Source organism: Neomonachus schauinslandi, chromosome 13 (genome assembly GCF_002201575.2).
Source record: "Neomonachus schauinslandi chromosome 13, ASM220157v2, whole genome shotgun sequence".
NCBI classification, from domain to species: domain Eukaryota; kingdom Metazoa; phylum Chordata; class Mammalia; order Carnivora; family Phocidae; genus Neomonachus; species Neomonachus schauinslandi.
In genome coordinates, this window is record NC_058415.1 from 55,852,702 (window position 1) to 55,924,790 (window position 72,089).

Here is a 72,089-nt window from a genome sequence, read left to right on the forward strand (position 1 = left end):
CCTCATTGAAGGATTTTAATCAGAGGAGTGACCTTTTGAGCTCTGCCACCACCAATATATGTTTAAGTGACGTATTTTTAAAGGATCATTCTAATTACTTCATGGCACCAGGATCTTAAAAAAGGGGAATGGTTTACAATTCTGCTGTTTCTTCAACCCTTAATGTCTGTATCCATTCACCACTGAGAGTGTCTCCTCTGTATTAGGCAGGGAGCTAAGTGGTAAGGATAGAGAAGTCAAGCCAGACACAGCTCCTCTGATTAAGAGTCTTTTAGTCTGGTGAGCATGGGGCCAACATACTTTCACATTTCACAGACTTACCTCTGAGCTATTCTACTCTCCTGAGCCTGTCAGTATCCTTCCTGCCAATCCTTCACATACTGACCTAGCTGCTCTACATCAGACTGGATGCCCAGTGGCATTTTCCTGACCAGGGTTTGGCTCCTCTTGGCAACAGATTTGTATGGCTACACTTTTACACTATTCAGGCAACCCCAAAAGCCTCCTACCTTGTCACTTGTTTTGTCAGCAAAGCTCCATCTCTGCATATCAAAGTTACACAGTTTAATGAAATTTACTCTTTCTTTCTACACACATAGAATAACATAACTCTAAATGATATCATTTGTAACAAAAGTTTTTAGCCACTCTCCAGAGGGCTTTTGATACAGAAAAGACCTCACTTTCTACCTATGTGACTTCTCCCTGATGTCTTAGAGAGGGGGGATATGGCGAATGTGATTGAAGAGAAAAAAGAACAAAAACATTTTTTGGAAAAGGTAGATTTAGCCTCTCTGTGGTAATCTAATACTTTACTAGACCCTTGATTCTCACTTCTCAGAATTCTCACCTCTATATCGTCCCTCCCCACACTGACTCTGGACTTGGTCAAGGGACGAGCTTTGGCCAGTGGGACATTTACAAGTACAAGTCTTGATAAATGCTTGCATATTATGGCCTATCCTCTTCGGGTGTCCTCTTCAGAACCCAACTGCCATGCTGTGAGAAACCCAGGTTAGCCATGTGAAGAGATCATGTGAAGGAAAACTGGGGTCCTAGCCAATCACCCCAGCTGAGCTCCTGGCTAACAGACAGCATGTGAATGGTCCAGCTTGGAAGGACCCTCCAGCCCTAGTTCAGCCATCCCAGCAGTCACCACGCAGGAAAAGATGAGCTATGCCTGCTAAGCCTTGTTCTGATCACAGAATCTTGATCAAATAAATGACTGTTGATATATTTTGGGGGCAGTTTGTCCCACAGTATTAGATACCCAGAACACCCTTTTCTTTAAAAAAAATAAAATAAAATAAGCGGCACCTGGGTGGCTCAGTCGTTAAGCGGCTGCCTTCGGCTTGGGTCATGGTTCTGGTGTCCTGGGATCGAGCCCCGCGTTGGACTCCCTGCTCGACGGGAAGCCTGCTTCTCCCTCTCCCACTCCCCCTGCTTGTGTTCCTTCTCTCGCTGTATCTCTGTCAAATAAATAAGTTAATTAAATCTTAAAATAAAATAAAATAAAAGAGGCACTGTTCCACTGTCTGCTGGAATTCTTAAGACTGAAATGTATAAACTTCAGGTCAAGGTTCAGCTTCCCTAACAAGAGAACTGCCTTATATACTTGTGTAATTGTTAGCTTAATGTCTGTGCCCTCATTCATCTGTAACCTCCATAAGGGAAGGGATTAAGTCTGTCATGGTCAACATCGTCTCAATGACCTAGAAGAGACCCTAGCACATAGTAGGCACTCAATCAATATTTTAGTAAATCAGTATTATGTTGATTTACTAGCTATGTTAGTTCCTGTGTTTGAATAAGATAGTAATTCTTTGGGCGCCTGGGTGGCTCAGTTGGTTGAGTGGCTGCGTTCGGCTCGGGTCATGATCCTGGAGTCCCTGGATCGAGTCCCGCATCGGGCTCCCTGCTCGGTGAGGAGCCTGCTTCTCCCTCTAACCCTCCCCCCTCTCATGTACTCTCTCTCTCATTCTCGCTCTCTCAAATAAATAAATCTTAAAAAAAAAAAAAAAAGATAGTAATTCTTTGACCACTGTTATTTTTAACAAACACTTCTACAATGTTTACTACCTGTAGATACCTGTACTTTACATCAACTCATTAACTATTTACTCTTCACAATAACCCTATGGGCTAGGTACTATTATCATCCCCTTTTACAGATAAGGAAACTGAGGCACAGAAAGGATAAATAACTTGCTGGTCGCAGGGCCAGGATTCAAACCCAGGGAGTCAGTTTCCAGAATCCATATTCTTAGCCACTACATTATCTCTCCCAGATTCCTATCCTAAGTCTGGCAGTGCCATTGCTGTTGAAACAAGAATAAGGTGACACATCAGAAGAGGAAGAGATCATTGTGATAAAGACATCGCTGTGACTCTGTAGATAGAAAGCTGCACACAGAGACAAAGTTCTTGCTCTGAAACACCTTTAAAATGTCAGTGACATCAGGAATGAGAGGTGGTGACATCCTCCAGGAAGACCCTTATGCCAGGCCCTACCCCCAAACTTCCAACTCTGCTAGCTAGAAGGACTAAACACCAACCTGTGAGCTCAGCTCAACCCCATTTGCCCTACAGGGCTGGAAAGAGCTCTAAGACAGTGGCTGCTAGGTCAGCACTGAGTCTCTTTTAATGCCCGTGCTACTGAACCTATGACTGGGTCTTCCTGATGCTCAGCACAGAAACCGATGGCAAAGGCGCACCCTGGCCTCATCACAAGCCCTACCTCTCCTTAAAGGAAAGCCTGGATGTGGAAGTCTGGATTTAAGCCAGCAGCACTCTCAAGGTCACCTGCAAACTGACCTCCCAGTTTGATGAGTACAGTACTTTCTTAACCCAACACCACCACTACCACCACCAGCAAGCGTGTATACACACACACAAATGCCTCTGGCCTCACTCCCATATTTGGAGAAAACATAAGAAATTTAATGTTAAAATACTGAAATGGGTGGTGCAGTCATTTAGGTGTCTGACTCTTGGTTTCAGCTCAGGTCATGATCTCAGGGTCCTGGGATCGAGCCCCAGGTCAGGCTCCTAGCTCAGCGTGGAGTCTGCTTGAGATTCTCTCTCTCCCTCTCCCTCTGCCCCTCCTGCTCGTGCTGTCTCTCTCTCTCTAAAATAAATAAATAAAATCTTCTAAAAAAATTACTGAAATGGCAGTTTAACCCAAGAGTAGAATTATTTCATAACTGCATTGCTAGATAGCTACAAAAGGCGTGCAGAGTTGGGGAGCAGGATTTTAAGTCTTGGAAATTAGAGGGGCCTTTCTAGAGAGAGTCTTCTCCATTTGACAGTCACTCAGCAAATACTTTTTGCCCCCTGCTATATGCCAATAACTAACTGTGCTGGTGCAGGAGATAAAACACCATGAAGCCATGATCTCTGAGACAGCCCCCCGCTCAGTGAACCCACTGAATCTCTGTCGGGTGTGCTGCCATCCGGCTGTAAGAGGCATCCTTGTGAACTGGCCGCCCTGCCAGTGATGCTGTCAAGGACACTGCTCCTGATATAACACACTGTTCTCTTAAGAGCAGTCCCGGGAAACAGTCCAATCTGATCTCAGCTCAGTGAACAGTTTTACTTTTGCAGAGTAATGGGTTTGTTTTTTTATCAATGGACACCATGAACTGTAGGACCAATGAGGCTGTCAGCTTAGAGATAAATTTATGGCCCAGCTGTAGCAAATGTGAAGGTCATTCCTACATGCACTTTTAGCTTTGTCCCTGTTTCTGTTTTGTCTCTACCCATGTTTTTATTTCTTCATTCTCTGCACTTTTAATTTATGGCATCTTGGCGGGGGTGGTTTTTTTGTTTTGTTTTGTTTTTTTGGGCTCCTCTTGTATCCTTAGAAATGGCTATGAACACTTCTGGAAGAAAACATCACTGTCAATGTTTATAATACACTATACACATATACACATATGCTATGTTAGAGGTGGGATCACAGCATGATGTGGGAACACAAGAGAGCTTATAATTCTGTAAAGAGCATGAGAGAAGACCTTGCATAAGGATCGTGCTTGCTTGAGCTGAATCTTTTGTTTGTTCTTTGTTTTGTTAAGGATGTTGTAGAGTTTATTGATAATGGGACAATCATTAAACAAAATTAAGTTGCTGCCAAGTACAAGATACTAAGAAAAAAAAAATTCTCACAGAGATTTTTATGTCATTTCATGGGTTCATGGAACATCACAGATATTGTTTACAACCAACTGAGGCTGCTTCCACGAGTTTCCTCTCATCAAGTTTTTTTTTTCCTGAAAAAAAGAGGATGGGGACAAACAATTCATATCTACATCAGAATTTATGTGCAGAGAAGGAAATTCAGATGGAATATCAAAATAAAATTGGAAAATACTTGATTGCAAAGGGAGGTGATAAATTAAAATATTTACCTACAAGATAATATCTACACAAAATGTTATCAACTGGATTATTCAAATAAAGGAGGACAAACAAGATTTAGGAATTAAAATGATCGAGATCAAAAGTCTCAGTTTGGAGGGGATATTAAGAATCATTTAGTTCAGGGCGCCTGGGTGGCTCAGTTGGTTAAGCGACTGCCTTCGGCTCAGGTCATGATCCTGGAGTCCCGGGATCGAGTCCCGCATCGGGCTCCCTGCTCGGCAGGGAGTCTGCTTCTCCCTCTGACCCTCCTCCCTCTCATGCTCTCTGTCTCTCATTCTCTCTGTCTCAAATGAATAAATAAAATCTAAAAAAAAAAAAAAAAAAAGAATCATTTAGTTCAGTTGCATACCTGTGCAGCAGTATTGCTCCTTAATTCTTCATTCCATGTTGCAGGTAGACCCCCAGCCTTGGACTTTCCCTGGCTGCCTGTGTGAGAACAGGGTGAGAAAAAGAATAGTTGCTGACACATTGTTTTAAGTGTGCTCGATCAGCAGATTATTTTTAAATACACTCAGTTTGAGCTCCTTTTCTTTTCTTAAAAAAGAGCTCTATCGATATAAAAACTCATATTGACCCACTGCATACAGAGGACCTCAAAAAAGAAATAAGTCAGGATTACATGGATGAAGCATTCCACAATTTACAAAGACAGCAATAAACATGTTTACATCCTTTCATTCTTCAGCAGTGCGAAAAATTACAACTGTCTTTCTTCACGTTAGAAAAAGAGAGAAATAGAAAAGGTAAACCAGATAGACTCCATGACCTCTTTCAGTTATCTACAAGGCCTGGCACTTTAAAGGGGATACTATTCTGTCTTTGCATTGGGGAAAATTATTGACTTTTAACTTAGAGGGACTAAAGAGAATGCATTATTCTTTTTGCCCCTCTTCCTATTAGAATTTTTTAAAAGCCTTAGAAGTAAAATTATCAGGAAATTGCTCACTGCTAAGACAGAAGGCTACTCTGAACTCAGCAGCTAGTCACGCTGACATTTCCTGGAGGAGGGCAGCCCAGGCCCGCAGAAAAGCCACCGCAGCACTAAGCTGGATGCTCCACGAGGGCAGGAACACCTCTGCTTCTTCACAATGTTAGATATTCAGCTCCTGGCTTAAAGTCTGGCACAGTGCATATTCATTTATTCACTCAGTAAATATTTATTTTTTTTTATTTTTTTTATTTTTTTTAATTTGAGAGAGAGAGAATGAGAGAGCAAGCACATGAGAGGGGGAGGGTCAGAGGGAGAAGCAGACTCCCTGCCGAGCAGGGAGCCCGATGTGGGGACTCGATCCCGGGACTCCAGGATCATGACCTGAGCCAAAGGCAGTCGCTTAACCAACTGAGCCACCCAGGCGCCCCTCAGTAAATATTTATTGAATAACTACTCTGTGCCAGGCAATGTTCTAGATGCCTGGGATATACCATAAAACAAAACAAAGATTCCTGCCCAAGTAAAATTTTAGTTCAATTGGGATAGGGGTACAGAGAGAAGAGACAATACGTAAATAACAGGTTATGTCAAGAGTGTAGTGGACACAAGAAAAAGTAGAGCAGGTAAAGGGGGGATTGGGAAGTGCTGAGAAGGAACAGTAGATTGCAATTTTGAATAGAGTAGACACTGTGGGTCTCGTTGAGAAGGTGACATTTAAACAAAGCCTTGAGGGAGGTAAAGTGCTCAATAAACATTTGTTGATTATAAGCAGGGAGCCTGCTTCTCCCTCTCCCTCCGCCTGCCGTTCCCCCTGCTTGTGCTCTCTCTCTCTCTGACAAATAAATAAAATCTTTAATAAATAAAGGAATTAAAGCAAAATTAAGAGAGCAGAAAAGTATAAGGCATGTTCAGGGGATGATGAGAAAACAACTTTGAGAAGGTAGACTATTAGAGATGAATCTGGGAAGGAGGTAGGAGGCTCACTAAGAAGGGCCCTGGGTGCAAAGCCAAACGATATTGATTTACAAAATTTAGTTTACGAAGAAATCTCTTTTATGTTCTTATTTATCATATCTCCAGCAAAGTTAATTTCATCTCCATTTTACCAATAAGGAAACTATGCTCAGAGAAGTTTACTAATTTTCCTGAGATCACATAGCAGAGCCAGATGCAGAGCCAGAATTTAAACCTGACTTCCAACTTCAGGCTGTCCCTACAGCCATGTCACCTCCCCCAAGAAAAAGTACAAAGGTAGTAGAAAGAAAGGAGAGTTCTAAAATACACAGTAAAATACATAAATGATCACATGCCAGTTATCAAAAAACAGAGATAGGATATAAAAATAAAATCTAATGTAAGCTTTTATATTTTTAATTTTTTAATGTAAGTTTTCAAAATTATACACTCTGTAGAGAAACCAATAGATTGTAGGTGCACAACAAAAAATTAAAAGACAGTAAACTAGGGCGCCTGGGTGGCTCAGTCAGTTAAGCATCTGTCTTCAGCTCGGGTCATGATCTCAAGGTCCTGGGATCGATTCCCGCATTGGGCTCTCTGCTCAGCGGCGAGTCTGCTTCTCCCTCTCCCTCTGTGATCTCTCTTTCGCTCTCTCTCAAATAAATAAATAAAAATCTTAAAAAAAAAAAAAAAAAGACAGTAAACTAAGAACCTGTTTTGAATCGTGCCACTGTGGTTTTAGCAACAGAAAATACGTGACTACAAATCTATTTCTACCTTAGCCTTTCTTTTTACTACAAACTTTCCAGATTGATTTTCTCTTACAAACACAATAATACTTTGTAATTTGCTTTTCATTAATAAAAAGTATTATTTCTCAATTATGTAAGAAATACATGAATACTTTCTTTAAAAAGTTAAAGTCCCTAACCTCAGAGATAAGTAAGCAGTACTATCAGATTGGAGTGTATCCTCCATTTCTTTTTCTATGGATACTTGTCTATCCAAGTGCTTCCTGACTACAGGTGAGGGTTAATATGTTTAAAACTGGGGCGCCAGAGTGGCTCAGTTGGTTAAGCGACTGCCTTCGGCTCAGGTCATGATCCTGGAGTCCCAGGATCGACTCCCGCATCAGGCTCCCTGCTCGGCAGGGAGTCTGCTTCTCCCTCTGCCCCTCCCCCCTCTCATGTGCTCTCTCTCATTCTCTCTGTCTCAAATAAATAAATAAAAATCTTTAAAAAATAAAATAAAAAAAATAAAACTGAACTCACCATTTTCCCCTCAGAGCTAACCAGGTCCCCTGATTTCCTGTATCAGTAAATGGCAGCACTAATCAGAAACTGTACATTCCATATTTTATCTGCCCACTCACCTATCATATCTGATCATCAATCTATTCCTATAAGTTTACCTCTATAAGGTCTGGTGTTACCAGCCTCTCTTCTCCATTCTCACTTCCACTGCTTTAATACTGGTTCTCCTTACCCACTGATTCTACTACTGCCCAGCCAGGTTCATGGCTGTGTGACCCATGCGGTCACACAGGGTCTCACACTTAGAAAGGCCACATGCTTGGTTTAATGCTCTGCTAGCACTGTCTTAAAATTATTAATAATTTTTTTAATAAGGGATCCTATGTTTTTATTTTGCACTGAGCCTCACAAATTATGTAGCCAGCCTTATACTACTATAATAGCATCCTAACTGGTCCCCATTTTCCCAGTAAGGCCCTGCTGCAGCCCACCCTCCACAACTCTGTAGGGAATTAAAAAGAAGATATTCCATTGGAATTAGGTCAAGCAACACATGGCACAGAGGTCTGCCAAATTTGAGGCTGAGAGTTCTGAAGTATGACTTTAAATTGAAAAGGTGAATTAATGAAGAATTAAATTTTTATATAACCCAAGAACTAACCCCATTATCTGTGGATACTTTTTGCGTTACAAGTACTTAGGGAAAATGGCCAAAGTAAACACAACCCTCTGTGAAGCCAGAGTGGTGTAGGGAAAGACAACAGGCTTTGCATTCAGAAAGACTGAGTTCAAATTCCAAACTTGATCACTTTGGTGGTGGACTTTGGGCAAGTTACTCAAATTCTCAAATTTTTATTTTCCTTTTTTTTTTTTTAAGATTTTATTTATTTGACAGAGAGAGACATAGCGAGAGAGGGAACACAAGCAGGGGGAGTGGGAGAGGGAGAAGCAAGCTTCCCATGGAGCAGGGAGACCAATGCGGGGCTCGATCCCGGGACCCTGGGATCATGACCTGAGTCTAAGGCAGACGCTTAACAACTGAGCCACCTGGCGCCCCTCAAATTTTTATTTTCCTATTGATAAAATAGAGAAAATTATCTGGCAGGACTTTTGTGAGACTCAAAAAATAATAGAGACCCAGTTCAGTTTAACAAACAGTTACTGAATGTCTACTCTGTGCCAATGACATCAAAATGAATGACTTCCTTCTCAAGGATACATTATGGAAAATAGGAGGTGACTGAGGTGAGGAGTAACTTTATAATGGAAAAACCTAACAAATGCTACCTCACCAAGTGTGATCAGGTAAACATCGATAGTGATAAGTCAGGTTCATAGTATGTACCTTGGATATGATATAATGAAACTAAGTACTTTAACCCTGTGGTCTTACTCCCCCAAACCCATTGTAGGACCAAACTAAAATGGAGTCACTTATGTCAGGGACAAAATGGAGATGGTCAATGCAGGCATATAAGGGAAACTTAACTTAATCTTACAGGAATTTATAGTTCTTCTCAGAAATCAGCAAGTACATCAGCCAATCCCCAAATGCTAAGTCTGTTCATGCCATCTTTGGACTTACTCATTCCCTACTCAGCTTACCCTAATCCAAACAAGAAAGAAGACCACTAGGCAACCAATCATCTGAAAAAACCAAGCAAGTTCCACATTTACCCCATGAAAAATCCCCTGGACTGTGGCAACTTGAAACTCATTACTCCAGTTGCCCTGAGCTCCCCAGCTTGCAGGCAGAAAGCCTTGCAACAAACTCATCTTTCTGTTTTGTTTTATTCAGTGTGCAGTTTGGATTTTGACACTATAAACCCAGTCTCACCATGAGAAAAACATTAGACAAACCCAAATTGAAAGACGGAGTCTACAAAATACCTGGCCAGTGCTCCTTAAAACTGCCAAAGTTATCAAAAATAAGAGGGGCGCCTGAGTGGCTCAGTCATTAAGCATCTGCCTTCGGCTCAGGTCATGATCCCAGGGTCCTGGGATCGAGCCCAGCCCCACATCGGGCTCCCTGCTCTGCGGGAAGCCTGCTTCTCCCTCTTACACTCCCCCTGCTTGTGTTCCCGCTCTCTCTCTGTCAAAAAATAAATAAAATCTTTAAAGAAAATAAGAAAAATAAATTTTAAAAATCTGAGAAACTGTAACAGTTAAGAGGAGTCCAAGGAGACATGAGGACTAAAAGTACTGTGGTATCCTGGATGGAGTTCTGAACAGAAAAGGGACATTAAGTACAAACTAAGGAAATTCAAATGAAGAATGGGCCTTAGTTACTAATAATGTATCAGTATTGATTCATTAGTTGTAACTACTGTTATCATTTGAACACGTTGAAAATAGGGAAAACTGGATGCCAGCTATAAAGGAATTCGCTGTACTATCCTTGCAACTTTTCTAATCTTAAACCATTCTAAAATAAAAAGGGTATTTAAAAAAATAAAAACTGGGGGTGCCTGGGTGGCTCAGTCGCTTAAGCATCTGCCTTCGGCTCAGGTCATGATTCTGGGGTCCTAGGATCAAGCCCCACGTAGGGCTCCCTGCTCCCTACTCCCTCTGCTTCTCCCTCTCCCCTGACCCTCCCCCCTGCTCATGTTCTCACTCACTTTCTCTCTCTCAAATGAATAAATTTAAAAAAATAAAATAAATAAAAAATAGGGTGCCTGGGTGGCTCTGTCGGTTAAGCATCTGCCTTCAGTTCAGGTCATGATACTCAGGGACCTGGGATCAAGTCCCTCATTGGGCTCTCTGCTCAGCAGGGAGTCTGCTTCTCCCTTTCCCTCTGTCTCTCAGATAAGTAAATACAATCTTTAAAAATAAATAAATAAATAATAACAACTGGAAGGGTGAGGGGTTGCAAGGGAGAATAGCTCATAAAGAAGATAAACCATGTATAGTTATAAAGAGAAGAACAAGAACAAATTGGTGATACTCAAAAAAAGTATTTCCAAAATATGCAATGGAAAAAAGAGTCTCTTCAATAAATGGTGCTGGGAAAATTGGACAGCCACATGCAGAAGAATGAAACATGACCACTCTCTAACACCATACACAAAGATAAACTCAAAATGGATGAAAGACCTCAATGTGAGACAGGAATCCATCAAAATCCTAGAGGAGAACATAGGCAGTAGCCTCTTTGACATCGCCCACAGCAACTTCAAGACACATCTCCAAAAGCTAGTGAAACAAAAGCAAAAATGAACTTTTGGGGGGTGCCTGGGTGGCTCAGTCGTTAAGCATCTGCCTTCGGCTCGGGTCATGATCCCAGGGTCCTGGGATCGAGCCCCGCATCGGGCTCCCCGCTCGGCGGAGGCCTGCTTCTCCGACTCCCACTCCCCCTGCTTGTGTTCCCTCTCACTGTCTCTCTGTCAAATAAATAAATAAAATCTTTTTTAAAAAAAAAATGAACTTTTGGGACTTCATCAAGATAAAAAGCTTCTGCACAGCAAAGGAAACAGTCAACAAAGAGGCAACCCACAGAATGGGAGAAGATATTTGCAAATGACACTACAGATAAAGGGCTGGTATCCAGGATCTATAAAGAACTTCTCAAACTCAACACCCAAAAAACAAATAATCAAGTCAAAAAATGGGCAGAAGACATGAAAAGACACTTCTCTGAAGACATACAAATGGCTAACAGACACATGAAAAAATGTTCATCATCATTAGCCACCAGGGAAATTCAAATCAAAACCACATTGAGGGCGCCTGGGTGGCTCAGTTGGTTAAGCGACTGCCTTCGGCTCAGGTCATGATCTTGGAGTCCCGGGATCGAGTCCCGCATCGGGCTCCCTGCTCGGCAGGGAGTCTGCTTCTCCCTCTGACCCTCCTCCCTCTCATGCTCTCTGTCTCTCATTCTCTCTGTCTCAAATAAATAAATAAAAAATAATAATAATAAAAAATAAAAAAAAATTAAAAAATAAAAAAACCACATTGAGATACCACCTTACACCAGTTAGAATGGCAAAAATGGACAGGGCAAGAAACAACAAATGTTGGAGAGGTTGTGGAGAAAGGAGAACCCTCTTACACTGTTGGTGGGAATGCAAGTTGGTACAGCCACTTTGGAAAACAGTGTGGAGGTTCCTCAAAAAAATTAAAAATAGAGCTACCCTATGACCCAGCAATTGCACTCCTGGGTATTTACCCCAAAGACACAGATGTAGGGAAAAGAAGGGCCCTATGCACCCCAATGCTCATAGCAGCAATGTCCACAATAGCCAAACTGTGGAAAGAGCCGAGATGCCCTTCAACAGATGAATGGATAAAGAAGATGTGATCCATATATATAATGGACTATTACTCAGCCATCAGTAAGGATGAATACCCAACTTTTCCATCAACATGGATGGGACTGGAGGAGATGATGCTAAGTGAAATAAGTCAAGCAGAGAAAGTCAATTATCATATGGTTTCACTTATTTGTGGAACATAAGGAATAGCATGGAGGACATTAGAAGGAAGGGAAAAATGAAGGGGGGGGAAATCGGAGGGAGAGATGAACCATGAGACTATGGACTCTGAGAAACAAACAGGGTTTTAGAGGGGAGGGGGATGGAGGGATGGGTTAGGCCGGTGATGGGTATTAAGGAGGGCACGTACTGCACAGAGCACTGGGTGTTATATGAAAACAATGCATCGTGGATCACCACATCAAAAACTAATGATGTATTCTACGGTGACTAACATAACATAATAAAATAAAACAAAATAAAAATATTTCCAGCCCCACTAGGTCCCACAGTCAATTAAAAACTAAAGGTTTCAAGAAATATAATTTATACAAGCATAAGAAACAGCATTTTAGCTGCAATTTACTTTCCATTTTGTGCTTTCCAACAAAAATTTTCTCTTTTTAATCTAAAGAAAAGAGTATAGCAGTAATTCTACACATCGAAAACTGGACTCATCTTCGCCCTCCCCAATTCTGCCCCACCACAGCCTTCTCGTCCTCCTCTTTCTGGGCCTCCTATCTCAGGAAGGGCCTCCCCAATCATCGTGTTGCTCAGGCCAGAACACTGGAAGTCAGCTATGATTCCTTCTCCCTCACCTCTGCAGCTGGTCACCACGAGCTGCAGATTCCACCTCTATGTTTCTATTTCTATTTCTCTCCCTCTCCATTTCTATTATTTAGGCCTCACCACTTGTGATCTTATCTCTCACAATAAAAGCTTCCCAAGAATCCATCTTTCACATCAGCACCAAATGACTGTTGTAAAATGTAAATATTATCAAATCCCATCTGTAAAAAAGCGTTGCTGTGAGGATTAATATATGACAACATTTGTAGAAAGTTCAGCACAGTGCCTGACAGGCACTCAGAAAGAAAAAAGTCAGCTCGTAGTGGTTATATTACCATCCTCCCTAGAATCCTCCAGTGTTTTTTCAAGATAAAAATCACACTACTAGCAGAGTGCTCAAGCCCTAATGACTTGGCTTCTGCCATGCCTCTAGCCATTTCCAGCTACCTCCTTGGACACCTGTAATCTGGTCACATGGTTGGGGAAAGTTATGAAGCATACCACTGAAATAAAACAAATGGTAAGACAAGAGACCATTCATGATAACAACCAAAAAGACAGTGTTTAGTAACAACTTCAAGAAGAAATGACCAGGACCTACCTTTTATTTATTTATTTATTTATCTATTTTTAAGATTTTATTTTTTTATTGACAGAGACAGCGAGAGCAGGAACACAAGCAGGGGGGAGTGGGAGAGGGAGAAGCAGGCCTTCCGCCAAGCAGGGAGCCCGATGCGGGGCTCGATCCCAGGACCCCGGGACTATGACCTGAGCCAAAGGCAGATGCCCAACGACTGAGCCACCCAGGCGCCCCAGGACCTACCTTTTAAAAAACAGCAACTATAAAACACAATAAAGGGAATATGTAGCTATATGCATAATATATCTTGTTCACAGGTAGGAAGATACAACCTTATAAACATGTTAAGTCTCCCCAAACTGACTAATGCATAAAAGCACTGTAATTGTAATCACAATCAAAGTCACATTGGGATTTGGGGGGAATTGGCCAGAAATATTCTTAAATTCATCTTGGAAGGATTAACATACTAGAAAGTGCCAGGAAAAACTATAAAAAGGAGGAGCAGTAAGGGGAACTAGGCCTCCCAGACATTAAAACGCATTTTAAGGAGCACCTGGGTGGCTCAGTCAGTTAAGTATCTGCCTTCAGCTCAGGTCATAGTCCAAGGATCCTGGGATCCAGCCCCACATCAGGCTCCCTGCTCAACTAGGAGTCTGCTTCTCCCTCTCCCTCTGCCCCTCCCCTGCTCATGCTTGCACTCTCACTCTCTCAAATAAATAAATAAAATCTTTAAAAAATAAAAAAATGCAGGGCGCCTGGGTGGCTCAGTCATTAGGCATCTACCTTCAGCTCGGATCATGGTCCTGCGGTTCTGGGATCAAGCCCCGCATCAGGCTCCCTGCTCAGAGGGAAGCCTGCTTCTCCCTCTCCCACTCCCTCTGCTTGTGTTCCCTCTCTCGTTGTGTCTCTCTCTGTCAAATAAATAAATAAAAATCTTTTTAAAAAATTTAAAAATGCATTTTAATGTAAATTTACTATGTGAGAAAAATGGCATTTCACATTAGGCAGGAAAAATAGAGTATTAAATCAGAAAAACTAGCTCACCATTTGAAGAAAAATAAAACTCAGTTTCTTACAAATAATCCTCAGCACTTCAACCAAAATCAATTCTAGGTGGAAAAAAGATTTAAATGTAAAAAATGGAACCATGAAAGTACTAGAAGAAAACCTGGGAGAATACGTTCATAATGTTGGATTGGTGAAAGCTTCCTAAGCATAACAAATGAAGAAGAGGGGAGAGAGGGAAAGAATGGAGAAGAAATGAAACACAAAAGCCAAAAAAGGAAAAGGGTAGTTACTTACTACAATTTTAAACCTGCAGTTAAGTTAACCCAGCAATTTCAATTCTAGATGTCCATCTTACAGAAATACTGGCATGAGTGTCTACAGCTATATTTGAGAATTTCTCTGCAGCATTGTTTGTAAAACACTGGAAATTGCCAAAACGTTCATCAAGAGGGGAATGGTTAAATAAATTGTAATATCTGCATAGTATATACTATGAAGCCGTTAAAAATAACAAGGTAGATTTATTTATTCTAACATGGTAAGATGACAGTAAATTAAGTGAAAGGAGCAAGTTACAAACAGCATGTATGATATGATACCATTTCTTAACCCCCCCAAAAAAAACACACAAACTAAATTATTGCTCATCTTTTTGTATTTTATATAAACAAGAATGCTTAAAAGTGCTAAGTTCTCTTACTGAAAAGTTAAAATATTCATAAAGACATATTTTTAGCATCATTAAGTTTCTATGAAGGAAAAATATTAGAACATATGTAATGATGTTCTTTAAGGCCACCAAGAATTACCTAACTTTGCTGTTGGGGTTACAAATTACTAGTTCAAAGCTTGAATTGGGAGGAGAGGATTTTATACTTTTTTTAGTTTGATTTTTAAAATAAGTACTACAGGGCGCCTGGGTGGCTCAGTTGGTTGAGCGACTGCCTTCGGCTCAGGTCATGATCCTGGAGTCCCGGGATCGAGTCCCGCATCGGGCTCCCTGCTCGGCGAGGAGCCTGCTTCTCCCTCTAACCCTCCCCCCTCTCATGTACTCTCGCTCTCTCAAATAAATAAATAAATCTTTAAAATAAATAAATAAATAAAATAAAATAAGTACTACATTCAAATAGGTTAAAAATCCCAAAGTTACAAAATGGTATATTCTGAAATGTCTCCCTCCCATTCTCCTCTCACCAACATCTACCTCTCCCCAAAGGCAACCATATTACAAGTTTTTCGGTATCCTTGAGAAATATTCTATACACATACAAGCAAATAAGCACATAGTCTTCTTTTTCTTTTAAACCAACTTTTACGTCCCTTATTTTATTTTTAGTAAGGAATTAAGCTCACTTAGCTTGCAGGTTTTAAAAGGATTTTTGCTATCACATTTCATAGCTTTATGTTGACTTCCATCTTTCTCAAAGTTGTATGAATTTCCATTGGATTCCTGAGGCAAAAAGAAACATTAAATATAGTAATATTTAAGAAATACTAGACACAGTAATATTTATTGTGGAAACTCTCAGTTGAAGTGATTTGATATATATTCTACTTATTATTTCATATGCTTAACCAATGTTAGATTAACAAACGCACTGTTTATAGTATGATAAAGTCGGAATTTTACAACTACAACGCCTCAGAACACATGAACAAACTTGTCATTGTTTACTGTTCTCTATTAATTATGTTTTTATACTTGCTGGTCTCTTGATCTGGAATACTCACCTGGATGTGCAAGGTTCTGCTACTCAGGATCTCAATACTCTTCCTTTTCCTTTATTGGCATTTACAACACAACTCGTCCTTTTTTTGTGTGGTGAGATCCTCAAAGGCAGGAACATGATTTAAATGATTTTTATATTACCAAACCCTAGTGCTCTGCCTGCAGTATTAGACTTCCATAAGTGTGGGTTAAAGAAAAAAAAGTTTATACCACAGGCGATAAGCTGAGATGGTAACCTCTAAGATTGTAAAGATTAGGTGCCTCTCAGTCGAAGCAAGAGCAGAGAAGTGAAGAAGTGCATCTGGGAAAACTGCTGATAGCTTGATGTAACTAGGTGCACAGTTTAAATAAAAGAGATAATGCTGAAAAAGTACGCATCAGGATGCATTCACGGTAAAGTTCAAAATCCTGAGCTTAGCAAGATATATCCAAGGGTGTTCCCCAAATATCTCTGAAGCCTAGCCTACTGCTACCAGCTCCCTTAGCTGTGGCAATATCCAATTACTTGCAATTTCGTAGAAGTATCACATTCTTTCACCCCTTAGCCTTCTCTTGTGCTTCTTTGTTGGGAATGTTTTTCTCTCTTTAAAAACTCAGCTCAATGGAGGTTCCTCAAAAAGTTAAAAATAGAGCTACCCTAGACCTAGCAATTGCACTACTAAGTACATACCCCAAATATACAAATGTAGGGATCCGAAGCAGCACCTGCCCCCCAATGTTTAGAGCAGCAATGTCCACAATAGCCAACCTATGGAAAGAGCCCAGATGTCCATCAACAGATGAATGGATAAAGAAGATGTGGTCATATATGATGGAACACTACTCAGCCATCAAAAAAAATGAAATCTTGCCATTTGCAACGTGGATGGAACTAGAGAATATCATGCTAAGTGAAATAAGTCAATCAGAGAAAGACAATTATCATATGATTTCACTCATATGTGGAATTTAAGAAACAAAACAGAGAAGCATAGAGGAAGGGGGTAAAAATAAAACAAGATATAATCAGGGAGGGAGACAAACCATAGGAGACTCTTAACATAGGAAACAAACTGAGGGTTGTTGGAGAGAAGGGGTGTGGGGAATTTGGTAACTGGGTGACGGGCATCAAGGAGGGCACGCACTATAACGAGCACTGGATTTTCTAAACAACTGATGAATCACTGAACTCTACCTCTGGAACTAATAACACACTATATGCAATTGAATTTAAGTTTTTTAAAAATGACATCTTAAAAAAGAAAAAAAAATCTGTTCAACTACTTTCCCACAGATGCTTTCCCTATTCCATCAGATTTGATATAGGAGTGTCTCCCCTGCTGACCTCTATCTTGTGGTTCTCTCAAGTTCGTTGATATGTCTGGTTCCCCATTAAAATCTAAGTGATGTGAACCCAGCTTTTTCTACTTTGCATCTCCAGCTTCCTTGGCAGTAGATAAATACTCCCATGTTTAGTATTATTGAATATGAGACTCCATTTTCCATTATGGCCCCCATCCCAACATTTTAAAGTGCAAGGACTCACTTTGCAGACTGTAAATCCAAATTCACAGACTGGTAGGGCTTAAAATTTAGATCAGTTAAGACGATTTGTTAGCCACTCTTGGTGCCTCTCACTAGCCAACAGGGTGAATGCCAGGCCAGGAGTCCAAGGCCCTCAGTTTGCACCAAGGTATTCCAAACATTTCCCTGTGCCCAATGTGTAGGACACAGTCGGGGCCAAGGCAAATAACATACGTACAGGGGCCTGGACTTGCACAGAGAGCTCTTCCCACTTGCAATTTGGTGGATTACAAGGCCACGGACTACGCGTGAAAAGGAGCAAGATCAGAGGACTGTGAGATTGTCCAGAACAAGACACTTCTTCCTCGGCGGGTTCCCAGAATCTCGGGGCTGAGGAATTAAGCGAATTACAAATGCCCGAAGCGGCAAAAGAAAAGCCGGCAGGGAGGGAATACGCCGGGGCTTTGTTCTAAGAGGTTCCTGTTCCGAACTCAGCTCCCGCATGGGGCTCGGTTCCCAAGCCCTCCCCGCCGTCGCAGGCGGCGGAAGCGGCTGCGACCCTGCGGGTTCGGGAAATCGGAGTTGGCCCGGCATTGCACCGCTCCCGCCCGAGACTTCCGGACCCTCTGGCCCACGGGCTGGAAGAAAGAACTCCAGAAAGTTCCACGAGCACCAGAAACCCAAGCTTGCACCCACCCCCACAAGGCCCTTCGGCAAAGCTCCTCCCAGTACGATTGCCCACGCGCCGTTGCCCAGGTAACCGCGGGGCGGTGGCAGCGGCGAAAGGGGCGGGACTTCCGTCGAGTGACGCGCCTGGACTCGGCTACAAAAGACGACGGCTGCGGCGCACCGGGCGGAACTTTCCAGAACGCTCGGTGAGACGCGGAGGAGCGGCGGCTGCTCGAGCTGCGCCCAGCAACGCGCTCCTTCCTGCTTCCCCACACCGGCCTCGGCCCTCTCACCGGTGAGTTTCAGTCCTCGCGCTTCCCCTTGTCCCAAGGCCGGCGCCATTGTTGGCACGGGGAAGCCGGATGGAGCCGCGGTCGGAGGCGGTTGGCTTCGCGTGGGCGGGAGGGTTGTCGGTTCCTGTATCCACGATTCTCTTTTTGGGAGGGCTGGTGTGGTGCCGCGGCAACCCATCTCCGGCACGCGGTGAGTGGGCCCGAGACGTTTCCTGAAGCATTCTCCACTCTCTGTTTAGCCCGAGGCCCCCAAGGATTTGCCACCTTCGGGTTTCCACCCGCCCCCCTCCGTGCGCGCCCCCGCGTCCCCTCCGCCCCAGCTTGCTGGGGGTGGGCGACCATGCGCGCACGCGCGGAAGGAGCGAGGGGCGAGGGGCTGCGGGGGGAGCGGGGCGGAGGCTGCGGCCGCTTCTCCGGTCTCCCTCCCTTCTCTTTGTTGAGGGCTGGCTGGGGTTCTCCTACCTCTTCGGTCAAGGTGGGAGGAGGAAAACCTTAAAGGTCTGCACCTAGTGCAGGGGGAAACCTAACGACATGTAAACTACGCTGGCTTGTGGGGGCGAGAGGGGTTCGGTGGTCAAAGTGGAAGTGCTGTTAAGTTCTATGAGAAACATCTTTGGGGGGGAGGGGAGCTTGCTTTCTTGTGCTTTTAATCAGTTTCATAAGCCAATCCGTTTCCCCCTCCCCCGTGCCCAAGTGCTTTTTTTTTTAGGGAGTGTATGGCTTATCAGATTTACCAAAGACAATGATAACGTAATAACCAATAGACTGAACCTATTGGTGCTCTTTTTGATCACTGCTGTCAATACTGGAAAGAGAAACAGGAAGAATCCAGATAATAGTGGCGTTAGTATGGAGCTTTCCTGTGGGAGAGGGGGAACCAACTGCTGTAGAAGGCCTTTGAATTATTCCTGATAATTACTAGCTAATATTTAGTTCGTTAGAATTTATGGCTGAACTACCAAAGGAATTGTTACCTTCTCTGAAGTTTGGGGAAGGTGGGTTTTTTAAATCAGATTTGGGGAAGAACAGATTTCTTTGCCATACCTCTGATTTTGGCTAATTAAAATTTCCAGTTGAAAGTCAGTTAAAACTGTTTTTTATTTCAGGCTGTAGAAAATGGTGAAAGAAACCACTTACTATGATGTTTTGGGGGTCAAACCCAATGCCACCCAAGAGGAATTGAAAAAGGCCTACAGGAAACTGGCCTTGAAGTATCACCCTGATAAGAATCCAAATGAAGGAGAGAAGGCAAGTGATGTACTCATACTCTTAAATGTAGCTGTGTGGTTCTTTGCCAGCTGTATAGTACTTATTAGAACCTGACGATGAGTATGTGTAATACAGTGACTGCTTTGCAGCACTTTCAAGTGAAATTTCTTTTTTCTCAAACAGTTCAAACAGATTTCTCAAGCTTACGAAGTACTCTCTGATGCAAAGAAAAGGGAATTATATGACAAAGGAGGAGAACAGGCAATTAAAGAAGGTGGAGCTGGTGGTGGTTTTGGCTCCCCCATGGACATCTTTGATATGTTTTTTGGAGGAGGAGGAAGGATGCAGAGAGAAAGGAGAGGTAAGAGTAACCTAGTCCACATGGAGCAAATTAAAGTAGCCCTTGGTGAAAGCAAATTCTTGAGAAATTATCTATTTGAAATGCTTGTTTACACGTTGGTATAATGTTGCAAACCGACCTAAACTGCCACTTTGATTTATGATGTTTTTTTAAGTGGGATTGATGTAGCCAGAAATAGCTAGGCCAATCAAGTTCTAACAAGTAAATGCTTGTAAAGGTCTCCGATACGTACGACTTCAGGAAGGTTATCAAGCATTAATTAAAGGAATAGAGTATAGGACAAAGCTCTTTTTAGAGCTCTTTTTTGATCCCTTCCTCTCCCCCCCCCCCCCCAGCCTTGGAGTTACATGGCCTTGTTCAGTTACAAGTGAGTTAGAGTTAAGAAATTAACATTTTTTCAAGGTCATATATAGCAAGGCATCAGTAGAGTCAGTAATGGAACACAGGTTTATTAACTCCAAATAGGTTATGGTCTGTTTAATCTTGTTTCTGCTTTCTTATTAAAATATGTGCCCTTAACACTTAACAGAAATGTGGTTATGGAATTTATTTTAGAACGATTTGCACTCATAGTTAATTGTTTAGGATGATTTCTCCCACAGAAAAATAAGCGGTTTTTATTTAGAAAAAAAAAATTAAGGAATTGACTGGCAAACTTTGACTTAGATTAATGAAAGATTTTTTTGTTGTGATACTGGAGGATAATGTAACCACACTAAAGGAGTTTTTGTTTTCCTTCCCTGTTTTCTCAGATCTATAAAGCTAAAGTAAGAGGGGCAGTTTCTAGCATGCCAGAACCAACTGCATGGGACTGTATCTGATACAGAACCAAAGGTGGAGCTAGGAACAAAAGGGTATAGTTAATGGTGCTTCACACTTGTTTGAGAACTAAAAGTATTCATTAGACATGTGCATATAGGAGTGAGGGAGCTTTTTTCACTTAGGCATAAGGCAGTACTGTTTGGTGGGTAAAAGTCACTGTGGAAGAATCACTAACTAGGAGCTTACTTAGCACTGGCAGGTGATTTCATTTCTGTACCTTTGTGTCCTTTTGCAATCTCCACCTTCCACTTCACATTTTAAGATGAGATGTGGCACTCCTTTGTAGCCTCTGGCCACATTTTACTTTAGATTAATTCAAAACAAAAATTCCTCTATATGTGGTAGCCTTATTAAGGTGCTAAATGGCCACATGTGATTAGTAGTTACTGTATTAGATACCACGGATATAAAATATTTGTCACTGCAGGAAGGTGTATTGGACAGCACTGTATGAGAAATACAGTTTTTAATTACTGCTGTCCCCAAAAGTAAGTGTGCTACTCTTACATCACAAAGAAGTGGGAACTGATAGATTTATCCAGTCTCCATAGAAGACTATCTGTTTCCCTGGCCAGTCTTGCTTAGTTGGAACTTACGGTGTTGAAGAATTTTTGGATGAAGTAATTGGCTGTATCATTATCATACTAAGTGAAAGATTCAAAGAATGTATTAGAAAAGAGATGCAGTTTGGATTAATTTGTGAAACCTGATATTTAACATTGGTTTTCCCAAGTGATTTTGCAGTTGAGGTTTTTGATTGCCATAGTTTGTAAGATGGCTACAAATACGTTCTTAGGCAAATTACTTAACTGTTATCCAATTTTCCTCATCTGAAATTACATCTCGGTTTGAGATCACACAGGTGATAATGTGACTAACTTCTTTGTATATAGTAGGTGTTCAACAGATGTATTTTACTGTTTTTATTTTTATTTTTTTTAAGATTTTATTTATTTATTCAACAGAGGGAGACAAAGCGAAAGAGGGAACACAAGCAGGGGGAGTAGGAGAGGGAGAAGCAGGCTTCCCGCTGAGCAGGGAGCCCGATGCGGGACTCGATCCCAGGACCCTGGGATGATGACCTGAGCTGAAGGCAGACGCTTAACGACTGAGCCACCCAGGCGCCCGTATCTTACTGTTTTTAAAGTGCAATGAACACAAATGTAAGAAGTAACATTTCAAATTTTTAATGAGCAGTGTTTTGTTTTAGGTAAAAATGTTGTGCATCAGCTCTCCGTAACCTTAGAAGATTTATATAATGGTGCAACACGAAAACTAGCTCTGCAAAAGAATGTGATTTGCGATAAATGTGAAGGTATGGTCTTTTAACACCTCTAAGTATAATTGAAAATGAAACAAACTTTTTTAGATATATAAAACTGACAGTACACTACCTAAATCTTGTAGACTGAAAGTATGAAGAAAACCTGAACCTACCACCTTGAGAAATATTAGCAAAATACCACCTTTTTTTTTGTTGTGTATGGTTTTTTTGTTTGTTTTTGTTTCTTAAAGATTTTTTATTTACTTATTTGACAGAGCAAGAGAGGGAACACAAGCAGGGGGAGTGGGAGAGGGAGAAGCAGGCTTCCGGTGGAGCAGGGAGCCCGATGTGGGGCTCGATCCCAGGACTCTGGGATCATGACCCGAGCTGAAGGCAGTCGCTTAACTGACTGAGCCACCCAGGCGCCCTTGGTTGTGTTTTAAATACAATTGGGATCAATCGAATTTGGTGTCTTTTCCTCAACATTGTTTAGAGGTGAACAGTTTCTGTTCTCTCTAAAACTTTATCATTCTGATGGTTTCAGAATCTGTAATATGGTTTTAATAGTGTCCTCTTTTTTTGGACACTTAGCTGTTTAGACAAATTCTTGGCCAAGAACCTCTGGTCTTTTTTGTAAGTTATTTGTTGGAAATGTTCTTTTCTAAAGAGAGCGTATGCTTTAAAATGTTCCCATCTCACAGATAAAGTAGTCGTAAGAATGGTGCTTTGGGAGCACATGTTTCAAGTAAAATTCTGAATTTGCGCTTTTTGGGAAGACAGCCATCAAAATGTCAGTAGATAACTGAAGCTGATGGTGGCTATGTTTTACCAATTATAAGAAGGCTGAATTGTAGACTTTTAGGGCAGAATACCATTAGATCTTGGAAATTAAATGTAGTATGTAAGAATTCATTTAAAATATTTGTTGTATCTAATACTAAATTCAAACATTTCTTTTTAAACCATTTAGGCCGAGGTGGTAAGAAAGGAGCAGTCGAATGTTGTCCCAATTGCCGAGGTACTGGAATGCAAATAAGAATTCATCAGATAGGACCTGGAATGGTTCAGCAAATTCAGTCTGTGTGCATGGAGTGCCAGGGCCATGGGGAACGGATCAGTCCCAAAGATAGATGTAAAAGCTGCAATGGGAGGAAGATAGTTCGAGAGAAGAAGATTCTAGAAGTTCATATTGACAAAGGTGAGTTCTGAGCCACTTTTTTAATTTGAATTCTTGAGTGCTGTGGCAAGTTTATTAATACTACATTTTGTAATTGTTAAAAACTATCCTTAATAGGTTTTATGTATGATGTTATCACCCAGGGATAACTCTTAGCTGCGTAGTAAATGCTTTTTCATGCCAAGCTTTTGTATGTTTGTAGGGAATACTTCAAGGATCTCCTCACTTAATATAACACTGACATCAGCAGATGATTGAATAATGTTCCACACTTAATTTTCTTCTATTAAATCAGTTCTTCCACCTTTTTTATTGCAATTAACTTAACACATTGTTAATTTTCTTGGGAACTGCTAGATTAAGGGATATACCTACTTTTTTTTAAGATTTTATTTTTAAATGATCTCTACACCCAACATTGGGCTTGCAGTTAGAACTCTGAGATGGAGAGTTACATGCTCACTGACTGAGCCAGTCAGGCACCCTGAAATATGTTTGCTTTTAGGTGAAGAATTCGGGGGGGGGGTGTCTCAAAGATTTCCTTAATTTTTCTAAACTAACGAGCATGTTTCATTAATTGATACGTAAGAATTTAGATTATGGTAATGTTCTTCAGACTTTACTAACTTAAAATGAAACTAGTATTACGCACTGCATATTGGTGGAACTATTGACAGTATGAACATTATATATTATTACATACATTTACATTAACTTAAGTTTCTGCAATAGTATTCTTCCATGTGAATCATGGTACTGACTCTTCCTTCATTTTTTCCTGCTTAATTGGTTCATGTTTAGTATGTCGGTAGGACACACACCCCCCTTTTTTTTTTTTTTTTTTTTTAAAGATTCCACTTATTTATTTGAGACAGAATGAGAGAGAGAGAGAGCACATGAGAGGGGGGAGGGTCAGAGGGAGAAGCAGGCTCCCTCCCGAGCAGGGAGCCCGACGCGGGACTCGATCCAGGGACTCCAGGATCATGACCTGAGCCGAAGGCAGTCGCCCAACCAACTGAGCCACCCAGGCGCCCCAGGACATCCCCTTTTGCTACCAACAATATGTATTTTGGAGGGCATTCGTGGCAAGTGAAACCATTTTTGCTGTATTTACCCACAGTCTTTACAGTAGTGGAACAACCAGTAAAACCTAGTTGTTTAATTGCTTCACCACTGTAACAAGACAGTTACTTGGCTTCACAAATGGTTAAAGGCTGTTTAGTTTTGTCAGTGTATAATACTGATACTGTGGTTTAAGTTCTTAGTATTTTAGAGGTACATACTGAAGTATTATGTCGGGATTTTGCTTCAAAATATGGGGGGGCATGGGTGGAGGTATAACACATGAAATAGTAGTCATGAGTTGATAGCGGCTGGATCTAGTTTGAATATATAGGGATTCATTGTAGTATTGGCTACATATGTAAGTTTAATAGTTCCCATAATGAGTAAAACAAAGTTCTTGTGTGGGTCACCTCGGTGATCATTGGTTCAGGAGATAAGGATCTAAGTAATGAAATTGAAATAATTAACATTTACGGTTAATAATGTTTGCCAGTCAGCTGACTCAGTGGCAGTGTGGGCCTTTTATTTAATAGTCAAAACAGCCGTGATGTGGTAGGTCTCTGGGAAAGTTGGTATTTTTTTTTTGGAAGGTTATGCAACTTGCTTTCCCAGGGTAACCCAGCGAGTAGTAAATAAGAGCTCTAAAATGTGGAACCTCATCTGTTTGCCTCTATAGAGTTTGTTCTCTACTATGATCACTTTCTTCAGTAAGAAATCGGACTGATTTAATCATGTGGGCATTCTTAGCCATTTTGGTAAATTTAGCATCCACAAAGATATGACTTTTTTTTTCCACACAAACGTGCATCAATGTTTCTAAACAGACTGATTCTGGCATTAGTTGGATGTTAAACAAGAGTATAAAATCTTTTGTTTTTAGGCATGAAGGATGGCCAGAAGATAACATTCCATGGTGAAGGAGACCAAGAACCAGGACTGGAACCAGGAGATATTATCATTGTTTTAGATCAGAAGGACCACGCTGTTTTTACTCGGTAAGAACTTTTATGAACTACTTAAACTGACCTCTTGCATATTTTTTTTCTAATGAGCTTTTCATTACTTTAAAGACATTTCTTGGAAATACCGTAGAAGAGTATAGCAGGAGAGAGTTGGGTTATATATGATGTTTTTTCTAAAAGGTAGTTAACCACTGTTTTAATAAGCTAAAAACGGAAAGGATCAGATTTGGGGTTTTTTCCTAAACTTAGTTGTTACCCAACCTGGAATTTGAAGGATGTGCTTTTATTACAGGTGTTTTGTATGAATATAAATGGATGGGTTAGGGGATATATCCCTAAACAGTCTTTGTATAGCAGTTAATTTGAAATAACCTAAAACTTTTCTGCTTTCAATCATGAGTTTGTGATATGTTGGGTTGTTTTTAACTGTAAACAAACGTGTAGAACGCTCTCTGTTGAAAACTAAGTATATAAATTTATATATTGCTGTGAAATACTGTTTATGAAGAGCTGAGAGCGAAGCACAAGAATGATTTAGCAATTTGTTAAATATCTATCCCTTGCTAATTTAAAGCATTGGATGAGAGTAGGGTTCCAATAAATCTGTTGGGAATGACCTCTGAAGGAACTGGTTTTGAGTTAACGAAAAAAGAACATTCCTACAAATGTCTCAGTGGAAAATGCTGTCATTTGAGGTGAATCTTGTTACAAAGAGTTTGGAGTACTTGATAAGATATTTTACTAATATGGATTGGAAAAGCAAGTCTAAGCACAAGTAAGGAGTGGGATGAAGAAACAATTCGGGGATGGTAAGTAGTTGAGGCTGTCTAGAATGTGTGGACGGATTCTAAAGTCTTGTCCAGGAAACAGTTGGCAGGGTCCATGTATATTGGCTGTTTGGAGAACGGGGAAAGAAAGGACATCTTTGTGAAAGATACCTTACGCTCTTGCTGTTAAGAAAACACAATTGCCTGCCATGGTACTTCTAATAATTGGTGATTTGAAAGATTTAAGTGTCTGTCATATTGACATTGATATAGGCGAGGAGAAGACCTTTTCATGTGTATGGACATACAGCTGGTTGAAGCACTGTGCGGCTTTCAAAAGCCAATATCTACTCTTGACAACCGAACCATCGTCATCACCTCTCACCCAGGTATGATATTTGGATGAGCTTGTCTTTCTGTTCTAGTATTGTCATGATCTAAAATACCAGAAAACTGGTATTTTACTCTGTCAGTTACATATCTTTCTTGGGAGCTGAGCTGAAATTGTGTAGGGTATTGGGTCTTTTTGGAAGCCTCTAAAAAGGTAATGGGATTGCCTCACATAAATTCAGTGAGCTAGAGGAATCTAATTCCTCTAACAGAGGAATCTCTGTTCTTTATTTTCCCCGCCTCCTAAAAATGTGACTAAGGAAAAACTCGGCTTCCATGTTTTTTAGGTCAAATTGTCAAGCATGGAGATATCAAGTGTGTGCTAAATGAAGGCATGCCAATTTATCGTAGACCATATGAGAAGGGTCGCCTAATCATCGAATTTAAGGTAAGCTATAAAGTACTCTAGGAATACTGGAGAATGATTAGCTTATTTAAACTAACGACAAAATTACATTTCCGAATGGTAAGGTACATCAGATTGGTATTCTCTCTTGTCCCAGGAAGAAATAAATTAAGCTAATACAAGGCTATAATTGGGATTAAAGTTCAGCAGAAGCACTCAAAATAACTACTGTGGCTTTTTGGCAAAATACTACAAAGCTTGGTTTGCTAATAGGATGGTTTATAAAGCAACCCTCAATCATTTTTTTCAATCTTAAATTGTCTGGCTCTTGACCCATAAATACAGCTTTTATTAAAAACATTTTGGGAAGATGCCAAGGGAAGTGTGCATTTTTGATAACAAATTCTGGTAACCGTGTAGTTCAAAATACTATTTTTTTTTTTTTTAACAAAGTTTTATAGAAATGGAGAATTTTGTTTTAAAAAACTTGGGCAAAGAAAGGACTGCCTTTTTGAAGACAAACAGCTTTTAAAAAAATAACTGTTAAAAGGAATTAGTGTTTCAGGATGGGTTCTCATGTGCTGAATAAAACGGTGATCATCACAGTGCAGTTTTACTAGGATAATTTTTTTTATTGTCTTAAATTCTAGTTCAGGGTACTAGCTAGATACATGCTGTGCCTTTTAGAACACATGTTTTAATTTGGGATTGGCACATTGACCACATGTTTTTATGGGGAGAAAATGGATCAGTGGTAATATATCTAAGGAGCTAATGAAGTATATCAAACTGAACTTACAGTAGAGATTTCTTTTTATAGGTAAACTTTCCTGAGAATGGCTTTCTCTCTCCTGATAAACTCTCTTTGCTGGAAAAACTCCTACCTGAGAGGAAAGAAGTAGAAGAGACTGATGAAATGGACCAGGTAGAACTGGTGGACTTTGATCCAAATCAGGAAAGACGGCGCCATTACAATGGGGAAGCCTATGAGGATGATGAACATCATCCCAGGGGTGGTGTTCAGTGTCAGACCTCTTAATGGGGCCAGTGAATAACACTGCTGGCATTTTATATGCAGTAGTGAATGAGTGAAGGACTATAATCATAGCTCACTACTTGCTATTGTTTTTGTTTTAATATTCAACTATAGTAGTGTTTTAAAAGTTAAATGAAGAATAAACTCAAATATAAAAGCTCTGACTTTGCCCTGTATGTATGATGACTTCAGTGTGCAAGATAAAGTTTAATACTTGTAAAAACTACTTAAAAAAAAAATCTCCCCTAGCATTTGTTAGGCCATACCTTGTAATTAATTTCAGCTCTATGTATATGAAACAGCTCAGACTGAAATGCTGGGTGTATGTATTGACTTCGGTGTATGACCCTTAATTGTTAAGCTATGAAGTTAAAATTTGTATTTAATTGGCAGTCAGACAAAGAATTTGTAGAGAAGTGTTGGTCTATAGTTAAGTGGGATTCATTGTGATGCCTCTGCATTTATTGCCTCAACTGTTACTTGAAGATGGCATGCTATGTAATTTGGCCTGTGGTATCATTGATAGAAAGGATACCTCTCTAAAGAAGGGGTTTATCATATGCTGCTGCTTGAGGGCTTGCACTTGTAGAACTGCATTCCCTTCTGCTGTGCCATCTTTTTTTTTTTTTTAATATATATATATATATCCTGGTTATACTTTTTTTCCTTCTCTTTGGACCATGATAAGCTTCAGACTAGTGACTTCGGGAGCAGGGTAACTTAGAGTGAAGAGACATTTACGTGGAGACGTTAATTTGCATGTATGCGATAGGAAGGTGTTTTTTAGGTATGTTACAGGCTTACTTTAAACCATTTAACTTCTGCTCCGAAGTAACTGTAATTTAATGTTGGTAGTATAGCAAATTATGATGAATAGCTTTAATTGTATGTTTAAAAGTCATGTTCACAAGCTTAAATCTGGGTATCAGAATTAAGCAAATGAAATGTATGAATGTCTCCTTAATATACTGATTACAAAGCATTTCCAGTGTGTCACTGCAGGCTTTTTTTCCCCCCTAGATTAAAAGCATTGGCTTTTCACTAAGTAAGATAGGTGATTTCTCATTTAACTAATTAAATGGGTAATAGAAAATGCTATTTAAGTACAGTTAAATGTTAAACAAGAGTGGGGAGTGAATGTGGGTGAGGGGTGAGTAATGAGCCAAAAGGGGTTTTAAAAACTTGGCAAACACTGGCGAATGTGAGAGGTTTTCCTGTTTTCTGGTTCTGCATCTCCTGTAATCGGGAAGCTTAAACATTTCCAACCCAGAAGTGATCCATGTCGGAAGTTCCCCTCATAGAGCACACTTGAGTTAAAAGGAGAAACCAAAACCTAGTCTGTAAGAGTAGTTCCCACACCTTCAGTGGTTTTTGTCAGTAATCCTAATTGACAACCTTTATCCTTAGATTGTCTTTTTTTAGTCTCTACCATACAGCTACCCTCATGTTCAGATATGATGGCCAGGTGCTCAGGAAAGCATAACAGAGTATTCAGAAACAAAAGTATTCAAAATTCAAAAAAAGATTTGCTGTGACAAATCTTAAATTTCTGCAGAAATTTATATTAAATGTATATTGTAATACATTTAACATCTTTTAAAAGATAACACATAAGGCTTTCCACCTTAGTCATGAGGGGAGTATAAATCGAAACCACAGTGAGCTACTACTTCATACTTCCTAATCCAAAATGAAAACAGGTGAGAATGGAGAAATTGGAACTCTGTACCTTAATTGGTGAGAGTGTACAATGGTGTGTCTGTTATGGAAAAGTTGGGCAGTTCCTCAAAAAGCCAAACAAGGACTATAGGACTAGTGTAGTTCCCTCCTTGGCTAAGTAAGATACCTGCTGCCAGTGTTCATTGCAGCATTCACAGTAGCCAAAGGGGGAACAAAGTCATGTCCAACTCATGGACAAACCAGATGTGATGGTGCGTGTAAAGGTGACAGACACAGAAGGACAAATTATCGTGTGCATACAAATGTATGTATGTACTTAAAATTAGGCACATTCATAGAGATCAGTTACCAGGGGCTGGGGGGAGGGGAATGGAGAGTTAGGGCTTAATCATTTGTGGTGATGAGAAAGTTTCAAATACACAGTGATGGTTGCACAAGGTTGTGAATGTTATTTAATGCTACTGGATTATACAGTTAAAAAGTGCATTTGATGTTATATAACAAAAATCTGGAAAAAAAATCACTAAAAGGAAATAGGTAATCTGGAGAGGCAGAAACAGTAAGTTTGTAGTCTGAAAACTGCCTCTCAGAACTTTGACCCAGTCTGACCCAGGAACACATGTGCATCAACACAAGTGGAGTGCCGGGCCCCAGCACTAATGCTTTCTCTGATGCTTCCCCCATCCATTCATACTTAGAACAAGAAAGTCCTATGAGGCTGCCCCTGGCACATGGTGGCAGATCTTCCTGTACGTGACATTAGCATCAGATCTTTTCTGCATGTGGTACTGGTTCTCAATCTTGGCTACATTTAGAGTCACCTGGAAGCTTTGAAACATCTGAGTCCCCCCACCCCCAGGGATTTTGATGTAATGGAGCTGGGTGTAGCTTAAGCATCAGGATGGTTATGAACAGCCAGTGTTCAACACTGCCACCATGGGGGCATAGTGAGGTTAATTACCTAGGATAGTAATGGCACTGCTAAGAGAATTGCTGGGGAAGGGCAAATAACGGCAGCCGTTGATAGCTGAGACCAAGGGAGCTCCCCAGCTTAGATGGACACTTTATCGTAATTTCTTTTTTGAAATAATGTGGGGAAATGTGTATAGGATCTAAAAATACAGTGAATGAAACTGCTGGCAAGCTACAGCACTATAAAAATGTCCTTTTAAGAGTTACTGAAGTCCTGGACCTTTATCACTTAATTTATGGTTATCTCCTCCACAATCTGTGAGACAGAACAAGAATCAAAACACCTACTCTGTTCGGTAGGTGGAGAAACTGCCCTCCAGTCTGCTGGTTCTCGAGTTTGAGCAAAGTTGCTGAGCCCCACTGCCACAGTTGCCAATTCCATAGGTCAGGGACAGAAGCTTAGTCTTTCGGGGCACTTCGAACCACTGCTCTGGCAAAAGTGAAACAACAGCAAAAACTGGAGTCCCAATTCTTGTAATTCATGCTCTTTTACTCCTCTTACTGCCTGTGGCCAGTTTAGGTAAATAAGTTGTTAATGGAATATGGACAGATAATCCAAGCATTCTTTGCCTTTTCCCAAACCTGAAAAGAAGCTGAGAGCAGTTGGATTCAAAGAATAAAGAAATTGAGCTTTGGAATTACACTGAGTTTTCAGTGTGTGCTCCATGAGCAAGGTTATGGGAACCTCTGGAAATGTTTCTTCATATAATGGGAACCATAATAGGCTGTACCTCATAAAGTAGTTCTGAGTATTAAATGAGGTTGCTTACATAGGAAGGAAGGGCTCAATAAATGCTCTTAGTTCTAGTATAAGTTGAAAAATAACTGAAGACACTGAATAGTACCTTGAGTTTTAAAAAGAAAAAAAGGCTGCCTTGAAATACCCTCAGATCTTCAGTGATTCCAGTCACTAATGCAACAATTGAATGGGGTTAGGACAAATGTCCTTACCCTTACAGAGTTCATTTTACTGCCATGTACTTAAGTTGTAAGTGTTGGAGGGAAATAGCAGATCTGTCGGCAGCGGCAGAGGACCTCCCTAGGAACCTGACACAACTTGCTGTTTCGGAAGAGCCCAGTTGTCCGTCTCCCCTCTCCCACTATTCGCATGGAATACATTCCAAGACCCCCCCCAGTGGATGCCTGAAATCAAGGATAGTCCTGAGCCTTATATACATTTTTACCTGTACCTACCTACCTACCTGTGATCATGTTTAGTTCATAAATTTGGCACATAATAGAGATTAATAGCAATAATAAAACAATTAGAATATGCTGTACAAGTTACATGAACGTGGTCTTCCCAACTACACTGTACTCACCCTTGTCATGATGAGAGAAAATGCCGAGAGGAGATGCAGGGAGGTGAGTGATGAAAGCACTGTGACATGGTGTTAGGCTACTGTCGACTTCAATGCTATGTCGGGAGGAGGATCATCTGCTTCCAGGCCACAGTTGACTAGTAACTGAAACCACAGATAAGGAGGGACTACTGTATGCCATTGGTTGCTGGCATCAAGCTCCCATTTGCTTAACCTCTTCTGCTTATACTGTTAAGAGGCCAATAATATGATCTCTGCCATCTCTTCATAAAGTGAAAAGCCCAGTTGGTGCCATCAGAGACCTCCAGCCCCTGACTGTTGGCTCCAGGAGGTGCACAGCACCCACAGCTGGTAAGGGGCTCCCTAGCCCAGGATGCAGGCCAGTTCCAGCGCTGCTCAGCATCACCCAGACCTGGAACAAGGGCACAGAGACCCCACTGTCTGCCTGGAGGGTCTGAGGCCCTCAAGCAGCTGGACAGTGGTACAGACTGGTGGAGTCGAACCTGGGTGGCCCTTCTCTCACCTTGGCCTCAGTCCCTGGGGCTCCCCTCCTAAGAAAAGCTAGGTGTAGAGTAAGTGCACACACTTTTAACGTTTGTACAAAAGAAGTTGGAGACGTGCACAACAGTTACCTGGGAAAGGCAGAAGATTCATTGTTTACAGCTTTTTACATGTTATACCAATTAAAAAAATACCTGCTTAAATGGCTCCCAATCCAGGCTTCTCTCTCCACCTGGTCTCCCAAGATGCTACCATTTGTCCAGCATACGCCTTAGAGCACACGGCAGTGCCTGGAAAGACTCCTACTAACTTGGACCGCCAAATCCCTTTACCCACAGCTCCTGCTGGTCTTTTTTATGGTCAACTCCTCCAGGAAGCCTTTCCTAACTCAGAAGGGCTAATTAAGTGCCCTTCCTACCATTATCAAGAAACTCCCAAGATTTTCTCATACCCCATTTTAAGTACTCCTTTTTTAACTTCAATTTCTTCCCTATTCTATGACAGGAACTGGTCTTAAGCCATCCTCAGTACTAGGTACAGGAACAGACGTTTGATAAAAATTCCTAGAAGGAGTAAGTGAACATGTGCTTACCAGATTCTTATTCTTCATGAGCACAAAGGAAATACTGTTCAAATTCAACTGCAGAATTGACTTTATTCAACGGTTGGTGAATCCAGCAACATCCTAACAAGGAGTTCTGAAGAGCTGTACAAAACGAAAGGCTTTTATAGACTTGAAGGGGGTGGGAAAAGGAAATCTCCAGCAGAGTGGATTGTTTCATGCAAGGTCACCTTCCTGTAGAAGGGGCCTATCAGGCAGATTATCATGTAAACGCTGAACCTGGTAATTACAGATTCATTAAAAATTACAGTCCTGGGACAGGCTGAAACTGCGATTTGGGTAGGCATTAAATCTGGCTTCGCTGGTGTGGGGCTTAGCACAAGTGACTCCATTTTAGACTTGATTGATTTGTGAGAGCATGAGTGGGGGGCGGGGGGGGGAGGGTAAAGGGAGAGGTAGAAGCAGACCCCCGTGAGCATGGAGCCTTACATGGAATCGATTCTGTGACTCAGATCATGACCTGAGCTGAAGGCAGATGCTTAACCAAATGAGCCACCCAGGAGCCCTTGGCCTGTTTATTTTTTTTAAAGATTTTATTTATTTGACAGAGAGATCCCGAAAGCAGGAACACAAGCAGGGGGAGTGGGAGAGGGAGAAGCAGGCTTCCCGCCCAGCAGGGAGCCCGATGTGGGACTCGATCCCAGGATCCCGGGATCATGACCTGAGCCGAAGGCAGACGCTTAACGACTGAGCCACCCAGGTGCCGCTGGCCTGTTTATTTTTAACAATACCGTTCATTGCCTATTCATGGGCTAAATACAGAATCCCAATTTCTTGAAGACTCTAAGGAATTTTAGCATAAGCTGTTTCCTCTTTGCACCTTAAACTTACGTTAAAACTTAATTTCACTGGGATGGGAGACCAGAATTCATGGATTCATGGCTATGTTCAACTCTCAAAATGGCCGCAAATGACATTCTGTCAAAAGGCATGTTTAAAGATTTATTTGGAGTCAGAGCTGGGGGGGGGTGGGGGGTGGGAAGGAATCTCAAGCAGACCATGTTCAGCACAGAGCTGGATGTGGGGCTCAAACACAAGGACCCTGAGATCATGACCTGAGCCGAAATCAAGTCGGACACTCAACTGACTGAACTACAAAGCCACCCCCAAAAAGCCGCAGGTTTAATGGCAAAAGGAAAAAAATTCGGGGGAATATGATTGGGGAAGAGTCATTTCTTAGTGCTGCTAAGGATTAATTCAGCCAATATTGAACATTATTGTGCCAGGCAAAGATTAGGCTGTATTTTAATCAAAGGTAAATTATTACATTCTAAAACTTTTTTAAAACTTTCCCCATTAGTTTGTACCTAATAAAGGCTAAAATTAAAAGGTATAAGAGGCCCAAACAAATAAGGTCTCAATTTCTTCTTTTTTTTTTGTTTTTTTTTTTGTTTTTATAGATTTTATTTATTTATTTGACAGAGACAGAGACAGTGAGTGAGGGAACACAAGCAGGGGGAGTGGGAGAGGGAGAAGCAGGCCTCCCACCGAGCAGGGAGCCCGATGCGGGGCTCGATCCCAGGACCCTGGGATCATGACCGAGCTGAAGGCAGACGCTCAACGACTGAGCCACCCAGGCGCCCCAAGGTCTCAATTTCTTGAAATGATCCCTGCACAGCACCTTCAACATCTACATCAGTGCACTGAATACATCTTTGGTTGAAACATAAAAGACACCCATGTGCACAAAGTATTTTCAAGAGTTTTGTTGGCTTTTTTTTAACTGGTAAGGATGCACATAGCAAAAAAAGACTTCTCTAAATCTCAGGTCCTTTTCTAATTTCCTTCAGAACAAATAGCACATTTTCAATGCCAAAACTTCAGATACCAAAACTGAATTCTCATAATGGATCCTGCAACTAGTACTACCCAGAAGATGGAGATGATAGTCTCTGGAGTTGGCCAGAACACATGAGAAGGCACAGCTAAGAAGAGTGAGTGGACGGTGAGGGCAATGAAATGAGTATCCTATGCACCTTCCTATCGCATATTTTTACATTCAATCTATCTTTCTAAATAGGAACAGACTTCCTGCTGTACTGGGATTAATAATGCTTTATCCCACCCTCCTCACTTGATTCTAAATATGTAAACTAGATGAGCACTTACTTACATTTAAAAACAAAGCCTCCGAAAAGGGTAAAGTTTATTAACACCTTAAAAAAACGGACCAGCAAAGAGCTACTGAATATGGGATAGTTACTTATTCACAAGTTTTACTGCAGGAGGTACATTTTAATCACTATTTCAAATCAAAGGAGTACAGTTTTCTTCTAGAAACAGCAGTATTTCACTCTTCAGGTAGATTATTGAAAACATTAAGTGACTGCCCCAATTAGAAACAGATAAATGAATACCTTAAAAATACATATAAAAGGGTAACTGCTACTTAAACATGAATTGAATTTTCACAAAATTATTCTTGTTCCTAATTCAGACAATTGCTTAGAAAAGGTAGCCTTAAATAAAAAAAAAAAGCAATACATGAATATGTCTTCACTTAAGTACATGCTCTCAAGCAAGTTTTAAAAGAAAAGTGGAAATTAGGGTTTCCAGAGCTTTAGGAGTCCATCCTCGCTGTAGGTAGCAATCAGGTTCTGATGAGGGTGATGTGCGATACCAATCACATCCTTCTCGTGAACCTGGGAAAAGTAAAGTACTGGGTTAGAGGATATAGGTCTATAAAAATCACCCCAAAGACGCTTCCAGAGCTGAGTGGGAGGGAGAAAGAGTGAAGCTTCTACTTCTCACCAAAGAAATCGATCCTAAGGCAGCCTTGAAGAGGGCTAAACAAACAAAACAAAAACAAATGAGGCTATCACTCTGCTAGTTCACATTTTTTGTACTGTTTTTCATAATGTGTGAATAATGCTTTGTCCCAAATCACTTTTGCATTACAGCTGATCCTACTCACCATCACTATTTTGTAAGACAATGGCTAAGACCAAATGATTCCATCAACTCAGTGAACTTGTATTTTCCAGACCCCTCAGCTAGGCACCCCTGAGATCTGTATGGAGGCCTGACAGGGCAGGTGCATCAAAAGCTCACCCAAGAATCATGTGAGGCCAAGAGATGATTTTCTAACATGGGTATGTATATAAATTTTTATATGTTCATAGCACTTCTCCTTCTGGACCACAGAAAACTACATTTTCCCTGTCCCCCTGGCATTTAGTCAGCCATGTGACTGAATTCTAACCAAAAAAGAATGAGGAACAAAGTAACATAAGCCACTTCCAGATGTGAGTCTCAAAAACATGCAGTGTAGCCCTCAGCTAGTTTTTCTCCTCCTGAGACCTTGGAGGCCACATATTCCAAATGACACAACTAAAAGATGGAGAAAGACGATCTAACTCCTATCACACTGTGGCATAACAAGAAATAAGATGTATCTGTCACTCTCTGATCCCAGCAGGGAGGATATGGCTAAATCTAGCTAGCTAGACAGGCATGTTCCCTTTCTTATTCTCTGCTTTATGTCCACCCATTCTATTCACTTGCAGCTGAGGGCTCACTGAAGGATGACCTTTCCTGAGAGAGGAGGTAATTCCATACCATTACTTACGGGCCCTATATTTTCTTTAGTGATGCAATTTTTACACTTTTTAGATACCAAGCTTCACACAGCAGTCTGGAAAAGGTTTACTTCAGAGTTCAGAAAGACATAAGTATTAAATTTCTTGAGATGGCCTCAAGTCAGTAATACTCACTGTCAAAGTTCTCTCCAGTTTGCCAGTGACTGTGCTAAAACAGTAGAGCACGAAGTCCTCCCCAACACAGTAGATCCACTCACCGCGGGGAGACAGGGCGCAGCAAACAAAATCACCACCTTCCCTCTTACCAGAGCTGAAGCTCCTGACAATCTAAATCATACCATACCCCAAGGCAAAAACAAAACATCTGCATTAGCAGCAGTTTTAACTAACATCTTTACATTGTTAATTCCGCATTTTGGTTTCCTGACATTTATAATTAGATCACCAATTACACTCATCGTGTGCTAAATCCTCTTGCCTGGGAAATATTCCACGGATAAGCTATCTAAACTTAATCATACATCCCAAGTTACCAACCGTGCTCTTTAGTCTACTGTCATTTTCCCCTGAAGCAAATTCATTACCACCCAAACAATTTCTATATCAATATACTACCAGTTCTCAATGCTCTGTGGACTTATACTCCACTGTTTCCTCTAACAGAATGGGATGCTTTCCTCATGCAAGATGGAACTCTGTCTCCAAGACCTTGCTTGCTCTATTGTATACACCACATCATCATAAATCAAGCTGAGTGAAAGCAATCTCAAGAGGTTAAAAGGTTACATACCATATGATTGCATTTTTACAACATTCTCAAAATGACAATAATGGAAAGCAGATCAGTGGTCGTTAGGGGCTAGGGATGGGTGGGGGTAAAGTTTGACTATAAAGGTTGTAGCATGAGCAAGTTCCTCTGGGGATAATGAAAACAGTTCTGTATCCTGATTGTGGTGGTAGTTACAAAAATCTATACATCTGATAAAATTTCATGGAACTTGTCGCCTCAAAATGAACGCATGTAAAGACTAGTGAAACCCAAATAAGGTTTGTATTTGAATTAATAGTATTGTATCAATGTCATTTACTGGTTTTTGATAATTGTACTATGGTTACATATGATGTACCAGCAGAAAATTAGGAAGTGGGCAACTACAGCTGGTTATGCAGGGAGCCAGGAAATAGTGCAGACCAGCCATCTCAACCATGTGCTCTTTTTTTGTAAGTTAGTTTAGTTAGTTAGTTCAGTCAGTCTGTCTGTGTCTCTATTTAATCTCTATACCCAACCTGGAGCTTGAACTCACAGCCCCAAGATCGAGAGCTGCAAGCTCTTCCAGCTGAGCCAGCCAGATGGCCCTCAACCATGGGTTCTAAACTACAAATTTATCAGTGATAAGAGCTAATGGGATGGAGAGACGGTTCCAGACACCACCCCTGGCTCTTCTCCATGCTCAGCAGAATCCCCAAGGGCCCAAGCCAACATGTCAGTAGCACCACAACAAGTTCCCAGGGCTTGAGACCTTAATCTTGACACTCCTAATGTCCCTGGTGCTACAAAAGTGCCGATTACAAATACATATCATGAAGACACTGTTGCCCTTTTCCTATGACTCGAGTTCTACCTTAGATCGTGTGGTAACTAGGAGACGTACTGAGTTAGTAATCCACATACTGTAGCTCCCTTACTCAGACAGGGACTGTTATCAACAACACAGGTTTGAACTGCCCATGTCCACTTATATACAGATTTTTTTAATTTAATGTTTATTTTTTTTTTAGTAATCTCTACACCCAGTGTGGGGCTCAAACTCACAACCCTGAAATCAAGAGTCGCATGCTCTTCTAACTGATCCAGCACTCCATGGATTTTTAAAAAAATAAATACAATATGGTACTGTAAATGTATTTTCTCTTCCTTATGATTTTCCTAATAACATCTTTTCTCTAAGCTTACTTTATGGTAAGAATACAGTATATAGGGGTGCCTGGGTGGCTCAGTCGGTTGAGCGACTGCCTTTGGCTCAGGTCATGATCCCAGGGTCCTGGGATCGAGCCCCGCATCGGGCTCTCTGCTCCGCGGGAAGCCTGCTTCTCCTTCTCCCACTCCCCCTGCTTGTGTTCCCTCTCTCACTGTGTCTGTCTCTGTCAAATAAATAAGATCTTAAAAAAAAAAAAAAATACAGTATACACAATACATACAATATACAAAATACGTGTTAATTGTTTATGTTATCGGTAAGGCTTCCAGTCAACAGTAGGCTATTAGTAGTTAAGTTTTGGGGGGAGTCAAAAGTAATATGCAGATTACTGTCCAGGAGGTTGGTGCCCCTAACCCCTGTATTGTTTTGGGGTCAATTATATACGGTTTTTGGAGTGATGGACCTGTATTTGGTTACTGGAAGGCCAGAACCAAGGCATGATTTAGGAATGGCCCACAGGATCCGTACAAAGGCACTTTCTGAGCACTCACCTGCCCCTGCATGTTCATGATGACCACTGTATTTGATCTGTTACACACCACAAAGTGCTCTGGATTTTTAGGAAGCAGGATCACACTGTTGACAGTGATATCTGTCCCCGCAGTGCTGCCCAGGGATTTAAAGGTATTTGAACATTCTGTGGTCTTCATATTCCAGATCTATAACACAAAAATTTAAGGTGTTAACATTTTTGGGGTATAAGAATTTCTAAAGTTTGGGGATTAAAAAAATGAACATTTGGTAACTAAAAACGAATAAAACTGACTCAGAAAAAAAAGCTTCTTGATTTTTAGTCCTATCAAATACCTAGCTTTGCCATATACATAGTAAGCACTTATCATGTTTGCTGATTAACTGGTATCAACAAAAGTCACAAGGCTATGATCTTTTCTTACAAAATTTTCCTAATGAGCTATGTATCTTTAAAATTTGCCACGCATCAACACTGCTACTGTCAACCAGAAGCTATCCTTATCTGGATATCAAAATAAAACACGGGCTTTTTAGAACTGTATGCTCAGGACTCTATCCTGAGATTCTGATTTGATAGCTCTGGGGTGGGGCATAGACATGTCCATTTTTCAAAAAGCTCCACAAATGATTCCAGTACAGCTTGAACCACTGAAGAGAAGCCAGTGTTGACACACACATGAGGATCCATGAAGCAGAAGTCACTCTTGGACACGTGTATTACCTCTCCCAGCCCAACATCTCTTCTGGTAATAGTCCCCATCCTAATGCTTTTCACCTTGCCCTTCTGGGCTGTTATGAACTGCTGGGGTTAAATCAGACATCACAGTTATTGAAATCTGAGATGTGCTGAGAGAAAAATGGACCAAATCTTGAATGGCATTGTCTGGACCCCATTCACTTAACGAGGTACACAGACACAAAAGCCTCAAAGGCACGGACTGCATTGGTTGCTCTGTGCTTTCAACAGAGCTTAGCATAAAACAGACGTTGAATACCTATAAACAGGAGGAAAGAACTGCCCCACTAATTCCCCAGTGTTTATTTTCCTAATTTATACTGTTACCATCTGCCCCAATCTGTTCTCTAAAGCCCAATTGCCTTCAGGAGAGAAATGAACTTTTAAGTAAAGAGTTCTAAGGCTCCCAGTGTTTTCTGTCCAAAAAGTCAGTGAGATGCTTTACCTGACTCTCTGAAGAACTAAAGGAAAAGACCACAAAACAAAGAGGGATAGACAGGCAACCTCCCACTGGCATTGTACAAGTTGTAAGGCCCATATACAAAGCACAAAGAGGGCAAATCCCATGACTAAAGTACTAAGAGCTCTGTGTATCTCCCCAACCATCCTGAGGAAGACTTTCCTACCCTCAGGTTCCTGGTTCAATTCTCAAGCCAGAACAAGCAATTTCAGAGGGTGGTCTTTTAGGCGTTTGTGTTAAAATGCTTAGGTCTTCTGCCACAAACTACACACATAAGGCAATTTAAAAGCAGGTCTAGGGCACCTGGGTGGCTCAGTCGGCTAGGTAGCTGCTTTCGGCTCCACTCGTGATCCCGGGGTCCTGGGATCAAGTCCTACATCGGGCTTCCTGCTCTGTGGGGAGCCAGCTTCTCCCTCTGCCTCCCCTTCTCTCTCTGTCTCTCATAAATAAATAAAATCTTTTTTAAAAAATTAAATAAAAGCAGGTCCAGAATATAAATGGGATTGTCTCAAAGATCTCCAGCAATTTTCTATTTGGATTTGTCATCTCTTTTAGGAAATGAGGCCTGCTATTAAAATAACCAAACCTTGGGCGCCTGGGTGGCTCAGTCGTTAAGCGTCTGCCTTTGGCTCAGGTCATGATCCCAGGGTCCTGGGATCGAGTCCCCCATCGGGCTCCCTGCTCGGCAGGAAGCCTGCTTCTCCCTCTCCCACTCCCCCTGCTTGTGTTCCTGCTCTCGCTATCTCTGTCAAATAAATAAAACCTTAAAAAAAATAAATAAATAAAATAACCAAACCTCTTAAGGTGCTGAAGATCCACTACTTGCAGCTGAGAGCTGAGGACAGTAAATGAATATTTGAGAAAGGGCTTAGTTGTACTCTACACCTCTCCTGCCTCTCTACAAATGCTGTTGGGAAGGCCCCTAAAATGTTGGGGGGTCAGGGGTCGGGTGAGACTGTGCAACAAAAAAAAGATCTATTTATCTGGCCACTAAGCCCTTTGTAAACTTGACTATTGTGGGTGAACCATACCTTTATCAAGATAGACTTTAACCACTATAAATGGGGTGTGACTTAATACAGGCCTCCACACCCTTCCTCTTTTCCTACACGATAAAGTCTATTTTGATTATGTAAGTTTGAAACTGGAGGTCCTTCAGTAGGGATTCACCAAAGAATATCACTACTGTCTCAGACTCCACTCATTTACAGCTTGAAAACAGCTAGTAAAGAAGTTTACTCCACCACAATCATCACTATCATCACCACTGAAAACTCTTCAAAGGACAATAGAAACCCCAAAATAGACCAGTAGCAAATACTTAACCTTTACAGTGCCATCAGAGGATGCACTAATAATATAATGTCCATCTTGTGTAAAAGTTGCTTCATTAACAAAGGAGGAATGGCCACGAAATTCCTTCAATGTTTTCCCAGATTTTAAACCATGAATTCTATCACAAACAAAAAGAAATTTACAATTAATATTCTATAGAATGCAGGGCGCCTGGGTGGCTCAGTCGGTTAACAGTCTGCCTTGAGGTCATGAAACCAGGGTCCTGGGATGGAGTCCCACATCAGGCTCCCTGCTTGGCGGGAGTCTGCTTCTCCCTTTCACTCTGCCTTTCCTGCCCACTCGTGTGTGCTCTCTCTCGCTCATTCTCTCACAAATAAATAAAATCTTAAAAAAAAATAGTTTATGTAATAAAAATATTCTATACACTGCAGTTGGGACCAAATATTCTTTCAATGAATTACAGAAGCTCAATTTATAATATCAGGTGAAGAAAGAGGACTATGCAATTATGTATGTAGTAAAATTTTCATTATACCAAACAAAACAAAAACAAAAGCTTGGCACAAAGACTGGAAGAAGGGGCACCTGGGTGGCTCAGTAGTTAAGCGTCTGCCTTTGGCTCAGGTCATGATCCCAGGGTCCTGGGATCAAGCCCCACATGGGGCTCCCTGCTCGGCGGGAAGCCTGCTTCTCCCTCTCCCACACCCCCTGCTTGTGTTCCCTCTCTCGCTGTGTCTCTGTCAAATAAATAAATAAAATCTTAAAAAAAAAAAAAAAAGACTGGAAGAAAATATGCCAATAATACCATAGACTTCTGTTCAGGGACATACTTCTAGGTCTTGGCTATATTTGTAATATGTCCTCTATGGTGCTTCTGCTGCAGGTGGGTCAAAAATCACACTTTGAGAAACATGAAACACTGCTATAATCCCTTTCTCTCTTCTGGGTAGACTCAAATGAACAAAATAATAATGAGGTCTCACATACACTGACTCTTCATATAACACCATCTTGGTGAAAGCATAAGGAATCACGAGTACCTCCCTCCAGTGCTTCATTATAGCAAACCCAAGTGAGGGAGTTTGGGGACTCTTACTTACCGAATTGTCTGGTCAAAAGAGGCACTAAGGATCTGACTGCTATCCTTAGAAAAGCTTAGACAGGTGACACCTTTACTGTGTGCCCTTTCAAATCTCCTTAAACACTGTCCACTCTGAATCTTCCATACCTTTACGTAAAAAAAAAAATAGTAAAAACTTGTAAACAGAGTCCCACTCTAGCCTGCAGAGCCAAGCAAGATGCAATGCTCAATACTAAAATAGCATTAAAAATGCATGCTAACAGTTGAATATGGCTGCTTCACAGTGCAATAACTGAATCCTCTGAAACTTAAACCTCTTTCCTTGTAAATTATTAAAACAAAAATTCAGACTCAAAGTTCACTTAGCAGAGACTTTTCTGAATTTTATCTAGCCCAGGGTGTTTCACCAGCAATTAAATACAAACCACAGCTAATCAACAGCAGACCACCCCATTCCCTAAAAAACCCCAAAGTGCAACACATCATATAAGGTGAGCCAGGGTGGTACAGCAGAAAGGGCATGAGGAGCAGATCTAAGTTGAAGTCCCAATCTATCAGTTACCAACTGTGTGACCTTAAACTGATTACTGAACCTCCTGAGGCAGAGTTATTAGGATTAAACAAGAAAAAGTAAATTAGCATAAAGTTGATGCTCAACAAAGTTGCTACTATTAAGCTATCACATGTGGAACACTACCTCATTGCAGAAGTATCAAAATGTCTACATATAAAGGTTTGTGCCACTAATAAATACCTTGATTTTTCCATCTTGGGCCCCAGTTGCTAACATTTCTGTATCTCTGCTGAAACACATGCAGAGGACAGCATCGTCCATCATCATAAAGTTATCCTGGGCCTGGTATTTAAGATCCTAAAGGAAACAAAGATAAGCAGTTACCAAAATAACACAAAACCCCCAGTTACGCCAGATCTCTACAAACCCACTAAAAGCAGAATAACGGATTGTGCCTACTCTGAATTTCCAAAGCAAATACTAGTGCCATGTACACATGTTCCTAATGAACCACTGCTAGTGCTGGGAATAAGTAATTTTGTACACTTCAAATTAATACTCTAAAAAATTCCAATATAACACCCTTTTGCTTACTGATCTTTTTTCCATGCAAAATTCCCCTACAATTCTACATTGTACATTTTTAATGTATCTGAATTTATTTTAGGGTATGATGTGAAAAACCAATGTCTTTTCCAAATTGTCGGCTACTTTTCCTAAAGCCATATATTGACTAATCGACTTGTGATGTTTCTTTTATCATCCATTACTATTCAGAACAAAGTATCTTCATCTTTTCCTAATTACAAAGTAAGACTGCATCATGGTTTTTTGTGTTTTTTTTTTTAAAGATTTTATTTATTTATTTGACAGAGAGAGACACAGCGAGAGAGGGAACACAAGCAGGGGGAGTGGGAGAGGGAGAAGCAGGCTCCCCGCAGAGCAGGGAGCCCGATGTGGGACTCGATCCCAGGACCCTGGGATCATGACCTGAGCCGAAGGCAGTCGCTCAACCGACTGAGCCACCCAGGCGCCCTGCATCATGGTTTTAAAAAAAAAAAAGAAGCAAACTATAAGGAAATATATGAAGCAGAAAATGAAAACCACTCATGAATTCACTACCCATGGAGTGGAAGTTAGTATTCTATGATAAAGATTATATTTTAAATCAGTGGATAGTCAATAAATACCTATTTAGGAAAAAAATTACGTTGGATCTACACCAACTTCATCCCCCTAAACAAATTCCAATGGATCAAAAATTAAACATAAAATGAAACATGAAAGCAACTAGAAGTTGTAGAAGAAAAAAATGGATAAATATAATGATACAAAAAAATTAAGTCTATAAAACAAAATGATGAGCAAAGTCAAAAGATAACGGTCAAAACTGAAAAATATTTGCAATACATATTAAAAAGATTGATCTCCTCAAACTTCCTAAAAATCAGTTAGAATCCAAAAGAAAAATAGACAAACGATACGAAGACTTCACAGAACAGGAAATATTAGTGGCTTTTCACATATAAAAAGATATTCAATTTCATTCATAATAAGAGAAACAATTAGTACTACAATTACATTAGATTAGAAACAATAAGTAATTGCTTACATATACCTAGAAATTCCAGGAAGATTACATAAGAAACTGATGACCGTGGCTGGACCAAGGAAGAGAACTGACCAGCTGGGGGACAAGGATAGGAGCAAGACTCTTGCTCTTGCTCCTGAATAACTGTTCTGTTTTATAAAATGTTGTATCAGATGGGGGCACCTGGGTGGCTCAGTCGGTTAAGTGTCTGACTTCGGCTCAGGTCAAGATCTCAGTGTCCTGGGATGGAGCCCTGAGTCTGGCTCTGCACTCAGCAGGGAGTAGGCTTCTCCCTTTCCCTTCCTCTCTGCTCCTCCCCCTGCTCATGCTCGAGCTAGCCCTCTCTCTCTCAAACAAATATTATCTTTAAAAAAATGTTGTATCAGATGTATATATTATTCATTTAAAAAATAAACTTATATTGTAAAAATAACAGATAATTTAAAAACAAAAAATAGATAATTCTCCCATTAGAAAAGTTAATCTATTTTAAATACTTTACCTTCCTGATTTTTCCAGTCGTAAAGTTCCAGACTTCAATGAATCCATCAACAGACCCAGTGACCAAATACTGACCATCTGGAGAAAATCGAGCACACTCCACATGTGATTTCTGACCAAACTGTTTCAAATGAAACAATGAAACATGCATTTTTATCTACTGACCTTAAAACAATTTCCATTTTAACCTTTTGAGAAATCCTGCCCTAGCACAAAGTCATAGCTAGCCTATATTACGGAGTATTGGAGGGGTATTTCTGTATCTGGACACAGAGACAATGGATATATTTTCTCTGACCAGTTTTAGGTCTGGGCTCTCAGTTTAAACTAGGTTTTTTTTAATGTGAAGTTGATATTTCCAAAGCAATGTGAAAGGACTTGGAACAAATAATCCTATTAAAACACTGAGTAAGTTTTTACGTGAAGCAGCCACTATCAGTATGACTTTCACACTCAGTATGAGACAATATGTTGTACATGTAGGGGACAACAATTCAGTTTTTCAAAATAAATGTCTGTTTTCCTATACTGCTTTGTAAACAAATTTTCCATCCGGTTTCTTTTCATGACCTTCATTTAATCAAGTGATAACGTGTGGCTGACTGACTCTAGAATTAGAGCTGACAGACTATTTGCCTAGGAGATGTATCCTGAGCATTTACCAGCAATGATGTTCCCAGTAATAGATGAAAACTACAGAACATTAGACAAATGAGAACAGAGAAAAGCTCTATTATGAATTTCGTTTTAAATGCCAGAAAAGGAAAGTCTTTATAAAAGAAAATCTTAGCCCAGCAGCATAATTATAATGGATTTCTGTCTCAAGGCTTCAGCCAGGTAAATAGAACAGTGCTACTCAGAAATATCTTTACATGCGAATCAGAACATATAATCCAGAAAAGATAAATTCAAAGCCCTAAGCCAAAGATCCAAGATTTGAGGAATATGAAATATTTCAAAATCCATAAATTCAGTAAGAGCACAAACCCAGAGAGAAACTAATAGAAAGGAGATGCTGAAGTAGCAAATAGGCTTGAAATTCTGGGAATTGCAGCAATTTCGTGATTGTGCTTTGTGCTAGAAAAGTCTCAGATTAAAATAATAAACAAACAAACAAACAAACAAAAAACATGAACCAGCCATGAGATGATAAAATTATTTTCCTCGAACACCACACAAGCCTGCTTTACAGTCCATGCCTGGTACTTTGCCGGACATGTAACAGGCAAAAGCAGCAATGATGAACAGGGCGAATACACAGAAAGCTCACAGTTAGTTCCAGGCATACCCAAAGAGCTAACCAATGTTAGTGGTTAGAGCTAACCAATGCTTCCAAATGAAGGCCTCCTGGGAGGAAGTGCAAGGGCAGAGGATGGGCCAGCTGCCAAATTTATGGATATACACCTAAGGGGTGCCACTGCCAGACCCCAGGAGGACCCCAGTGGTCACCAGCAGCAACCCTGAAAGTTGTCAGCTCCTGGCACACAGCCTGGCTAAGCAAGCACAGAGTCCTCAACAAATGATGAGCAAATGGCTGAGTATCTAAGGATCCTACCTTAATATGCCTGCTCAGCTGTGTAGGAAACTTTTCTTCTTCCACATCTTTGACAGCCGCTTTGCCTCGGAACAAATCTATGGTCATGCCGGGAGGAAGCAACCCCTGGTGCTGCTGCCACTTCAGTGCCTGTCAGCAAAGAAACGCACACTAACCTGCTTGGCTGCTTCTAAGATCTCGTCCTGACTGCTCAAAGCCCAGCCCGAAAGGACCAGGTTACCATCCACACCCACACACCTTTGGCCCTCCAAAGACAACATAATCTGTGCAACTCTGTGTCTTTGGAACACAGGCTGATCCTGGGGTGCAAGGGAACTCTGAGAGCCAACAGGTCCGTATTTCCATATCTATTTTCTTAGAGGTTTGACTTTTATTATAAATAAAATTTGGAAAACAAAAATCTCCCACAGTCCCAACATCCAAATAGAGCCACTGTTGGTTAGCATTTTATGTATACCTTCTAGTGTTTTCCCCCTTACGTGTGTTTATTAACATATCTGTAATGATGTTCTATATAAAATTTTATATTGTTTTCACCTATCCTCAGATCATGCAATGACATAACTATCAATTCAATGGCTGTAAAATATACCCTACATGGTGAATGTTTTAACAGTTTAATTGATATATTAATGGACAGTCACACTGCTACCAATTTTTTACACGGCTAAATTATGCCACAATAAACCCTTCTGAACATAAGGCTTTTTCTATTTGAGGGATAATATTCACTGAGAATAGATTCCTAGAAGAAAAATTATTGAATCCAAAAAAGAATATGAATGGTTAAGGCTCTTGATATACACCGCCAGACCGTTTTCCCAAAAAGTTGCAGCTTCAACAGTGTTTGTGACTGCATTATGGCGAGTGGAAAAATCATGGATTTTGGAGACTGATGGTCCTAGGCTAGATCATTTGCCAACTCTTATTTTCATTTATGTTCTTTGTCCACTTATCTATTGTATTTTTACTATTTTTCCTATCGATTTTTGAGCTTTTAATGTGATCAGGGTTGGGACTATGAGCCCCACATTGAGTGTAAAGATTACTTAAAAAAAAAAAAAGGTCCAGAAAAGTTAGGTAATGTGCCAAAGCCGACATTAGTTGGTAAGTGAGAGATCTTGGATTCTAACTATGGTAAACATTTATTCCAATTTGCCTTTGACAGTGTCCTGGCACAATGATCAACAACAGCACCCTTAAGCCATCCCAAATGGGATGATAAATTCTACGACCATCTTAATTCTAACTAACTCTAGAGCTTGTGCTATTAACCACTAATCTATACTGCTTCTCCCAGGATAAATGAGGGCGGCATGGAACAGGTACTGGTACAAGCAGCTCTACAGGCAGTTCCCAGTTCTAAGGATGTCTGATTTCTTTAGCCTGTACATATAGTTTATATATAGGAAACAGTACCAGGAGTTCAGGGTAATTTCAGTTCCACAGACTTTAATTACCTGCCCCAGCAATGCCATGAGACGAGACGGAGGCACCACACTGACTTCCCCAGCTAAGGCCTGGGCAATTGCTGCTCTTCTCTTCTCTTTGCTACTTCCATCTGGGTATGCCTGAAAAAGGAGAAGGATAGGAGTGTGCTTACTTAAAAACAACAATAATCATCAAGCAGAAACATTTTTTTTTTTAAGATTTTATTTATTTATTTGACAGAGAGAGAGAGCCTGCACAAGCAGGAGGAGCTGCAGGCAAAGAGGGAGAGGGAGAAGCAGGTTCCCTGCTGAGTAAGGAGCCCAATGCAGAACTTGATCCCAGGACCCTGGGATCATGACCTGAGCCGAAGGCAGACACCCAACGACTGAGCCACTCAGCTGCCCCAAGTAGAAACATTTAAAAAATATATATAAAAAAATATCTGGTTAAAGAAGGGATTAATTATATTAATTAGTTAAGACAACTCCCAACTCTCCCCACTTGCATTTCAAAAGTATGCGTTGGGAGAGACCTGAGGTCAGCCAATCCACACTGTTATTTCTGAAAGGGTCCAAGTAAACCACATCAAAGCCAGAGTTGTTTTTCCAGTTTTTTGAAAAATCTGCAGAGCTGAGGATTCTTTTAGTAATTTTTTGGTCATTTACTTCAGTCCAGCGACTCCCAGCCCAGAAGTTCTTCACCACCTCTAACTTGAATCCTGTTATGGTAATCTAAACTTCCTTCCTTTATCCTCATGGTTTCTGTGAGTTTACCCTAACTTTCCACTCTCTAGGACCTATTAAATTCTTCTTCCTCCTATTTAGACTAGTAAAAGGCTGGGTGAGAAACAATGAAACAGTGAAACATGTAATAAGGTTTGGGAAGAAGAAAAGAGTATCTGTCACCACACTCTACCAGTAAGCATAACTGGCTCAGACAAAAGCACGAGCTTTCTAAGAACTAAAAACATTGAGAGAAAACTGCACTTGTTGGGCCAAGGGACACAAATGCACAGTAAATATGCTAGCCGTCAGGCAGCACTTCAGGGTCAAATAAGTACTTGGGCTAATGTGGAAATTATATCACAGTAAATTTTTTGCTTCTTTACTAATCAACATACAACCCTCTAAAATGGAATGTGTAGGGGAGGGAAGACCTTCAAATATTCAGAAAATTGAACAAGATTATTCTCTTTAGCATATGTAAATTCCAGTCAACACACATATACAGTAAAGTATCATTCTCAAAAATTAAATCAAAATCAGTATCCAATAAAATGGTAAAAAACAGATTATTGCATTTTTTTTTAAGTTAACAAGAGCTTCTTGTCATACCTCACGAGGATCAAAATAAGACCTGGCCAAGAGGTTCTCCAAATGAATATACCGCTCTGGCTGTGTTTGTTTTAACATGATCATGGGGTCAGTCTGTCTCAGGAGTGACCTGGCAGCTCCCAATTCACGCAGCTCTATCAATTCCAGAACAACCTGGAAAATTGAAAGAAAATGTCTGTTTCAATGCATTCTCTTAGTACTCTTTCAGTACAATTTCTGATTCAGAAATGGCCTCCCAACATGATTTCCAATATTAGGAAATATTCCTTTCTCTTTTCCCTAGCATTTTCAGGTGGATAAATGAAGCAATTATAAATAGCAACTTCAATTTTTCTTTCTTTTTTTTTTTAAGATCTTATTTATTTATAAGAGAGGGAGGGAGCACGAGGTGGGGAGGGGCAGAGGGAGGGGGAGGTGCAGATTCCCCGCTGAGTGGCGGAGCCTGACGCAGGACTCAATCTCACGACCCTGAGATCATGACCTGAGCTGAAGTTGGACGCTTAAGCAACTGAGCCACCCCAGTCTTTCAACTTCTGTCTTTCATTTTTATCTACCCATCTCCTCTCCGCTCTGGCTTACTGTTCAGAATACAGAAACTGAAAAAACTAAAGATGAGAATATTTCCAAGGGCTCCAGAGAAACCTTTCTCCAATAAATGAAATTTTCTTTGGGGAATTACTGAACTCATGTGGATTGTAAATAAACAAACTATCCTATTTTTATTTTGAACAACACTACATTCCTATTTCCAGAAAGCCCATTCTGTTATTATACAAGGGTATAATAACTAATTTATATGATCTTTGTCCTGGTTTCCTGGCATGGAGCTTCTAAAAACCTTGGAATTTTCCTAATGATAGGAATATCTTTATTATTAATGAGCCCCTTGCATCACATCTGAGTGATGCTATGGAGACAGCTCATGGAAAGGCCTGGTTGCCAGAAAGACCAACCACATTAGAGGGTTGGGGTTTTAAGCCAGCCCAACCTCCAAGGAGTGCTGGGGAGCTGAAGATTGAATGAAACCCCAATAAAAACCCCAATGGAGCTTCCTAGTTGGTAAACACATTAATAAGCCAGGTGAGACACTCCACAGGGAGAGAACATTAGAAGCTCTCCACTCAGGACCCTCCGAGACCTCACCTTTATATGTCTCTTCATTTGGCTGGTCCTGATCTGTATTCTTGATAATATAACTGTAATCATAAATACAGCACTTTCCTGAGTTCTGTGATTCATTCTAGTGAATTATCAATTCTTAAGGGGTCATGGGGACCCAGATATGCAGCCACTTGGTCAGGAGTGTGGGTGGCCTGAGACCCCAAAAAAGTGCATCTTGTGTCTGAAGTAAAGGGACTCTTGTGGAGGGCTGGGCCTTTAGCTTGCAGGGTCTGCACTAACTCTGGGTGGTTAGCGCCAGAACTGAATTGTAATACTCTACTTGGTATCAGAACAGTTTATTTAATGATCACTTAAAAAATAATTTTAATTTAGGAAAATCTTGGCTTTTCAAAAAAAAAAAAGAGGAAAAAAAACATACAAAGTAGTACTCAAGCCTTGACAGTATAAGTTTTAAGGGCTGTTACAGTCCCACAGTACTTCAAGGAATGCTCGCTGATGCTTCCCAGTGAGGGGACCCTCAATAAACCAACTGAAGGGGATCAGCATCACCTCCACTCTTACCTGTTCATAGAGGTCAATGAGGGTTTTGTCTGGCAATTTCAGAGACTGTATAGCCTGTAAAACAGTATCCCAATGGCCACTATTAATGTCAGCTACAAAACTCTCAATGCTGTCCACCGTATTCAGAGACACAGTAGTCTCTTCCTGTAAAGTGGCTAGCGCCCGATGTAAACTGTTCTCCTTTAGGTACTGCATGATAAGACGGATCACACTGAAAAAAGAAAGCAACTCATTTAGTTCAGGAATCCTCACACACCAAGAGAGTCCACAAAATAAAGCCCCCCTAGCTTATTTCTTCTATTCGGCCATCCTCCTTTCACTCTTTGCTTTCCAGTTCTTTATCACGTAAGTAAAACTTTCCAAAAATCACAGAATCTCGAGGTACAATGGACTTTGAGGATCATCTAGTCCAACCTTCAAGTCAAAATTCAAGAACTGGGGTTAGAAAGGAGAAATAATTTGCCTAGTGTCTCACAGTCAGCTAGAAAAGGAGTTGGTACTACGGTGACTCTCTTACTTCCAAGGTATGAGATCTTTTTATTATGCCAAGTTTCTTATTAACTTGGCATAATGTATGATTATATTGTTGAATACTTTTTGAAAAGACTTATTTATTGGGGCGCCTGGGTGGCTCAGTCGTTAAGCGTCTGCCTTCGGCTCAGATCGTGATCCCAGGGTCCTGGGATCGAGCCCCGCATCGGGCTCCCTGCTCTGCGGGGAGCCTGCTTCTCCTTCTTCCACTCCCCCTCCTTGTGTTCCCTCTCTCACTGTGTCTCTCTCTGTCAAATAAATAAATAAAATCTTAAAAAAAAAAAAAAAAGACTTATTTATTAGAGAGTGTGTGTGTGTGAGCACATGGCGGGGAGGGGCAGAGGGAGAGGGAGAGAATGGACCCAGGGCTTGATCTCACAATCCTGAGCTCATGACTTGATCTTACTCGACTGAGCCACCAAGGCACCCCTACTGTTGTCCACTTTTGTGAAATATTTAAACCTAGTCCAGTCATTGACACAATACACTCGAAATGCTTATAGGATGATTTGGTCCATTCTTTTAAACAATAAAAAAAAATACGAATTGAGATTTTCTTAATGGGGATTTGTTAAACAATAAGTAGAACTATACTGTATGTAAAAGCAAAACAAAGTAACATCTACCCACTGCCTTTATTACCAAATTTTCAGGACAAGTGAAATAAAAACATTGTGGATTCACTTTCCCAAGGGAAAAGAGGAGCCAGATAATTTCCAAATATTGAGAGAAGCAACCACTTTCAACATGTGACAAAACTTTTAAGTTATTTATAGTTAAATATAGTTATTTATAGTTAAAACTTCTTTTTTTTTTTTTAAAGATTTTATTTATTTATTTGACAGAGAGAGACACAGCGAGAGAGGGAACACAAGCAGGGGGAGTGGGAGAGGGAGAAGCAGGCTCCCAGCTGAGCAGGGAGCCCGATGCGGGGCTCGATCCCAGGACCCTGGGATCATGACCTGAGCCGAAGGCAGACGCTTAACAACTGAGCCACCCAGGCGCCCCTATAGTTAAAACTTCTTGATCTTGGGCTTAGTAAGGAATCTGGTGAAGAATCTGTTCATATAGACTGTAAAACTTCACTGTACAATGCTGTAATACACTGTTTTCCTTCTTTCTTTAGAAGTACGTATGTGGCTCACACTGTATTTTTTTTTTCTTCTTCTTTTTAAAGAGGGGAGGCAGAAGGAGGGACAAATAGAGAAAATCTTAAGTAGGCTCCAGACCCAGCATGGAGCCTGTTGTGGGGCTTGATCTCACAACCCTGAGATCATGATCTGAGCCAAAATCAACTGTCGAATGCTTAACCCACGGAGCCACCCAGGCGCCCCTCATACTGTATTTCTACGGACAGCAGGAGAATAGAGGGTCAGACTGTCCTGGCTGGAAGGAATTACAGATTGGAATTTAGTCAATTCTATCAGAGAGAAATAATAAACATAAAAAAATGAACAATGTTTACTGTTTATTATGCACTTACTATATACCAGGTACCGTTTTAAGTATTTTAGGCATATTGATTCATTAACTCCTCAAAACAATCCTATGAGGTATTACTATTATGTCCATTTTACAGATAAGGATTTGACCAAGTAACAGAGATAAATGGAAAAATGAAGGCTCAAACTGACAATGTGGCTCTTGAGCATACATCCCTGACAGGAAAGCAAACACCCTCTTCTTAAAAACTCCTGCAGAAGGAAACTGATTACTGCTACTTGCATTAAGTAGTCTTTTCTCTCACGGCCCCTTTGAGAGATACTCAGGTTTAGATCCCTGCTATTTTAGCACCTACTATCTTTCTTAGGATACTTCCATTTGCACTCCCAAAAAAGGCACCCTCCCTGTAAAAATCTCATATTTGACACACCTCAAATCAAAATTTACTTTCTTCCAACACAATGTACAGTTGACTCTTGAACAACATGGGTTAAGGGCACTGACCCGCTGCACAGTCAAGAATCTGTGTTTAACTTTTGATTCCCCAAAATCTCAAAAGTTAATAGCCTGCTGTTGACAGAAGCCTTACTGATAACATAAAGAGTCAATTAACATATATTCTGTATGTTATAGGTATTATAAACTGTGTCCTAACAATAAAGCAAGCTAGAAAAAAGAAAATCATAAGGAAGAGTACACTTACAGTACTATACGATAAAAATATGCTCAGATAAGTAGATCTGCGCAGTTCAAACCCATGTTATTTGGGGGTCAACTGTAATACACAAAGACCTAAAAGCTCTGGAGATAGGCTGGGATTTGAATCAGAGTTCTGTCACTTACTGTGACCCTGGGCAAGTCAGTTAACATCTCTGTGCGTGTTTCCTCAACTGTTAAGAAAAATACCTACCCTGTAGGGTTGACTATACTGTTAATAGCATGACTGGCATAGAAAATACTCACTAACTAGTAGCTATTACTGATAATAAAAACATGCAAGGGTGCCTGACTGCTTCAGTCGGTACAGTGTGAGGCTCTTGATCTCAGGGTTGTGGGTTTAAGCCCCACACTGGGTGTAGAGATTACTTAAAAATAAAATCTTAAAAACAAACGAACGAACAAGCATGCAGCAGCCCAAGGATGGGAGAATGGTTGGTGTCTGCTCTTATTTAGACCCCAAAGCACGGAATCCTTTCCAACTCCTGCCCTGACTTAGTTGTCTTAGTTGCCAGCACTATCACTCTTCTTTGCTTTTTCTCCACAACACTTACTACCATCTGTTAAGTCTCATATTTTACTTACTGTTTTTGTCTGTTGTGTGGGCCCTCCCCAATCACAATGTACATTCTATAAAGGGAAGGATTTTTGTGTTTTGTTAACTACTGCATCCCCAGGGTCTAGAACAGTACATAGTAGACAATATTTGTTGAATGAATAAACCTCCCTTCTTCCTGTGGCAGGTCTTCAGGACAAGTCCTCTCCCTTACTTGCACTCAAGACACAAATGTCTGCTGGTTTAATTATTATGTATAGGCAAGGGCAAGGTAGAGGGTGGAGTCCTAAAAAGTTCACTAAAGACCTTCTTCAGTCATTAGTCCGCCTCCCCCCCCAAGTAGATCATTCTTCTGGCCCAATCTTAATTCTGTCTCTCCTTTGTAGCTACAGAGAACTCTCTGACCAATCAAAATTCAGCGCCAGATACCGCTTCATAAAACAGCTAATCGTTCATTCATTCCAACGGCAGTAATTGAGGCTCTACGGTCTGCTAAGCACTGGGACTATACGGAAAAGGAGCTCCTAGGCGCCTACACAGGCCAGTAGGGTGGGCAGAGAAACAGCTACAACACTGGGTAAGTAAGTGCTGGGCAGAGAAACGCAAAGGGGCCATATAAGCACAGAGGAAACGAATCACATTGTTACAGGGGAAGCGGGAAGAGAAGGAAACTTAGAATCCAAGCTCCCTTGTGCAGGTAATTAGACTGGAGTCCAGAATGGATGGGCAATCTGATCAGTCACAGAACGCGCCAGGAGTCGGCGACGGCTAGAACTCAGATCTTCAAGGCCTATCCTTCCTCCTAGCCCCGTGCAGTCTCCCATGGGGCTGTGGGCTTCTCGTCCGCGACTTTCTAGTGGGCCCGCCTCCGACGTAGCCAGATCCAAGAAGCTTCTTTGTAGGCAAGGAGAAGCCCTCCACTCCCTAGGCTCTCAGACGCCTCCCCCTGAGCATCTTCCACTCCACACCCTTCACCTCCCCGCCCCCACCACTTCGCAAACTTCCGCCACCGCAGGACTCACTCCGAGGACTCGATTTCGATCGACATAGTGATATCTTCACGAGGGAACAAACCAGTCCACTCTTAGGCCCAGTCGCGCAACACACCAAATACACCTCCGGCGGCCGCCTTACACCACTTCCGCTCGACGTCAGACGCCCGCTCCGGAAACGGCGTGTACGACAGAGGGGCGTGGAGTGCGTGAGGGGCGGAGCTTCGAGAGGCTGTTAGAGGTCTGCGTCTGAGCTCCTGCTCCGCCTACTCGGGAAAAGAATTCTCCCATCTCCTCCCTAAGGGAAAACTGCTTAGAAGCGCTGGTTTGGAAATTTTGCTTTCCATCTGATGCAATTAGTTGACTAGGTGTAAAGATAGGATTGAATTCACAGTACCTGACTGGGAGATTAATACATTCGAAACCAGTGGAATACTAGCCAACATTTGCAGGAAAAGTTAAGTGGGAAGAAATAAACAGAAAGATGGATTTAAAAGAATAATAGGACTTTGAAGCCAAAACAGTTTAATCAGTCTAATTATGAAAAAAGTTGGGGACATAGTTGGGATTTGCATACCCACTTCTGGGAAAAAGCTAAAGTATTTATAGCATTTCCAACTAAGTATTTAGTTTAAAAGAGTTTCACTGCAGTGGTAGATTACTAGAAAAACAGTGAAACCAAAGCAAATTGTTCAAAGGGAGACTTGAGACTCCTTTTTCTAGATTTCAAACCATACATTATTAAATTAATAGAGACAAATGAAATGTGGTGTCAATGAATTTCATAAAGGCTAGTTTTTAAAATACTGTATTGCCATTCTATATAAATTTTAAAAAAATATTTGCAGCAAAATGGTAAGAAATCTATGTTGTGAAAATTACATATTGAAATGATTTATTTGGAGATTTCCTGTTGGCTTTCAGTCTTATCTGATACTGTCCCCAAAGTTCTGCACACAGTTTCTCTCTAGCCTCTTAAATACTGCTGCTTTTTTTTCAAATCTTTCTCTATTTCCCATCAACTCTTCAAAGACATGGTCTCCAATATAACAAAGGTCTTAGAATCTAAATATTTGCTCCAACATGCGGTGAGATAGGTGTGTGATTTCTGAGATTCTTCCACTATCCCATCCCATGACACAACATAGTTATTACATCTTCCTTGAAGAGCCAGCTCATTTTCAACAATAGCATATTCATTATCTCCACCTAGTACTTGTCATGTTATTTTTGCTTCAATCAAGGATACGTCCCTATTTCACTTACACAAATAAGTCTTCTCTATAATTATTTAACCACACGTTTTATTCTAGTGTCTGCTACACCTCTGCCTTCATTTTAAATGGAATAGCTTCTCTTGTAACTCCTATTAAATCTTTAGGCCCGGGGCGCCTGGGTGGCTCAGTCGTTAAGCGTCTGCCTTCCGCTCAGGTCATGATGCCGGGGTACTGGGATTGAGCCCCACATCAAGCCCCACATTGGGCTCCCTGCTCAGCGGGAAGCCTGCTTCTCCCTCTCTCACTCCCCCCTGCTTGTGTTCCCTCTCTCGCTGTGTCTCTCTCTGTCAAATAAATAAAATAAAATCTTAAAAAAAAAAAACAACTTTAGACCCAAGGATTTAAATATTGAAATAAATATTGCTATATTTTATAACAGTTTTTTCATATGTATTAGGCATTATATTTATTTTTTCATCTGTATGAGTAGATTATATTATCTAAGAATTTCAAGATACCAAAGGAAATATTACCAAATATTTGGAGGACCTTGAGTCTAATAGTACTTGAGAGCATATAGGGTAGATCTCCATCACAGATAATTTCAACATAATGACTCCAATCTCTTACTCTATTTTTTTTATCCTTGGAAAAATATTTTAGAAAATAATACTTATTTTGAAAAAGAAACATTTATGTAAAGTGAGGCAATTCCTTTGGTTTCACTTTAGTTTCTTTTTATTCAGTCAATTACAGGTACAATTAAATTGGTTGTTTTTTCTCTAAAAAAATAACATGTATTATATTATCCTATTCTAGGAAAGCACAGGTCCACAATTCCTTACCTAAAATTCTGAAATCTAAAGAGCTGTGAAAATTAAAGGTATTTTATAAGTTACTTGGCAGCACAATCTGTCCTGAATTTAAGTAAGGCTGTTTGCAGTTTTTTAAACATCTTTTAGTGTGAATATTCATATGCAGAAATGTTAACATATTTAATTATGGAGTACTGCCTAGATCCTGCTGGGAGATATTATAAGATATACAGCATATAAACCATGCTATCTTTTCAAAATAAAAAAATTCTAAAATCCAAAACACGTCTAGCCTATTTTCAGAAAAAGTGTTGTGAACCTCTTCTACCTAAGTATCTATCTAATCTTCTATTGTATATATATGTAAAGGCTCTTTGAAGTGATATTCACCTAACCTCATCTGGATGATAAGATTTGGACTAATATTTTATTCTCTTCATTTTTCTGCATCATTAAAATTATTTTTCATAAACATAAAATATTTTTTTGAATTTCAAGAAGTTATAGTATTTAAAGGTGCAGGTATCAGTTATCTGAAAATTTAACTTATATGGAAAAATTCAATCTCTGATAATTCTAATTTCAGAGAAATAAAAATTGCTTCTAAACTAAAAAAAAAAGGTGTGGGGGCAGTGAGGGGTGGGAGGGTGCACATAAACTGTATTCTATCTGCACCACTTACTGCCTTAAAAAAAAATCCCTGTTGTTGGGCGCCTGGGTGGCTCAGTTGGTTAAGCGACTGCCTTCGGCTCAGGTCATGATCCTGGACTCCCTGGATCGAGTCCCGCATCGGGCTCCCTGCTCGGCAGGGAGTCTGCTTCTCCCTCTGACCCTCCCCCCTCTCATGTGCTCTCTCTTTAATTAATTAATTAATTAAAAATTTTAAAAATCCCTGTTGCCAAGCGGCCTTTTTCAAATCAGAGCTTATCTGTGGCTGTGTCTGTGGTTTATGCATCCACGACAAAAAGACACCATTCCTGAGAAATGAAATTTTATTACAGTTAGCAGCCTCATCCTTTATCTCTTAGATGTGTTGGATTTTTAATCTCTGATTAACAGCCAATATCTCTGACATCACATACTCTCCTCATCCATGTTTCCTCTGTAATAGCAGATTTAAAGATGATGTTTTTGTTACTGTGTCCTAAAACTGCAGTCTTTACCTAGTTAGGAAGGTTTTTTTCCCCCTAAACTAGCTGCTTATGTAAGTCTTCTGTATCCCAACTATATAACCCATCAATTTCCATATCCTTTTCATACCCAAAGCATAAACTTTTGTCATCTTTCTGATCCCTTATTAGCAAAACGATAAACTTTAGCAGTTACTAGAAGACCAATTTGTCTATGAGGTTTTGTTTTTACCACTAGACAAATGAGGTCTCTCGTATCTCTTTATCTGTAAAGAAACTCAACAACACAACTTCTAACCTCTAAACCAGGCAGTTGTATTCATCAGGAAGCTTCTCACTTTCCACGTAGGGACTAGGTTACAGCCTCCTAGACCTGATTTCTTTTTTTTTTTTTTTTTAAAGATTTTATTTACTTATTTGTCAGAGAGACAGAACACAAGCAGGGGGAGAGGCAGGCAGAGGGAGAAGCAGGCTCCCCGCCGAGCAAGGAGCCCGATGTGGGACTCTATCCCAGGACCCTGGGATCATGACCTGAGCCGAAGGCAGCCGCTTAACCGACTGAGCCACCCAGGCATCCCTAGACCTGATTTCTGGTGAACAAATGGCCTAGAGTGACCCCCAAGGGAAATCCTAATTTACTGATCAGGTCCCCTTTCCACAAAGTGGGCCCTTCCCAAACGTCGTGTCTCTGCAGTCTATCTCCTTAATCCAGCAGAGGGCAGGCTGATCACAGAAAAGCTTCCATTATAAACTGGATCTCCAGATATCTAACTTGTTATTAAGGAGGAGAGGTTATAGGGGAGAGAGATCCTCCAAACGGCAAATGAAGTAGAAGGCAGGGTCAATATTTGAGTGCCAAAATGGGGCAAAAGATTGACCCTTCCTATTAAACGAGATCAATTTCATCTAACGTGATAATAAGGCAAAGTCTAGAGAAAAATTAGCACACAATTCTACCTATTCGAGGCGGGACATGACTTATAGGTCTTATAACTCAACCTTCTTTTTTTTTTTAAGATTTTTTATTTACTTGACAGAGAGAGGGAACACAAGCAGGGGGTGTGGGAGAGGGAGAAGCAGGCTTCCCGCAGAGCGGGGAGCCCGATGTGGGGCTCGATGCGGGGCTCGATGCGGGGCTCGATGCAGGGCTCGATCCCAGGACCCCGGGATCATGACCTGAGACGAAGGCAGACGCTTAACGACTGAGCCACACAGGCGCCCCAACCTTCTCCTTTTTAATTCCCACCTCCTTTTCCAGAGCAGGAATTTCTGCATCATCCCTGATGAAGGACTTTCATTTTTTTTCTTTTATATACCCACTTGATTGAAAGCCACCTGTTCCAACTTGGAACAAAATGTGCTTTTCTGTAACTCCCAAAGAGCAATCCTGTTCCCTTCAGAGATTACAGTGTGGCCCTAGCCCTACAGTCAAAAGGGCGGTTTAACTTATTTGTGGAACATAAGGAATAGCATGGAGGACATTAGGAGAAGGAAGGGAGAAATGAAGGGGGGGGAATTAGAGGGGGAAACGAACCATGACAGACTATGGACTCTGGGAATCAAACTGAGGGTTTTAGAGGGGGGTGGGGGATGGGTGAGCCTGGTGATGGTTATTAAGGAGGACACGTATTGCATGGAGAACTGGTTGTTATATGCAAACAATCATGGAACACTACATCAAAAACTAATGATGTAATGTATAGTGACTAACATAACATAATAAAAAAATTATAATTAAAAAAAGGGCAGTTTCTCCACATGGATTAATTTTTATCAGGAACAAAAATCTTTTCCAGAAACCCCTCCCCCTTCAGCTGATACATTGACCAAGATGGCAGTATGTGTCCGTGGTGGAGTTGAAGCCATCACTGGTGACGGGAATGGAATTACCATGGTCGGCCTGACGTGCACATGTGCCACCTGGGACTATGAAGAGACTGCTTTCCTGATCATCCAAATACAATGGCAGATCATCCAGCAAGGAGGAAGAGATGGAGCTAGTTGGGTGGACAGCCAACCCTGACTGCATGGTCTGGTCTGTGAAGCTGGTAGGAGGCACTGAAGAGTCCCATCACACAGACAAGAAAGTGGAGAGGAGGAGTGGAGGGCTCTGCCCAGATCTCACAGTGAGTCCCAAGCTTGTAAGAACTCATTTATGCTGACTTCTGTCCCTTCCCTCCCTTCTTTGACCAATGTCCAAATCAATGGCTGCAGATGCTGTCCTCAGTGGACCAGCCAAGTCCAGGCTTATAGGACTAGAGAGAAGCAGAGGGGGAAAGATGCATTCCTAGGAGGGCAAGGAAATGGGACTAACTTGGGACACAGAGAATAGTTCTAGCCTGATGACATGATGCTTAGACAGGACCTGAGCTACACATGCCTATCATGGAGGCACCTTCTGGGGAAACAGCCTCACCCACAGCACCACCTAGAAGGGCAACCACAGGCAGCCAGACTTTATAGCATGTGACTCCACTCTCCACCTTAGTCTGAAGTGATTGCACTAGAGGGAGATAGCATACCCAAGAGCAGACAAGCCATAAGCTGACTGGCATCCTACAATTTGAACTGACTCAAAAAATGAGGTTGAGCCAGTTAGTTTTTCTCTCTGTCTCAGAATTATGACCTTGAAAATGTAGGTTCTAAGGGAGGGAGAGCCATGAGATGAGTAAGACAAAAGTGTGAGGCAGCTTAAGCTAAGAGAGCACAAAGATATTTAGCTGAGGGAAGGAAAGCCAGTGAGTATATAAGGGGAGCATGGAGCAGACACCTGAAGTATGTTGAGTGGTGTTAATGAAGGAACTCTGGGGTGGTGAACCTTGAGCTCCACCTTGCTGCTGGGGATGCTGAAGTGACTTCTGAGCCCTAGAGAACCTCCATTTCCAGACTCCTAAAGGCCTGAACCATGGTGCCTATATTTAGATTTCCAAGCTCTTCCATCTCTTTCTTTTAGCCAGTTTCTATCCTTGAATAACTCCTGTTTCCTCGAGTTAGCTTGTGGGAAGCTTCTCATTTCCAAAGAGTCTAAGTTCTTTGCTTCCAAAGAACGTAAGCAATACACACCAGTAGAGTGAGAGCAGCAGTGTTGGGAGTATTTAACAGCCCAGATCACCCAGGTTGGAATCCCAGCTCTGCCACTTACCAGCTGTGTGACTCTAGGCAAGTTACTTCTCTCTGCCTTGTCTCTTCATCTGTAAAATAAGGATAATGATAGTACCTACCTCAAAGGTTATGAAAATTAAATGAGTTAATATATATGAAACACTTAGAGCATTTGCCTGGCATATAGTAAACACTAAGGGTTTGCTATTATTATGATGATATATTACAAAGTAAAAGCCCTTCTTTTATTTCTGTTTCTTAACACAAAAAGAAAGTTAATACTGAGGGCGCCTGGGTGGCTCAGTCGGTTAAGTGTCTGACTCTTGATTTCAGCTCAGGTCCTGATCTCAGGGTCGTGAGATCGAGTCCCACATCGGGCTCCATGTTCAGCACAGAGTCTGCTTGAGATTCTCTCCTTCTCCTTCTGTTCCTCCCCCTACTCGTGCTTGCTCTCTCTCTCTCTCTCTCTCTCTCTCTCTCTCAAAAATAAATAAAAGAAAAAAAGAAATGAAAATTAATACTGAAAGTCAAAATGAAAGCTAAAACTGGTTAGTTTTGGAGGGAGAGACTCCTCCCCTCTTTGATGCGATGCTGCTCTCACAGATGGGTTTGTACCTTTTCATGTGCCACCAGGTGGTGGATGGGTGGTTCCCCATAATCTTCCACTTTGTCTTGACCCTTGGGATCCCTGTCTGTGTCACTATTGGCCAAGTCAGCTTCTGTGACCCAATGCCATAATGGGGGGTTTGGCCAGCACCTCCTTTATTTACACAGAAAGTGTTCTTCCCACAAGCCTGGGGGCTTGGATGGGAGGCCAGGGTTGGAGAGCCCAGTTCCCCACACCTTGACTTGTTAGCACTTGTGGTTTCCGGAGGCTTCTCTTAGCACTCTTTGATCTAGTATCTGTACAAATAGAATCAACAGGGCCAGGCCAGGACGAGCCCCAGCAGCTTCATGTACTTCCCCCACAGGGACTTCCCACTGTTGTCCTTTTTTGTAACTAGCATCTCTGATCTCCTTACCCAGACTCCTTTCCTTCAACCTCCAGGGACTAGAATAAGGACTAAACTTATACACCTGGAATGCTTGGCCTTTCTTTACATCGAGGGGAAGCTTCTAGCTTCATTCCCCATATTATTCCTACTCATAAAGCAGGCCAAGGTGTCCCATTCTCCAAATGCAGTGGACACCTTTTGGGATGTCTGGCCAACCCATAATTCTCCTTTCTTTCTGAGGTGCTCCAACGACCCCCAGGGGGGTGCTGCAGTCACATTTTACAAAGCATTTCTCTCCTCACCTGAATGGCCCAGTGGTGGACACTAACCCAAACTAAGCTGATAGGATTTTCTCTCCCAAGTATTAATATTTGGGGTCTAAATATTCTAGTTCCAGCTGGCCTGATATGCTGAGTAGTTGCGGGTGGTCACTTTCTCCTGCATGACTGGGGAGCAAAGACAGTCAGGCTGCAGAGAAAAAAATGAAACCCCTGCATAGAGAAAGACATGAAAGCCATCAGTAGTTCTCTCTGGGTTTCTGATGGCGTTTTGTCCTCACAAAACTCTATGTGGTAAGGACTATTAGTAGCCTTTTACAGACGAGGAAACAGAGGCTCAGAATCGTGACATTATCCAGATGGTATGACATGAGCTCCTCCTAAAAAGAATACAACTTGGGGCACCTGGGTGGCTCAGTCGTTAAGCGTCTGCCTTCGGCTCAGGTCATGGTCCCAGGGTCCTGGGATCGAGCCCCGCATCGGGCTCCCTGCTCAGCGGGAAGCCTGCTTCTCCCTCTCCCACTCCCGCTGCTTGTGTTCCCTCTCTCGCTGTATCTCTCTCTGTCAAATAAATAAAATCTTAAAAAAAAAAAAAAAAGAATACAACTTGAGGGATCCTAGTTGTGTGAGCTGGTAAAGGATCCTTTTTTGTCTCCTTAAGCTGGTTGGGTTGGGATTCTGTCACTTTTGATTAAAAGAGTACTGACGGGGCACCTGGGTGGCTCAATTGGTTAAGCATCCATTTCTTGATCTCAGCTCAGGTCTCAATCTCAGAGTCGTGAGTTCAAGCCCCGTGTTTGGCTCCATGCTAGGCATGGAACCTACTTAAGAAATAAGTAAATGAAAGAGTATGGACAAAAGAGAATGGAGATAGATTCTTTTGGATGGATCTAGCCTTGGATGTGAGGAAGGACACCAAGATACAGAAAAAGGAGATGAGAATGGGTGCAGCTGCAGACAAGTTTGGAGGTGGGGGGGCAGGAAGTGGGGGAAGTTTACACCCATTAACCTCAGGGTTTATTTTGCTTTTTTCTGTGAGGTGGTAGGAGGCAAAGCCTCTGTGTCCAGATCAACTGAAGCACTTGCAGTGGGGCAAACATTGCAACTGGAGAAAGGAATCACTATAAATAGGAGAAGAAAGACCATTTGTATCAGGTAGAGGAAGCCCCAGCTGTGGTTACAGGTGATAAACTTCATTTAAGTAGACTCATCCACCCAACTGTGAATGATGTAAAGAAACCGCATTGCTGGGGATTAGCTGAGTGAGATAAAATTGGGAGGTTAGGACACTAAGGGTCCGAGGAGAGAGCAGTGGAAGTGATACACCTGGAAGTCAAGGCTGGGGGAAGGGGAGCCATGAAAGGCTGGAGGCCCCGAGGATGTAAAAGACCCGTGGGGTGAGGGTCAGAGCACGAGAGAACTAGAGAGAGGGCATGTCAGAGTCTGAAACATTGGATCTTGAGAATTCTGAGGTGGAGCCCTTCTCACCAATGACAAGATTCAGGACAGGACCACAAGAGGGAGTGGCTGAAGTGAGTCAAGGAGAAATGTTAGAGGGGATGAAGTCATGGGATTTGGGGGCTAAATACACATAAACATATAGGCTTAGAACACATACAAACATACATCAGATACACCCAGAAACATGATACAGACATACATGCAGATAGACACAGGCACACAGCACAGGCAGGCTTCACTAATTCATGGATGCAGGGCACAATACAGACCCTCCCCTCTGCTCACTCTCCACATACAACACAGACAGGCGCACAGCCAGGAACACAGGGACCCATACATACACACACACACACACACACACACACGAAATACATATACAGAGACACATAAAATCGTGTCACAGACACAGAAACTTTAACACATACACACACCACAGCACTGTGACTTAAGGGAGTAGGCTTTTCCCCTGGGTATCATTTTTCCTGTTGATTTTGGCCTCTGTGGTACCCACGTGGCATATCCCCCATTCTTAGAAAAAAGACAGAAACCTGAAGCCTCTCCTAAGTTAGAAACAAAGGCCCTGGCACAGCTCAGCCCTGGCTCACCAGTCTAGGGTGTCTGCTCCTACCTTTGTCTCCCTAGAACTGGAGTTCTGGCTCAAATGCTGCCCCAGACACTCCCAGCCAAGGGAAACAGAGTCTCCCCAGGCACAGAGGGTAGCCCTGGGACAGTCAGCCAGGCTGGGCAGACAAGCTGAGACACCCAGAGCCCCTGCCTTCCCCAAACCAAGCATCTCTTTCTCAGCCAGGCCAGCTTTACCCAACACACTGGCCTGCTGAAGAAAGGAAACAAGGGTGGGTGGAGAGGGGCAAGGCTGGAGAGACAGGTAGGATTTAAGGCTTCAGCCAGAGGAAAATGGGGAGTGAAGAGGTATTACTAAGTGGGAGACTGATGTGTTTACATTTGCATTTTAGAGCTCCCAACACCTAGAATAGGACCTGGCACATAATATATACGCATGGCTCTGGTGACTTCTTGTAGGAGGGGCTGGGAACTGTAACCCTAATGGTGGGAACTTCAGTCAGGAGAATCAGATCAAGTAAAAGGGAATGGGGGCTTAATCGAGGACCAAGCATGGTATTGGAGTGAGTAAAAGAAGAAATGAAAGTGACTAGGGATGTGATAAGAAAAGCTAGCTAGAGCTGACCATGGGACTGGCAGGGCCCATGGGCTTTGACTCATGCTAATTAAAACACCACTATGCGGCTGACATAGAAAGCCATCTTGTTAATTTAACTGTCATATGGGTATGAAATATACCTATCATGAGGATGGCAAATATATAGATCATCATAAGCATTCTCAGCAGCATACAAATATGCTCTAGTACTCTGAGTCTTAAAGTTTTCCTTTGACCGGGGCGCCTGCGTGGGTCAGTCATTAAGCATCTGCCTTCGGCTCAGGTCATGATCCCAGGGTCCTGGGATTGAGCCCCGCATCGGGCTCCCTGCTTGGCGGGAAGCCTGCTTCTCCTTCTCCCACTCCCCCTGCTTGTGTTCCCTCTCTCGCTGTGTCTCTCTCTGTCAAATAAATAAATAAAATCTTTAACCAACTGAGCCACCCAGGCGCCCATAAATAAAATCTTTAAAAAAAAAAAAATTTTTTTTCCTTTGACCAACATCATTCCTCAACATCTTCTACCTCATTTTTCTTCTTTCCTTCATAGCCAAGTTTCTAGAAAGAATTGCCTCCAAATGCTGTTTCTACCTCCTCACCCCATTCACTCCTATTATTCCAATCTGACTTTCACCTCTACCATTCCACAAAGCATGCTTATGTCAAGGTCACTGGTGACTTCCATGTTGCCAAATCCAACGAACACATCCAGGTCTTCATCTTGAGAAAATTAAGGTTCAGAAAGTTAAGTAGAGTTTCACTTCTTGTAATTTGGCCCATCCCCCCTACTGAAAACAACTGGAAAATATAAGACAAATCTGCCAGAAGGCGTAGAAGAGATAATAAATTAATGTTTGGGTCTTCCCCCCCCCCCAGGGGTATTTGTCAATGACAGAATGGAGGACCAAGAGACAGATGGCTCTTTTGAACAGAGGACAGGGATTGGAGTTTAGGAGTGGCCAAAGTGAGGAGCCCTGCTGAATTACGCTTGGGTTATTATACTGAAAGCCTGAACCTTAAAAATAAGGCTGAATTAGAAGTAGATAGGTCCTCCTCACAGGGATCAGTTTCAGATCATCTCAATCCTTAAAATTGGAATAAAGTCATTCTAGAATGCCAGTAACTCCCACGAGCCTGGAAGAAGCAAGTAAATGTAATCTTTTCTGGAGGGAGACAAGTTAGGCCTCAAATTATTGCCATAAACAATTTTTTGCATTGTGTTTTACAAATACAATGGCCCATGTGCAGACAATAGGGCATAAATGAAAATCAGCAAAAACAATAGACAATAGAAACAATTCCACAGGGTCTCCAAATACTGGAATTATAAGATACAAACTTTAACTATATTTACCATGTGGTATTACCATGTACAAGGCAAGACTGAGATTTTCAACAGAGGACTGGGAACAATAAAAAAAGAACTAAATGGAAATTTCAGAGCTAAAGATATAATAATAAAAAATCATGGGTAGGTTTACCAATTCATTTGACAAGCTAAAGAGAGAATTCATGAATTGGAAAATAAGTCATAAAAAAATAACCAGAAATAAGTGCAGAAAAACAAAAGCTTTGAAAATACAAAAGAGAGAAATAATTCATAAAGAGTACGATGAAAAGATCTAACAATGAATAATTCAAATTCAAGAAAGACAGAAAAGACAGATAGCAAAAGTTGAAGGGCTAATGGTTAAAAACTTTCCAAAAAGGAAGAAGGTATCAAGCCAGAGATTCAAGTCTTGGAAATCCAAATAGGTTAAATAAAAAGAAACCCATGCCTAGCCACATTATAGAAAAGCTGATCAAACAGTGACAAAAAGGAAATCTTGAAAGCATCCAGGGTGGGGGGGACCCTATAACCTTAAAAAAGAAAAAAGGCAAAAATTAAGCTAATACATATCTTCCCATAAGGATCAATGAAACCAGTAGACAATGGGATTGTATCTTAAAGGCACTGAAAGAAAATAACTGACAAATTCAATTCTATATACAGTGAAAATATCCTTCAAGAAGAAAGGTGGGATCCTGATTCAAAAAAATTATAAATTAGAACATATGAAACAATTGGGGGAATTTAAACACAGAATATTTGATATTAAAGAATTATTATTTTTAATTATTTGGGTTTTTAAAAAGAATATCTTTTCAGTGATAGTAAATACTTACAGATGAAATATTTACAGATGAAACATTACGATGTGAGATATCTGCTTTGAAATAATCTGAGACTGAGTAGGGATGGGTGGTGTGAAACAAACTGAGTGGGTACTGATCATTGTTGAAGTTTAATTATGAGTACAGAGGTTCATTACACCAGCCTCTCTGTTTTTGTACTTGTTTGAAATTTTGCATTCTAAAAATGTGATCCAGAAATAGTGAAGGTGAAATAAATAGACAAAAAAGAGAGAGAGAGAGAAAATTTGTTACCAGTTGAGCTGCACTGAAAATGTTGTTCAGGCAAAAGGAAAATTATTCCAGATGGAATCACTGAAAATGCAGAAAATAATGAAAAGCAATGAAAAATGGTAAATATGTGGATAAATTCAAATTGATATTGACTGTAAAACAATAACAATAATAATCTCTTGTGAGGCCTCAAATACAGTGAAATTAAAATGCATGACAATAATAACACAGAAGTCAAGAAGGCATAAAAGGAGCGGAAGTGTTCCAAGGTTCTTGCATTGTTCTGGAAGAAGGCAAATTCCTACTAGACTTTACTAAATCAATAATTGATCTGGTAATCCTGTAAAATAACTACTAAAAAAATAGTAAAAGAATGCATAATTTCTAAGCCAATAGAGGGGAAACATAGAAAAGTTAAAAATACATAGTCAATTCAAAAATAGGTCAAGGAAGGAGAGAAAAAGGAATACAGTGCATGTGAGACAAACATAAAACAGTTAATGAAGTGACAGATTTAGACGGAAATATATCAATAATTACTTTGACTATAAATGGAAAAAATTATCCAGTTAAAATACAAAGATTGTTAGACTGGATTTAAAAAACAACTATATGCTCTTTATAAGAGACATAGGTAAAACATAAGGATACAGAAAAATTTAAAGGATGGAAAAATATATAACGCAAGGACTCTAACCAAGAGAAGAGGTAGATTTTCTCATACCATTTCAAGTGTGCAACTTAATGATTTATTTTTATTATATTCACAAGATTATGCAACCATCACCACTATCTAATGCCTAGATAAAGCTGACTTTAAGGCAAAGGTTGTAAACCAAGAAGATATAATAATTCTAAGTTTGTAAGCCTCTAATAATACACCTTCAAAACGTGAAAGGTAGGAATGGATAGAACTACAAGAATAGCCAGAAAAATGCACAATTGTAGTGGAAGATTTTTAACAAAGGGTATAGAAGAGCTGATTTAAAAATTCATTAAGGCTATAAAAGATTTGAACTATACAATTAGCAAGTTTGACCTAATGGGCATACACAGAATGCTGTCCTTCAAAATTCTGACTACATTGTCTATTTTATGCACACAAGAACATTTGCAAAAGTTGACCACACGCTGGACCACAAAACAAGTCTCAACAAATTTCAAAGGATTGATATCATACTGAAGATGCTTCCTGCTTACAATGAAATTGATCTAGAAAGCCATAAGAAACAAACAGAAACTTCACAATAATTTGAAAACCCAAGTATTGATTCAAAAATTTGGGAGCTTTCTGGGTGTAATCTGAAACTTGCTACTGTACACAGAGGGTAGGGAGAGATGGAAGAAAGAGGCAGACCACTCCTGATTGGTAAGTGGCAGTTTTAATAAGCAAGGAGACTTATTTATGAGACTTGTCTTAGGCTACTGCAAAAGGAGTGGATTTCTGCACCCATCCACCAAATCTTAAAAGTTCATATAGAGGCCTTAACTGGGTTCATTCACGTATACTGTCCAGATTATCTCAGCAACACCTTCTTCTCCCAAGGCTACATCCTTGCAGCAGTTCCCACTGTGGGAACAGTAAGAAGCTTAGTGTACATTCTAAGGACCAGGGAGGGGGTGAGGAGCCTCGATCGCCCAAGGTCCAGCTTCTGGGTCAACTGGCAGTCACATTCTCTCCATGAACATATCTCTACACATGATAGGACATTTAAAAAGCATATTTCTGGGGCACCTGGGTGGCTCAGTTGATTAAGCATCTGCCTTCAGCTCAGGTCATGATCCTAGGGTCCTGGGATCAAGTCCCATGTCAGGCTCCTTGCTCAGCAGGGAGCCTGCTTCTCCCTCTGCCTGCCGCTCCCCCTGCTTGTGTTCTTTCTCTCTGACAAATAAATAAATAAAATCTTAAAAAATAAAAAAAATAAAAAAATAAAAAGCATATTTCTACGTTATCATTAGATGAAAGAAAAAAACGTCTATTGGAATTAGAAAAAATTTCAAAGTAGAAACTAGTAAGAAACATGACACAAAATTGTAGAATACAGTTAAATATGTGCTTAGAGGGAAATTTAAATGAGTATACTTAAATATATATCAAGAGCTAAACCCTAGTCTCAAAGCATGAGAAGAAGAGCAAATTATACCCAAATAGAGTAGAAGGAAATCTTAAAAATTAGATCAGAAATTAATGAAATGGAAATAAAATGCAATAGAATCAAAACCAAAATATTTTTCTTTGAACAGACACATAATATTGAAATGAAAAGGAAAAATAATTCCTTCAGAAATTATGAAAACCTGATGAAGATAATATGAGAAGGAAAATTACTTGCCAATCTCATTTATGAACATAAATGCAAAAATCCTAAACAACAGATTAATCAACCAAATCCTGCAGTTTGTAAAACAGTGAATAGATTATGACTAAATTGGTTCTGTTCTAGGAATGCAAGTTTGGTTTAATATTTAAAAACCAATCTGGGGCACCCAGGTGGCTCAGTCGGTTAAGCATCCAACTCTTGATTTCAGCTCAGGTCATGATCTCAGGGTGGTGGGATGGAGCCCCATGTCAGGCTCCACGCTCAGCAGGGAGTCTGCTTGAAGATTCTCTCTCTCTGCCTCTCCCCTGACTCACATGTTTGCACGTGCGCTCTATCAAATAAATAAATAAATCTTAAAAAAAAAAAAGAAGTATGGTCTGGCCCAGGATAGATAAATAGAGCAATACACCAGAATAGAGTCCAAAAATAGACCGTCACACAAAGGTGGCCCTGCAGAGCAGTGGGGAAAAGACAGCCTTTCCAATAAACGGTGCTGAGATAATTGGATATCTATACCGAAAAAAAAGTAATTTGCCCAGTGTCCTACAATGGCTATATGGTGAAATCAGGTCTTTTTTTTTCTCTCAAGTTTATTTATTTAAGTAATCTTTATACCCGATATGGGCCTCAAACTCATGATCCCAAGATCAAGAGTCACATGCTCTTCCACCTGAGCCAGTCAGGCACCTGAAGTCAGGTCTCTGAACACAAATATATCTGACTATAATGTAGTCCATACCCTTTACATTCTGCCAATGGCCCAGTCACCTCCCAAAGCTATCATGAGCAACAAGACCAGAAGTTACGGAAGTGCTTTGTTAACTGGTAAGTGCTGTGAGCACCTGTGGGAAAGGCTATGTCCATTGAAATGATTTCTGCCTTCCAGGCAAGTAGAGTGGCCTTGTTCCACAGCCCTAAAGCCCCTGGTGGGTCCATCTCCTCTCCTGTAGATTGCAGCTGGACCTGAACACCAAGTCCCCTTTAAAAGAGTGGCCCTCCGGTTAGCTACCGGCAAGGGAACGTGAGCAGGAGGCTGACATTTCAGCACAGATGCTCAGGGCTGGAGCCCTCCCAGGGAGTGGTGCGAGGCTGATGCTCTGATGTTCCCTTGGGGTCTGTCTCCAGCAGCATTTGGGAGAAAACAGGAGCTAGGCCACCAGAGACCCTTGGGACAAGCCTGTGTTTCACTTTGTAAGTTGAACTTCGTGTTTTTGCAGCCTCAGTTTAGGTGCTAAGGCAGACTAAAGAAGGAAGAGCAACAGGGCCTGCCCGGAAGGCTTGCAGCAAAGGCCTAGTTCCCTTTGGACTGTGAACCATGCCCTTGGGAATGCCTCAGGACTGCCTGGAGTTGCCTTTCCTTCCACCCTCCCCCTCCCTGGTTTCCTGGATTGACAAAGGGGACCTTTGTTTCTGGCCTTGAGTCTTGTCTTAAGCACCCCAGCAGCAACCTCAGACAGGCAGAAGGAGCTGGAGAAATAAAACAGCCTGGAGAGTTTTCCTAGAACCATGGCTGGCAGCCCTAAAGGGCCCTCACAGCCTCCCCACCCAGTTTCTGGCCTTGGTCACCCATCGGATCAACACTGGGTTCCCCGTCCAGGGCTTCCTTGGCTCCCTCTACTGCCTGCATCTGCCCAAAGCAAAGCACCCCCAGCCGTGTCTTCACCGCAGAGTTGGTGGTGGGCCAGTGAAAGGCCTGGGAGGCCTTGTTTCCCATGAAGAAAAGCCCTGGAACAATCTTCTGGAAGGTGCGGGCAGTGAACCTGCAAGATAGAGCAGGCCCAAGATGGGGAGAGTGCCCACAGGCCCTGGGCAGCCAGCAGGGCCCAGCTCATCAGCCAGACCCACCAGTGACCAAGGCCAGGGCCTGTGAGAGACGAAGCTGAGCCCCAGCA

General features: G+C 41.1%; 2 protein-coding genes across 3 annotated transcripts; one reads left to right on the forward strand and one right to left on the reverse strand.

Annotated features, from left to right (window-relative positions):
- Window positions 1-18,225: 18,225 nt before the first annotated feature.
- On the forward strand, window positions 18,226-28,810 carry DNAJA1 (DnaJ heat shock protein family (Hsp40) member A1). The gene is made up of 9 exons (XM_021691145.2): window positions 18,226-18,389; window positions 19,494-19,635; window positions 19,780-19,957; window positions 21,990-22,094; window positions 23,014-23,241; window positions 25,166-25,280; window positions 26,288-26,403; window positions 26,692-26,792; window positions 27,571-28,810. The coding sequence occupies exons 2-9, from the start codon at window positions 19,504-19,506 to the stop codon at window positions 27,787-27,789; spliced, it is 1,194 nt and encodes a 397-aa protein (XP_021546820.1). The 5' UTR covers window positions 18,226-18,389; window positions 19,494-19,503; the 3' UTR covers window positions 27,790-28,810.
- Window positions 28,811-34,601: 5,791 nt separating this feature from the next.
- Window positions 34,602-55,476, reverse strand: SMU1 (SMU1 DNA replication regulator and spliceosomal factor). Of its 2 annotated transcripts, XM_021691810.2 has the most exons (12): window positions 55,327-55,476; window positions 51,058-51,268; window positions 49,375-49,527; window positions 48,070-48,180; window positions 46,610-46,738; window positions 45,056-45,175; window positions 43,203-43,319; window positions 42,468-42,595; window positions 41,398-41,524; window positions 38,893-39,060; window positions 36,597-36,749; window positions 34,602-35,525 (listed from the first exon to the last, which is right to left on the reverse strand). In XM_021691810.2, the coding sequence occupies exons 1-12, from the start codon at window positions 55,350-55,352 to the stop codon at window positions 35,427-35,429; spliced, it is 1,542 nt and encodes a 513-aa protein (XP_021547485.1). In that variant the 5' UTR covers window positions 55,353-55,476; the 3' UTR covers window positions 34,602-35,426. The 2 variants fall into 2 exon arrangements, with proteins under 2 accessions (XP_021547485.1, XP_021547486.1); XM_021691811.2 differs by lacking the exon at window positions 36,597-36,749.
- Between the last annotated feature and the right edge of the window lie 16,613 nt (window positions 55,477-72,089).

Bases quoted from the DNA above. Each gene is read 5' to 3' on its own strand.
- DNAJA1 (XM_021691145.2), top strand. From the start codon at position 19,504: ATGGTGAAAGAAACCACTTACTATGATGTTTTGGGGGTCAAACCCAAT. The intron at 23,242-25,165 runs GTGAGTTCTGAG...TTTTGTTTTTAG, and splicing joins AGAAGTTCATATTGACAAAG to GCATGAAGGATGGCCAGAAG. The intron at 25,281-26,287 runs GTAAGAACTTTT...ACATTGATATAG, and splicing joins GACCACGCTGTTTTTACTCG to GCGAGGAGAAGACCTTTTCA.
- SMU1 (XM_021691810.2), bottom strand. From the start codon at position 55,352: ATGTCGATCGAAATCGAGTCCTCGGA. The intron at 36,750-38,892 runs GTGAGTGCTCAG...GGTATGATTTAG, and splicing joins TCATGAACATGCAGGGGCAG to ATTGTCAGGAGCTTCAGCTC. The intron at 35,526-36,596 runs GTGAGTATTACT...TACTTTTCCCAG, and splicing joins AACTGGAGAGAACTTTGACA to GTTCACGAGAAGGATGTGAT.